At 37.2% G+C, this 72089-nt stretch overlaps 1 pseudogene; it reads left to right on the forward strand.

Annotated features, from left to right (window-relative positions):
• Positions 1-477: 477 nt before the first annotated feature.
• LOC114698342 lies at positions 478-59423 on the forward strand (annotated as a pseudogene).
• The last annotated feature ends 12666 nt before the right edge of the window (positions 59424-72089 follow it).

A 72089-nucleotide genomic window follows, 5' to 3' on the forward strand; every position in this document is an offset into this window, starting at 1 on the left:
GGACTATTCTTGGTTTCTAACTTAAGCAAAATATCCAACATTCCACCATGTATACATTGTTCAACACATTATGTCAGAAGCAACAAATGTATACATATTGTTAGTTAATTAAAATAAATAAATACATAAGGTGTAAAACCCATAAAATATAATGGCCAGCACTCCTGGTAGAGCCTAGCTGGATATGTTTTTAGCTTGGAAGAAAAGGGTAACTGTTAGGAATGGCATCACCATTGACCCCATGAATATATGGCCTTTAGTGTTCTTTGTATTTTATCCTCCCAAATTCATCCATAAGAATAATTTTTTAAAACAAACTGCACCAATGTTCTTCTTTATCGGCCTCTTTGGAATGGCTAGATTTAGTATTGCATGACTTTTCACAGTTCAGGAAGACATGGACACTTCAGAGGCCTGGCTTTGATGTTCCCCGTGGAGAGGACAGACCCAGGCCCTCTGGCATCCTCTTGGTGTACCATGGAGCCTCCAGTCCTGAAGCCTGCTCTGCTCACACCCCTGCAGCGTGGGCTTCTGGAACCAGGGAATTCCGTGAGAGGACGTTCTGAGTCCTCCGTAAAGAGCCAATTTTTGTATATTTCGAAGAATGAGCATAGCTTTTAAAAGGTACAGAGTCTTTTTTTTTTTTTTTTTTTTTTTTTTTACATTAAAAGCCTTCGGATTCCATTTGAACTGTTCCTTCCTTGCAAGGTACAATGTCCTGGCTGGGAAAGGCTTTAATACCAGCACGGTAGTCCTTTGCTTCTCTTTGCTTTGCCAGTGAAACATTAAGCATAATCTGATGTGTCAATACAGTCACCTCAGGTGCTCAGAATCATTTTAATTCCTCTTCCTGTCAAAACACAGTGTCAATACTGACACGAATTGCATTAAAAATATATGTGGAATCACCTGGAGAGCAGCGCTTTTTAGTGATGGGTCTCTTTAAAAGCAATGTCTGTCAAAGGTTCAATTTGAACTCTTCTTTTGCCTTTGAATTTCACAGACCAGATTTTTCTTTAACTTGACCCGTTTGCATCATTCAAATCTATCAGTGGAGGAAGAAGCTTTTCCCTTTACCTGACCCTATGGGAAATATTGTACATTTCCAGTGTGTTCTCTGAAGTGGATGTGTAGGATGACAGGTGAGGGATGATGTCACTCACAGCTGGTGATTAAATACTGCCTTGGGACTAACAGAGTGTGCTTCAAAGGAAGAGGCAAAAAACAGGGATGATGCATATGAGTTTCTCATATATTCTACTTGGGTACACAAATCACACTCATCTGATGAGTGTACAAAACAAAAGAATATAAATAAAAACCTGAGATTTCATTCTTAAGCAATATAAACTTCAAAGTGTGAGTGTATTTCCCATATAATATACCACAGTACCTACATTTTAGAAAAAGCAATGTGGGCTATATAATATTTAAATGTATGCTGTCTATAATACATAAAATGTATGTAATATATAATAAATACACTCACCAAATTTGATGTAGATTCAATGTTCTATATCACATAAAATAAAAAAAACTAAGATGAAAATGTTTTATCTGTTCATAAATGTCATATTCATTGCCATGTGGCACACTGAAATCACCCAAGTGGCTTTTATAAATATGTTATCCTGTTATTTGAAGAAGTAAAATGACATTCTGGCATTATTTAGTAAATAACTTATTTAAGAGTGTGAGAGGTCCACGAATGTGTGTGTAGGAGACATACACTTGGCACACACTATTTTCTTGTTTGCAAAGACTTTAGGGATAAATGACCAGTTGAACTAAAAAGTGAAGTCCATTCTTTTTAATCTTGACAGTACTAGATTCTACCAACAAGAATGACCAGATTTGTTTTTAAGATCTACAAATGTATTTTAAAAGAATTCTGCTACTGTTACTCCCCCAACCCTGTGTGTGCACTTGCATTTTTGGTGTGATGGACAGTTTGTATAGATAGATATATAGGCAAAGTTAATCCCTTTCACCCCTGACCTTTGTTCCACTAAACTTGTGCTTCCATGAGAAAGTGTGATAAATGCCAAGTACTCTGGACAAAGGATATTTGCAGTAATGTTTGTTGTATTGTAGCTTCAGCCATGAGTTTTCTGTCAGTTATTTTTTGCATTGCTCATATGGAATAGGTTGGACCATATATGGAATATAGCATCTGATGACAGTGAATCTTTTTAAAAAAAATCAGTTAAAATATAATTATATCATTTCCTCCTTCCCTTTCCTCCCAAGTCTTCAATGGCCCCTTCTCTCTCAAAGTCATAACCTCTTTTTCTATGATTCTTCTTCTCTGTCTCTGTCTCTGTCTGTGTCTGTCTCTCTGTCTCTCTCTCTGTGTGTCTCTGTGTCTCTGTGTCTGTCTCTGTTTCCCTCTCTCTCTCACACACATACACACAATTTTGAGTCTCTTTAGTGTTGTTTGTATGTATATGATTTCAGGGCTGACCATCTGGTATTGGATAACCAATTAGGGGGCTCATCTCTGGGAAAAACTAATTCTCCCTCTCCCAGCAGTTATTAGTTGCCTGTAGTTCTTTGTCTAGGGGTGAGGCCCCATGAAATTCTCCTGTTCCACATTAGCATATCTATGCACGTTGTCCTTGTTCAGGTCTTGTTTCAGCAGTGATACTGTTGAAGAATCATGTTTGTATCTTTCCTGTCATTTCTAAGGGACAACCGCTCACAGCAGACTTCCTGTTCCTTTGGTTATTACAATCTTCCTGTCCTCTCTTCTGTGATGCCCCAATCCATAAGTATAAGAGTTGTGTGGCAGATGTATAAGTTGAAATTGGGAACTTCATGTCAGTTAATCTCTGCATTTTTACCAGGTGTGCTTTTTCTGTAATGGTCTTTGCTGTGAAGATAAGCTGTTTTGATGAGAGGAGAGAGCTACACTTATCTGTAGGTATAAGTTTGACTATTTAGAATACACTTAGGAATTATATTGGTTTAATAAAGTGGCAGTGGTAGGCTCTCCTCTAACATCCATGATCTTATTAGCTATGGGTAGTCGGCTAGATTTCCAGTACCCAGCATGATTTCCTTCCTGTTGAGTAGGTCTTAAAATAAAGCTGGGTAGTGCTGGCACATACCTTTAGTCCCAGCACTCGGGAGGCAGAGGCAGGCGGCTCTCTGTGAGCCTGGTATACAGAGTGATTTCCAGTACAGCCAAAGCTATACAGAGAAACACTGTCTCGAAAAAATGAAATTAAAGAAATAAAAATAAAAATAAATTAAAGAAAACAAGGCTGGGGAGAAGGCATAGCTGTTAAGTGTACTTGTTCTTACAGAGGACCCAGGTTTGATTCCTAGCACCCACATGGTGGCTCACAATTGTCTAAACTCCATTCCAGAAGGATCAGACCCCTCTTCTTCTGTTCTTTGGACACTAGGCAGGCACATGGTGCACAGACATACATGCAGGCAAAACACTCACAAAATACTTTAACAAGCCTTGGACATTGGGCCATTCCACAGTGATTGTATTAGTTAGCTTTCTGTTGCTATAACAAAGACCATAACCAAAAGCAACTTGGGGAGGAAAGGGTTTATGTCATCTTACATTTGCAGTCCATCATCAAGGGAAGTCAGGGCAGGAACCTGGAGGCAGCCGCTGAATCAGAGTCATGGAAGAACGCTGCTTTCTGGCTCGCTCAGATTGCTTTCTTACACTCCACAGTGCAGATATCTTACCATGTTGGTCATTTCTGTGGTTCATAGGAAAGTTCCTACTGTCTTCCAGGCTAGAAATCTATAGTATTTCAATATAGAATGTGCAGTGGAAAAAGTTTACAGTTGATTGTCAAAGGGTCAGTTGTCATGTTAGCTATGAAGAACTGAGTGCTTATAATACAAAGTGGGGGAGTGAGGGCGTAGATTGTATCATCCTTGTGGGCATACTTAGATGTTGCTTTTCCCAGAAGTCTAAAGCAGGGATTCTATCACAACATAATCCGGAATATAGCTCTGCATTTGCTCAGTTCTGTTAAGAGGGACTCACCACTAAGATGGGCTTAGATTATAGGGAGTATACATGGTACACAGGGTCAGGTAGTTTTGAAGGAAAGACAGGCTGTGCTCTGGAAATTAAGACATTGTCCAGCTTGGCATGCATATGGATTTAGCAAGTTAGAAGTCACTCTTGTCCTCGGCTCCCATCTCACCCCTCCAAAGCAACACTGCCTCCTCAACATCAAGCAGATCTCTTAGTTGTAGTTGCAATTTTTTTTTTTTTTTTTTTTTGGCCGCCAACTAGCTCCCAAATAAAGACATGGAGACTTATTATTAATTATGAATGCTCAGCCTTAGGCTTGATCTACTAGTTGTTATAACTTAACTTAACCTGTTTCTATTCATCTAAGTTTTGCCCTGGGGCTTTTTACCTTTCATTCTGAATGTCCTACTTGACCACTTCCTTTGTGTCTGTCTGGCTGACCCCTGGTGTCACTTTTTCTTTCTTCTTTAGAGCCTGAATTCTTCTTCCTACTTACTCTCCCCTCCTGGAAATTCCACCTATACCTCTTCCCTTGCTTTTTATTAGACTAATCAGGTGCCTTAGGCAGGCAAAGTAAACAAATGCAACACATCTTTACATAGTTAAACATATTCTGTAAATGAATGTAACACATCTTTTTATATAGTTAAACTAATATTGCACAATACTTAGTTCTCTCCAAATGCAACTCTGTTATTATAGGTCCCCTTACTTTGTGTATTTTCTAGATGACTAGATGACTGGAAGTTATCTTTTTAGTTTATTCTTCAGTGTGATTGATCCTAGGGCCTTATGCATACTAGTACCACCACTGGGATATATCATTTGCCCTTTTTGTGTTCATTTTTTTTCCTGTGGGGAGCAGAGGAAGCCTTGAGTGAATGTGTAAAAAGAAGATGAAGTTCTGAGTCCCTGTGTATTGTTGGCATGGCCTCGATCATGTCAAGGACCAAGTAATTCAGACATATGGAAAGGGTAAAACCTTTCCCCTCAGTCAGGCTCAGAGGTTATTAGAGCCTTCCTCTGGTCTGTGTGAATGTTGATAGTGTGTATAAGTATGAGAGCTTTCAAATGATTAATCAGTGTGTGCAAAAACTAGCAACCATAGCTTCTTCCTCCAAAATGTTTACATACTGAGACTACTTCCCTACAGAGAACTCCTACCAATACTAGCAAACTCTTCCTCCTGTGATATACATGATCAATGTGCTGAAGTTCCAGATTGTTGCATGGTTGGTGCCACTACATTAGAGTGCACACGGCCCACCTGATCCCAACTTTTCAGCATATGTGTATATGATCTGTGTTTCTGTCATTTTTTCATTCCTTTGATGCAGGGGTCTAGCATCCAAGCCATTCCAGATGCAGCATTCTTTTACAAGACATGCCTCACTAATTCGTCCAGGTTAGCTTTGAATTTATGACCTTCTTGCCTCAGTCTCTGAGTAGCTAGGATTGCAGGCCTGTGTCACCATGCTTTGCTGATGTCATTTTTTTTTTTTTTAAATCTATCATATTCCTCCAAACTGTACTGTTTTCTAAGGCTCCATGCTTGGCAGGATCTTTCTGACAACACGCTCATCATTCTTCTTACATTTTCTACCTTTTCCTTTTAAACCCCTGAGTCATTCTTTCAGAATCAGGATTTATATCACTCCTCCTTTCACTGGTCTGATTTAAGATTCCCCCTCTGAGTGTTCATGACACAACAGCTTGTTTTAGCTTTAGCCTTCCCTTCTGATTTATTATAGGCACCTCTTGACAATTGTCTCTATAACTCCTGCCTTTCAGAAGGTAAGTCCCTTGAAGTAAAGGGCTGTTACACTGTGTTTTTATACCAGAATCTGTAATAGAATAGGTTCCAAAGAAGAGTTTTAAAAATTACATAATAGATGTACATTTATTTCAGAGAGTATAACACTAGGTGGCATGTGGCCAGTGAAAAGTGTACATTTAGGAGATTAGCATTAGGCTAGTGACAGGTATGCATCTGAAGAATTCCCTTTTCTGCCTGCCTCCCTCACCTCTACCAACACCGATTTTGATATGATAATCCTAACTCAATTTGAGATGAAGCATGTGAATCTTTATAAGCCATTTTCTTTTTAAAAGTAGATTTATTTTATATTTTTCATTATATATATATTGAGTATATGTATATTAAATATGTGAGTGCAGTGCTGATAGAAGCCCCCTGGAAACAGAGTTACCGTATTTGTAAGTAGCTTGGCAAAGGTGCTGGGAAACAAACCCCTGTCCTCTGCAAGATCAGCGATTTCTCTTTAGTGCCGAGCCATCTCTCCAGGATCAAAAGATGTTTATGAATAATACAATTATAATTCTTGCTGTTGGAAGAGAGATCTTCTTTCATTTGATTGTCTTTATTTCTGGAGATTTTATATTTCATAATAATGATAACATAAATTAACAGTCATAAAAGTCTCCCCATAATTCAGATATATATGTGACTTCATATATCAACCCCCCTTAAAATTCTTTATATAAATTTTTATTGTTTGAACTTATAATTACATTATTTTCTCTTTTCCCTTTCTCCTTTCCAACCCCTCCCATGCACTCTTTTCCTTTCTCTTTCAAATTCATGGCCTCTTTTTTCTTCAATACACACACACACACACAATTTATGCACACATAACACACACACACACACACACACACACACACACACACATATGCATAAATGCAGCCCAGGCAATCTTTACAAAGTTTGTAAATATAAGCATGTCATCTCAGGGCTGACCAATTAGTAACCATTTGGGGAGCTCTTCCCTGAGGAACAGCATTGGTGCTGCTCTTAGCACCCCCAGTGGCCTGGAGTTCTTTGTCTGGTATTGGGACCCCACAAAATTTTCTCCTTCCATGTTAGCATGTCCATTGGTGTCACTGTTGTTCAGGTCTTGTTTAGGCAACCATGTGGATAAGACTTCATGAGTAGAGCCTCTCTGACATTTCTATGAGACAATCTCAGAGCAAACTCTCTGCTCTTGTTCCCCTGGCTCGTTCTGCCCATCTCTTCTGCAGGGAACTGTGGGAACTGTGGTGTAGATATATACTTGGGACTTGGCACCACACAATCACTTGCTCTTTGAATTTTGATTTGTTGTTGTTTTCTGTAATGGCCTCCATCTGTTGGGAGGTGAAGCTTCTTTGATGAGGGGTGGAAATTACACTTATTTGTAGGTTTAAGGAAACGTAACAGTTGATAACACACACTGTCGAGGATATGGGGCAAAGGGAACCCTCATTTGCTGTTGGTAGGGTTGCAAACTCGTCCAGCTACCGTGGAAATCAGTGTGGAGAACCCTCAAAGAGCTAAAAATAAATCTACCATAGGACCCAGCTATATTACTACTTGTCAGTTTTCACAAAGGTGGGGACGTCCTACTCCACAGTTACTTGCTCAGGCACATTTATTGCCACTCTACTGATAGCAGTTAGGGAATGAAACAACCTGAATTTCCTTGAGCTGATGAATGGATAACGAAAATGTGGTGTATATACACTGAAGCCAAGAAAAATGAAATAATTATTAGGTACTCCGATATAACTAGAAAAGATTAAATTGAGTGAAGTAACCCAGGTCCAAGAAGACAAACTTCACATGTTCTTTCTTATCTGAGTTTCCTTGCTCTAAGTCCTCAGAGGCGAGGGTATAACCTAGAGTAACTGAGGAAGCCAGGAAGGTAAAAGATAATCAGTGTGAGGAGCAAGGGGATCAACAGAGAGAGGAATAACAGGGTCCAAATGATTTGAAGCAGGGGGATGGGAAACTTGGAGGGGAGGGTGATAAATACAGAAGGAGGCTGAAAAAACAGAAAGGATATCTGAAAGATCATAAGACATATTTATTTATCTACCAAATTTACATATAATACATGTAAACCTGTGTATATGTATACACAGAAACCTACACACACACACACACACACACACACACACACACACACACACACATAAATTGTCAATGAAATTTTCTCAGCTGAACTTACAGTACTCCCCCAAGATCTATACATTAACAACCCCCGATACTAGCCATTAAAAGTCCCCTTTTGCATTGTTGGTTAGGGTTGTCCAAGAGAATCCTCAAATATTATAAACTACTGTTATTGACTAATCTTGGCCCCAGAGGTAGAAGGTAAATTCCTATTGCTGAAGATACAATGCACTTCAGACACAGGACTCAGGACCCGAAATGCATCGGATGTGAAAACATCTTCCCTGAAGTTAGGTCCAATGGTACAGGAAGGCGTCGTTCAACCTTCCAAGGGAGGGAAACAACTAATAGTCATGCCCAGCTATGTTGCCTATGGACCACAACACCAACCAGCAGGGCAGTAGTGGCATGCGATATCTTGTGGTATTAAACAGATCTCTAATTGGATTTAATGGCCTCTCACATGGGGAAAACTATGCCTGCTATTGGAAACATGGACAACTACCAAGGGCTAGTGAAGTCATGGATCTTGGAAAAGAACATACAATTGGCACTTTACTAAACTGGCACAATTTTCATCCATGTTCTAAATACCCTTATACCCACAAATACCTGTAGTTCTCACTCCTTTTCTCATTTTCAAGATTTTTCTCTTTTTCTCAAGATTTTTTTTACTCTTTTCTAACAATTCCCTGTAGAGTAAGAAAAAAAAGAAGGAATTTAGAATTTGGAATTGTGATTAAGTATGTCTCGTTCATCTCGTTGCCTTGCAATCCAGCCACACTCCATGTTTACTCCATGTCTTAAATTTTACAACATAGCCCATTGCACAGGAAAGTCTCTGGTGTTCACTGCCTCTGACTAGATGAGTACCACAGTTGTTTCCTTCTTCTTCTCTTACCTCCCTTCTCTGTGTGCAAGTGTTAAGGAAAGACCTGAGATGGATGTTGGAAATCATCCCAAGTCACTCTTCTGCCTTACTCAGTGAGCAGGTTCTCACAAACTCAGAACTCTGTAGTATGGCTGGTTTTGCTAACAGCCTGCTCTGATGGTCCCATTTCCACTTCTGAGGTGGAATTACAGGTGGGGACCCAGTGTTTATATGGGTGCTGCAGATCTGGACTCTGGTCCTCACACAAAAACTTAATCATTGTGCAATCCCCCAACCACATTGTCTACTTTTGACATTCAAAAACTCAGGAAAACAAATACAGTATATTTTCTCTTTTAATAAGAAACACATTTAAAGTATGTGTGTTTGTAAATCACTAAAAAAAAAAAAAAAAGGACTGCAAATGTGCAAGGTATATAAAACATGTTTTCCAAAATTAGATTTAGGAGTACCTCTAGAATGTACTAATATGCTCTAGTGTAAGAGTCAGTACATTACTATGATAACAACCTTACATTTGTTACATTTCACTTCACTTTGCTTATTTACTTACCAGGGAATGGACCTAGAGTCTCATGTACACTAGGCAAGCAGACTATTGTTGAACTACATCTGCAGTCAATGTTTAAAAATATTTTTACTTCACTATTTTAAGTCAGCATACAAGACAATGGATTTTGTTTTTCATTTTAATTGATTTTTAAAGTTACCATACAAAGTAATATGTGTTTTTTTGCATTTTATGTGTATATATCATTTTCCTTAGTTGTAATTCACTCATGTCTGTCAAAACCTTCCTTGTGTTCTTTGTCTCATTCTATGTGCCTCCTAAAGTGGTCCTCCTTCTGCTCTCATCATACATATTAAATCACCTCGCTCCCCTTTCTCCCTTAAGAGTGCTTCTCCCCTCTCATTATTCATTATTCCTTTCCTAGTTTCCTGATCTCTCTCTCTCTCTCTCTCTCTCTCTCTCTCTCTCTCTCTCTCTCTCTCTCTCTCTCTCTCTCTCTCTCCCTCTCTCTCTCTCACATACACACACACAATTTTAAATATAAGTCCTGTTTAAAAGAGAAAATGTACTGTATTTGTTCTTCTGAGTTTATTTTCCTCAACAGAATGGTATCTAATTCCATTTATTATTCTGCAAATAACTGATTTCATGCTTCTTTACAGCTAAATAGAATTTCTTTGTATGTATGAACCACATTTTAAAAAATTGCTCATCTAGTGATGGACATCTAGGCTGTTCTCATTACCTGTTGTGAATAATGAAGGTATACACGTGGTGTGCTAGTATTTCTGTGGTGTGCTGACTTAAGAGTCCTTTGTGAATATATGCAAGGATAATATAGACAGATCATAGTATAGTTCTATTTTTAGTGTCTTGAAGAAGTTACATACAAGTTTTCATAGTTTGTACATCAATTTACATACTACAATGGTGTTTAAGAGTTCTTTTTTTTTCTTCAGACCCTCCCTAGCATTTGTTGTCATTGACTATGGTGAGATAGAATCTATAAGGCATGTTTTTTTCTTTAATTTTTTTCTTGACATTATCATATAACTACATCATTTGTCAATCCCTTTCCTCTTGATCTCTAATTTTTGTTTATTAAATACCAGCATAGTGACATCAGCTTGTTTTCAGTTACTCTTTGCTTCATAGATTGATTTTTGTTCTTCCAACATTATCTTTATGTCTTTGTTATCAAGTGTGTTTCTTAGAGGCACAGATAACTGGATCTAGTTTTCAGGTAAAGTCAGTCCATATATTTGTCACTAGAGGCCATTTACCTTTAAGTTTATTTTTGAGAGATGTTTATTAATTCCTTTAATTTTTTGTTGCCTGCTTTTTCTGCTTGGTTAGATTGTTGTTATTTATTTCCTCCCTTCTTAATGTCACAGATTTTCTGATTTTCTGTCAGCACAGTGGACTCTTTCTTCAATCTATTTTTGTCTAGCAATTTTTACTATGAAATTTGTTATTCCCCACTCTATTTATGGAGAATATCTTCCCTTATCTTCTGTGTATAATAATCCTTTAAATATCTTCTGGAGTACTGGCTTCCTGCTCGTGAACTGCATTAGTATGTGATTCTCGTGAAAAGTCCTAAGTTTGCTATGACTTTTGAAAAGTAGCTTCATATGGTATTCTTGGTTGGCAGTTATTTCATGAATTAGTGCTTATTATTCTGTGCTTTCCTGGCTAATAGGATGTTGATTGGGTGTTATGCTGCTGTACTTAACTGTAACACAAATCTTCAAAGGTCTCATAATAAAAAAAACCCCAGAGCTAGATATGAGGGTGAAAGCTGAAAGATCAGAGAAACAGAACAGCTAGCCACTAGTTCTTTTTTTTTTTTTGGTTTTTCGAGACAGGGTTTCTCTGTGTAGCTTTGCGCCTTTTCCTAGAACTCACTTGGTAGCCCAGGCTGGCCTCGAACTCACAGAGATCCGCCTGGCTCTGCCTCCCAAGTGCTGGGATTAAAGGCATGCGCCACCACCGCCTGGCTAGCCACTAGTTCTTATCTCTATGAAATCCTCAGTCTAAAGAGAGTGAGTTCCTGTTTCCTCAAGCCTTATATACCTTTGTGTGTCCAGAAATCACTTCCTGGGATTAAAGCCATGTGTGCTTCCCAGTACTGGGTTTAAAGGTGTGTGCCACCACTGTCTGGCTCTGTTTCCAGTGTGACCTTGAACTCAGAGATCCATACAGATCTCTGCCTCCTGAGTGACACAGGATTAAGGGTGTGTGCCACTATTGCCTGACTGTGTCTAATCTAGTGGCTGGCTCTGTCCTCTGATCCTCAGGCAAATTTATTAGGATACACAATATATCACCACAATTGTAGATGAGTTGGCATTTTCCCATTACTGCTTTTAATATTGTTTCTGTGCTTTGTATTTTTGACATCTTGACTCTGTAATGTCATAAATAGGTTCTTCTCTGGTTTTGACTATCTGGGGTTCTAGATGCCTCTTTTGTTTGGCATATATTTCTTTATCTAGGTTTGTAGAAATTTCTGGTGTAATAGACTTTCCATGCCTTTCATGATTATCTCAGATCTCTTGTGTCCCACGGCGTCTTAGGTTTTTTAGATTTGTTCAGATACCACAGTTTAGGGCACTGTGGTCATGCTTCCTCCCTCCCTCCCTCCCTCCTCCCTCCCTCCCTCCCTCCCTCCCCCTCCCTTGCTCCCTCCCTCCCTTCCCTCCTTCCCTCCTTCCCTCCTTTCTTTCTTTCTTTCTTTCTTTCTTTCTTTCTTTCTTTCTTTCTTTCTTTCTTTCTTTCTTTCTTTCTTTCATTCTTTCACTATTGATGTTTAAAGGTAATATTTAACTAACTTTGTCCTTTATCCCTGACATTATTTCTTCTTGGTTGAATCTATTAGTAATGTTTTTAAGGATTTTTTATTTGATTCATTAAAATTTTCATGTCTAATATTAATTTTTTTCAAAATTTCAGTTTCCTTAATGGATTTTTCTTCTATGAATTGTCAGCTTTTCATCTATAGTAGCAATTTTATTATGCACATTGTTGAAAATCTATTTTTCATTTTATTCTGATTCTTTTATAGGGTCTCATGAATGAAGTTTATTGCTCATAATCTTAACTGAAGTCTATATTTTGCATTTATTTCCAGGGGAAACAGAGAGTGTGAAGTGTGCTTATGGAGTAAACAACTCAATATATAGAATTGGATGACTAGAAGGAATCTTTGCCGTATTGCAAATGCATTAATCAGAAATTTTATTGCTTCTTAGTAAGGAATACTTAATGACAGGGTATTTACAGTACTCTGTCATTAGAAAGATAAATTAGACATATATGAATGATGATGACTTTAGGATTTAGGTTGCAGCTGATGTTAGGCAGTTGTTTCTTTCTTTTAATCTTACATAGAGATAGTGAGTAGCTGAATGTAGAAGTAAGCAAGAAAGATGTTCATATGTGTGCAAAGCCTTAGCATAAAGATTGATATGAAGAAAAAAGATAGAGAATTTTATAATATAGAATAAGTACTCCAAGGTAAGAATCCAAGGAAGAAAACTTAGCAACAGCAGCTCAAATGTCTTGGGAAGGCTTCACATAAAAAGATTAGCACTGAGGAACACGAAGCACTGATGCTGGACAATATCTTGCAAAATAAAGCCTAAGCACATACTCGATATGAGAATCATGTCCTAGGTTTTATCATTTTACAGTTGCAGATTCCTATAGTATCTACATCTTCTTAGACAGATACCAGCTATGACCAAAGGTAGAATGGACAAAGTATATGTAACTCATTCTGTCCATTCTAACTCTGGATGTCTCTAGCTTTCTGCTGTATTTTGAGTTAAATAATTTTTCAGTAATTTATATCTAGTATTGTATTATTAACTTTGATATAAACAGTTTATAGAATTTTATGATTAAAGGGGGCATAAAATGACTTTTTATTTTGCCATAATTCCTGGAAAGAATTGTTCTAGAAATATTTTCCTAAGTACAGGTGACAAAGAAATTGGTCCAGCATCTGTTTCTTGTTGGACAATGTGGCAGATATTCCCTAATTTGCTTTTTCAGTATTAATAAGCCAAGCTTTGCAGTTATCTGGAAATATGTTTACAGTTAAATCATCCTTTCAGGTGCTGTGGTTATACACTCTGTTTGAAGCACATGTGGTTCTTTTAAAGCACCCATGGTGTATTCATACAGTCATAAATGACTGACATTAGGTGTAGGTAATTCTTGACATCTCTTTTTCAATTAAAAAAGACAAGGAAAATTCTGCTAGTTCATGATGTGGAGTGCTCACTCTTAAGAAGAGACAACATTTGCCCAAAGATAAGGAACACTCATGCAAAAACATCTTGTATATGTTCTGTTTCTATCTCTGTTTTAATGGAGATGGAGGTGGATTTTTTTTTTTAATTTTAGAGGTAATACTGATTTAATGGTTTAACATCTTTAATAAGAAAGATAGAAAGCATTCTACATTTTATTATTCAAACACATAGACATTGTTTAGTTCACTCAAATTTTTCAAATGTATTTGCCTCATTCACCCAAACACATGTCATTGGCATGCACATTCTAGTCATCCTGAAGCCCCTCTAACAGAGGCTTATTCTTATTTTTTTTAAAATCCTCACTTCTGCTTATCTTCATCCTTTCAGTATTGCTGGTTCTTCTTTGGATTGTTTTAGGCCTTGTCCTATTTTTTGTTGTTGTTGTTGATTCTGGGGATTGAAGCCAGTGCCTGCAACATGCTAAGCACAGAGCTATACCCCTAGCCTCTCCTTTTGGCTATTACTTACCTGCCTTAACGTTCTGTCTCTAAGGTCACTTTGCCATTAAATGTTTGAGTCCCTGGACAGAAGTCACTTGTAAAGCATCTAGCTACTTGATGCATCTTTCTGAAAGAAGATTCTCACAGACAAGACTCCATTTTGTTACAGAATGTCGTCAAGATTGGCTAGTCAGTCTTCATTTTTTAATTTTGTGAGTGGAGTGGTATATAGGTATGACATTTAAGGATTTTGCCTTAGCTACTGTACTATGTATGAGCTGCTTTGGTATTCCCGAGTGTCATACATACCTATCCACTTTAAGTATGCATTTGCCTGTGTACTTTTCTTCTGACAGGGATAATTGGAGCGAGTTTTGCTGTAAGATTGGGCTCTCAGCTTCAACTGAGGGTTCTCAATAAGGAGCAACCTATATTGGGTCTGTTTTGAAAGAACATTATTGAGTATATTATCCATTATACCTCTCATTATCTTATGTACACGGCTTTGAAAACATACACCTTTTAGAGTTTAACTGAGGAAAAAATTCTATCTCTTTTCATAAATGTTGTCTTCATTCCATAATGAGAAATTCACATTTTCAATAATGTAACTCATTATATTTCCATTTGTTTTGCTCTGGTTGCCAGGAAGCTCAGGGCAAAACATAGTAGTTAAATATAGCAGCAAATATTTTAGTTAGCATAAATCTATTTCCCCCTCTGCTTGGGTTTTCCATTTGTATTTTATTTGGTTGTTTTATATTCATATTTTTTTATATACCACCAATCTTAAATCTATTTCTGAAAGAATAGAGGTCTGATGTGGATGTATAATACCTATACTGAGCAGCCTTCTTTCTGCTTGGGTAATATGTTTTAGGACCTGGTGGATTATTCAGACCATCTTTGAGATAGTCCCTAAAGTCAGTCCTGTTCTCACTTTTTGGGAATTCACAGTGCAGATCACATGCAACCAAATGCTATGCTATGTCCCAACTCATTTAATCTATGGTAATAAATAACAATAATAAAATAAAAGCTTAGCCACGATCTATGGATTTATGGTTCTCATCTGCATGTTGAGGATTCTTCTACAGAATTAGTGGGTCATTAAGGACAAACATGAAGTCTGCACAGATTAACAGACATTAGGAGATTACAAATTTGCTTGCCAATTTTATGAAGCTGAAACTTAGCTTGAGATTAAAAGATAGAAGGCAGATCAGAGTATGTGATCCAGAGAGGAGGGCATGTTAATATATGATGGTACCCTGCTCCCACTCCAGCTTGTTTTCTTTTTTTTTAACCTACTCTCACCCCTTCTATTGTCTATTCCTGATTTTTAGCTTTTTTCATTTTCCCTGGTGTAAATACTTCTATCCTGGCAATGTCAAGATACCAGTGATTGATCCTGTAGCTTGCAAAATTCCTGAATATTTAAAAAATTGCTGAGATGATCTGTTGGAATCAAGTATAGCATACTATGAAATTTAAAAAATCTTTATAAGGATGGATGCACTATTATAAATAAAACTTTAGATTTGTGAGGTCATATTAAGGAACAACCTGCTTGGCTGTAGCAGGATAAATGGTCAGAGATGTTGACAAGATGACAGGTAATTTGGGATACAATCTTGAGGTCTTTGTTGTTAAGGTATCCTTTATTTTTTAGTCTATATAAATATCTTGAGAACTTTTAAATTGAAGAATGATAGAATAAATTTAATGGCTTAGGACAGTATTTCTCAACCTGTGGGTCTTGACCCCCTTTGGAGATCACATATCAGATATCCTACACATCAGATATTTATATCATGATTCATAACAAAATTACAGTTATGAAGTAACAATGAAATAGTTTTGTGATTGGGGGTCACCATAACATGAGGAACTGTATTAAAGGGTTACAGCATTAGGAAGGTTGAGAACCACTGGCTTAGAAAGTTTGACCTGTTATTAGTTATAGGTTGAATGATTAAAGGAAAAAAGTGAGGCTGGGGCCAAACTGTTGAGTAATGAACCCAAATTTGAAGCTAGGTTTGTACTTTACTTCCTCTCTGTGATATCTGTTATGTCATTCATCTGTGATATAGAAAAAGAACTGAACTAGAAACAGAGCTTTAATTTTGACTACATAGAAATAAGTGTCTAGGGGTGGGATTGCTGGTTTGACATGAAGTGATGTCTAGAATGTGGAGGTGTGTAGAAATTCAGGACTCAATGGAATCCTAGAAGCACTGTAGATCTGTGGATGAAAATGTAGGTTTCAAGTTAAAAAATGATGTGAGGTGAGACCAGAGAGCCATGAAAACATATTTTTAGAAGAGTATAACTCTTTTAGCACTACCTGTATTAGGTCTTAAAAATGTGCTCATCTGTCTGTTTCCCCCAGGAGGCTCTTAGCTCTTACAGAAAGTGTAGAACATAATAGGTAAGTCAATACATGTCTGTAAAACTAAATACGAGGATATTACACCTTATATTTCTATGATTTTGTGTTTATTTCCATTTAGTTTTCCAAATATAAAGTTTCCTCAAAGTTTTAGTGAGTCTAAGTTGAACAGAGGTATGGACTCTCTTTTTTATTCTTATTTTAGTGAGTAAAGGCAGGCATGATGCTTGATATTGCTTGTTATCTCAATGACGTCTAGGATCACCAAGTAGACAAGCCTTTGCTGTGGGATGGTCTGTATGTCAAATCTGTTGCTCTGATTGGTCAATAAATAAAACACTGATTGGCCAGTGGCCAGGCAGAAAGTAGGTGGGACAAGGAGAGAGGAGAATTCTGGGAAGCAGAAGGCAGAGGCAGGGAGACACTGCCAGCTGCAGCCATGACCAGCAGCATGTGAAGACGCCGGTAAGCCACCAGCCACGTGGCAAGGTATAGATGTATGGAAATGGATTAATTTAAGATATAAGTACAGTTAGCAAGAAGCCTGCCACGGCCATACAGTTTGTAAACAATATAAGTCTCTGTGTTTACTTGGTTGGGTCTGAGCAGCTGTGGGACTGGTGGGTGACAAAGATTTGCCCTGACGGTGGGCAAGGCAGGAAAACTCTAGCTACAAGCCTTTGACATATCTGTATGGGATTTTCTTGACCACGTTCCTTGGGGTGGTGTAGACAGCTCCTTTCCATGGGCTAGGGTCCTAGACTGTATAAAAAAGAAAAAGGGAGCTGACTACCAGCACTCATCTCTTTCTTCTTCTGACTGTGGGTGCTGTCTTATTCTCTTGCTGCCATGTCTTCCTTGTTGTAATTGTCTATATCCTAAAACCGTGAGCCAAAAAAAGCACTTCCTTCCTGAAGTTGATTTTGTCAGTCATGTTGTTACAGCCACAAGACAAGTAAGAAGACAAAGGTGAAGTGTATCCTTGAATATCCATTTCCTGGTTGTAAGAATCTCGATGGAAGAGCCTGAAGAAGACAAGGGGCAGGCAATGGTGGTAGTGTCTTCGTATGGCCATCAGAGAGTCCTAATGTCTGTCTATATATAGGCTACATAGGTCTCTTCCCACTATGTGAACCTAGAAAGACTTTGGTAATTCATATGGGCAGTCATAACATTATTGAGACTTTATGACTTCATGTTCTTTAAGGTACCCAGTTTATTGCATTGTTGTGATATTTTACATGTTCTCACATGATGGCTTTTGTATGGTTAGCATTTCTGCTGATGGTTGAGATTAAGCAAAGACTAAAATGTCTGGGCAAAATGAAGATGCCCTGCAACGTTCCTGGATCTATTTTCCCAAACACTTCCCCAAGTTCTAATTTGTGATGAGAATTAAAATATCAATCCCACCCCTATTTGTCACTTCTGACAGAGGACATCTCTTCCCCAGGCTGCTCCAGAGTTCCTTTAGAGAAAGCAGCAGGTAAAAGTGTCTATGTTTCTCAGTTAGTGGCCTTCCAAGAGAAGAATTATATTCAGGAAAATATTTGAGATTAAGCACATCAGAAAGAGGAGGTACCACACCAAATAAAAATATTATTCAAATGAAATCCCTGTTCAATTTACAAATGTTAAATCCTGATGTTTCATGTTTCACGGTTGGGGGGTTAATACTTCATGCTCCTTGTACACTAATGACTCAAGCCTTATGAACATAGATTCCATTTAAGCAGAGTTCTTTCTTTGCAGAAAGCAGAAGCCCTGGAATTTTAATGAACATTGATCAAACCAAGGGCTTGATGGACTGTTTGTGTTGGTCTTTTAAATATTACACATCTTTGATATAAACATTATCAAATCTATTTTACAGAGTAGAAAACTCTATCTAAGATTCAATACTTTGTCTAGGATAATATAAAATATAAAGAGAAAGTTATCTTAACCTAAATTTACAAATATTTTCTTTATTATAAAATCCAAGAAAGTCCAGTTACTCCAGGTCTATATCTCTTTCCTTGATTATTTATGATAAATTGTTCCTTATTTCTACCACCCCATAATATCCTTATTTGATTTCTCTCACCTCTTCTTTTAAATTTCAATATTATAATATTGTTTACTCATAGTCCATCACATTTATGACACCACTGGTCAGACGGTAGGCCACTGAACTATGTTATAGTGGGAAAAATAAGGCTATTAAATTATGATATAATGCCTTAATGATAGATCTGTATTACACATGGATCAGCCACATAAATATTCATATAGTCTCTCAGCATTTCTGGGAGTTCAGAGTTTCTTGTTTTCAGTTCCTGGTTGAATGTGATAGGTAAGTCTTCTTGTGTACTTTTTTGTTGTTGTTCTCAAAAGAGATTTTTTTCAAATATAAATTTATTATAAAAATCAAATTAATAAATACACAAAGGTAGCTATTTTATTAACCAAAATTAATCAAAAGTTTACACAACTCAATGAACTTCTATACAGTTAGAAGAGTTGTTTGGAACAGAAGTGTGGAGCTTCACATTAAATTTTACACTTTCAGTATCAAATAAAGAATTCTAACATGGCTTCTATTTCTGGATATGTTCCTTAGATTCTGTAAAACAAATTGATGTTTTGTAAAAAAAAAAATGTGGTGCTGTCGTCATACTTGAAATGATGAACATTTGCTTCACTGAAATCAAATTTGTTCCTTGGTAGTCCATTTCTGAATATTTCCGTATGTATAATGACTTCTGCCTCAATGCTGAATCACAAAGCAATCATTTAAAAGATATTATAAATGGCAATTAAACTCAATAGTTGTATAAAAATTATTTAAAATTCAGCAGAAGTTATGACAATCTGACTATTTATTGAGGCAGTAATAATCACTTTAAAATAACCACTTTGCCAGCAGCAATTGCAACAAACAAACAACGAATCTAAGATTCATTCCAACTTCAGAGGTATTAAAATGTGATGGCCATACATCTTACAGTCAAGGAAATAAAAGAACATTGAGTACACATCTACACATTTTAATAGCTTCTGTCTTCTGCTTCTCAGATTATAATCAAGCCCAGGCTATTTTGTTCTAGCCCCCTCCCTGAGCACCTCCCACATCTCCACAGAGGAATACTGTTGTGCATTGCCTCCATCCCCTAAGGTAACTTCCTTCCTCTATTCTAGACTCCTGTTTAGCATCTACCTGAAGGCTCTTACAAATGGACAGAAATTAAATATTTATTTTCCTGTTAGGGAGATAAAACTGAACAATATTTATCACCTGTGACACTGTGTGCTCTTCATTCCCACTGTACTGAGTCTAGATGCACAGCCCTTTGCTGATAGGCAGGGCAAGAACAGGATTTGCTTCATGTTGGTTAAATTTAACCCATAAAAAAATCCTGCCGGGCGGTGGTGGCACACACCTTTAATCCCAGCACTCAGGAGGCAGAGACAGGCGGATCTCTGTGAGTTCAAGGCCAGCCTGGTCTACAAAGTGAGTTCCAGGAAAGGCACAAAACTACACAGAGAAACCCTGTCTCAAAAAACCAAAACCAAAACCAAAACCAAAACAAAAAAAAAATCTGAAAAAAACTTGAAAATTTGTTTATAGAAGAATTATGTTCATTGTTAAAAATATTTTGGAGCATTTTCATATATAGTTGATGAATACTATTTTTACATCCTGAGAAAATTATAAGTAGTTGTTTTTTGAGTTATGTACCAATTTAATTTGTCACTTTTCCCATTATCCTCTACGTGTGTAAAGTTGAAGTGTAATGGTACCAGCATACTGGACCATTCAACCAAGACATAATAACGAGTGAAATGGATAGTTCTCACTTTGGTTGCATTTCCTAGTATAATGGCTACTATCTACTGTATATTTTGCTAAAACAAGAAAATGCAAGAGAACTATAATTTTAAAAGGTTAATAAATATAACAAGGTCACACAGACAGCAAGTGCCAGAGATGACATTTAAACTGAGGCCCTTGGGATAAAATTCAAATAGATGGGGAAACCAGGGTGAATGAATGCTAAACACTAAGCTACCCCAGTTCTTTGTTCATGGTAGTTTGGGGCAAACCTTGTTTTTCAGGATATATTGGAAGATAAGTATTTGTGTTAGAAGTCTGACTGGAATGACAGTGCTTTATAACAACAACAACAGCAGCAAACACTGTTTCAAAGTCTATCCTTGAAGGTGAAGGTTACTGAAAGTGAATTGCAGAGGATATAGAAAACTAATGAGGTAGAAAGTGAACAAGGAAATCTGAGAGTAGATGGACATTCTCTTAATCACAGAAGGTGTTGAGACTCAAAAGGTGTTTTAATAAAAAGATCAGACTTGTGTCAAAGCCAACCTTTTGAAATTTTGAAAGTGTATGTAATTTTCATTAAGTTAGCTATTATTAATAACTTAATAATATTAATATATTTCCCAACTAAATAAGATTGACATCTTATCCTGACTCTGTTTTTTAAATTATGTTATAAAGTTAGTACTATACTAAATAGTACAATTTGTTGTTCTAAAATCTTTCTTTAGTTTCCTTTTAAGGACCCCAGATTTTCAGTTGAAAAAATAATTTTAGTCAGTTCAAGATAAACTCAGGTATTTGTTTTCCATCAATCACTTAGGACTTTCCTCTACACATTATCCCCTTCTTTTTCTATTTAAATTTTAGGGGCTTTTCATCATGAGAAGTAATCTAGCTGAGTCATTTTTCTTTCTAATAGATGCTCACTAGACAACATAGTCTTACCTGGTTCCTGGGCTTAGTGAAATAGCCTTGTAGCAGGAATCTTAAAAAGTTCTTATTAATAAAATCAAACCTGAGGCCAGTTATTGGGGTAAAATGCTGGAAGATCAGAGAGACAGAACAAGCCACAGCTTCCTCACCTGTCCAACTTCTCAGCTGATCTTGTTTCCTCAGACTGGAAGCTTCTGTGTCCTCATATCTGAATGGCTCTCAGCTGAACTGTGCTGCTCAAAACCTAAAAGTTTAACCAGCCAAATGCTTAACCAGCCAAATGCTGCTAGTTTCTGGTTCTCTTGCCTTATATACCTTTCTGCTTTCTACCATCACTCCCTGGGATTAAAGGCTCGCTTTCTGGGATTAAAGGTGTGTGTCACCATGCCTGGCCATTTCCAATGTGGCCTTGAACTCACAGAGATCCAGAGGGATTTCTACCTCTGGAGTGCTAGGATTAAAGGTGTGAGTGCCACCATTTTCTAGCCTTTGTATCTAGTGGCTGTTCTGTCTCTGACCCCAGATAAGTTTATTAAGGTACACAATATTTTGGGGAACACAATACCACCACTGTGCATTAATAAAAATCATAATAATTAATAAAATAATAGCCTCATGGAGCCTTTATGGGGCATCTGTTATGGATTAAGCTATATTTCTTTAGATAATGTTTGAAGTCGGTAATTTTACACTGAAGACATACATTGAAAGTGCCCATAATACTCCAGGATGTAACCTTATTTGGAAATAGGGTCATATAACTAGTCAAGGAGGCTATGTCTCCTAATCCAATATTAGCAGTGTCATATTAGGAGAAGACAGTGTGAAGTATGACAGGAGTCTGTGTGCCTTTAGAGGTTGGGGGTAGAGTGATGCAGTTGCAAATCAAGTACTGCTAAGGATCACTGATGATGCTAGAAGCAGAGAGAAAGGCTTGGAACAGAGTTTCCTCTAATGTCATTGAAAGAGTATAGCTCTATTGAAATGTGGACTGTGGGCTTCGAGCATCCTTAAGTATGAAAGAATAAACACTCTTGTACTGAGCCAAGGTATTGTGGTGCCTATCACAGCTGCATTAGGAAATGAGTCTAACATCCAGCGTTATCCTGCTTCTGGGGTATCCTCTAAGCCTACAGATTCACTTATGGTTAGAGTCAGGGCAATGATAGACTTCAAAATCTAACAGTAAAATGTTCGGCTTCTTCCAGTGCCTCATCAAATTGTTCACCTAATAGAGCTTTCCAAAAAATGGTTCTACTCAGGGGCTAGGATGGTCAGGACAGTCGCAGTACTTTCCAACTCTCCAGCAAAAGGATTGTAAGGCAGGCTGGGATATTGTTTCTTCTGGGGTTCTATAATTCTTGTGGGTCCTAGAATTGTCTCATATCTTATATATTTCACATAAGGGTGAAGATTCAGGGCCAAGTCTCATGAGGTAGCCCCTGCTTTATGCTATTTTAAAGCACAGTTTTCTCAGCCTTCTCATCCCCATTTCTTCAACTGTCACATCCCTGCATCCCCAGCTCATGGACTTTTCATCTGGTCTGGGCAAAAGAAACCAGTTATCTTTTTGTCCAGCGCTTAATAATTATTTTCTGAATTTTCTGTCTGGCATCTTGTGGGTATAGTCATCTTTATCTTGCCATCTTTGATCTAGATATCTTATGATGATGCCCTTTTGGGGCTGTGGAAGCACTAATTTGTCCTTGTTTTGAATTTTATAGAGTCACTATTAAAGGGAAAAGTAGCCGGGCAGTGATGGCGCACGCCTTTAATCCCAGCACTCGGGAAGCAGAGTCAGGTGGATTGACTATGAGTTAGAGGCCAACCTGGACTACAGAGTGAGTTCCAGGAAAGGCACAAAGTTACACAGGGAAACCCTATCTCAAAAAACCAAAAATAAATAAATAAAATAAAAAAATTAAAGGGAAAAGTACATTAGAAATAATAATGTAATTCTAACTCAAGCCACAGTTGATCTCAAATTCTAACAGTCACAGTGGGCTAGGCACCCAAATCACATCCCGGAGAGACTGCTACCTTTTAGGAATTATACATGTCCACTTAAGGTGTCATTTGGGGAAGACGAAGATAAGGGACAACCAGATGCTGTAACTAGAACTTGGTTCCTAAATATGTCATCACATGATCTTAGCTAATGTTTGTGTAAATTTCTTTCATTTGTCAGAAAATATACAACCTCCTTCCTTGGGCTTTTGTACACTTACTAATTCTGAGATTCTCCCATTGTGTTTTCTCTAGTCTTTTTTTTCTCTCCTAGAAAGAGCTATTCCTAATTATTTTTCTCAGTATGACTTGGAAATTAGCTAGGGTCTGATATTTACAATCAACATGACTTTAAGGGAGTGATTCCTACTGAATATGGTTGTCATAAAGCCCCCAAATATAATGGAGTATTTCAGCAATAGTTAAAAGGATTTGCACTGCCAAATCCTTAGAACAGGGGTGTGTGGTATGGATAGGGGGTGGGCAGGCTAGATATGCCTTGCCTGGCATTTACCATCTAGCTGAGGAAGGACACATATCCAGAGATAATAGCCCCAAACACCAAGCACAAGCTACAGGATTCAGAGGACTATCTAATAAAATGGCATATAAAATAGGGTTAACCGGCAGCACTCAAAGGTGAGGGGGTAATTCAAGCAGGTTGAACTATGTCTGCCTTATAGTCATTTCTAACTAAAAGTGACCTGAGTTGAATCTTAAATGGTCTAGACTTTACCTAGAGAAGAAATAATTCCAGACAAGCTATAAACTACTCTGCCATATGAGAATTTTAGCAATTAGAAAAAAAAATCTATTTCAGGTACACAGTGTGGGACTCTTTCATACAAACACACTCCTCAATGCATTTCCAAGATTTATGCTTACTTGGGTCTGAATCTCATTCATGTTAATGCACTAATACAAGTGTCCTAGCCAAGGATGGGTCTGTAGAGCTTAATGAATGTACAGGAAGCAGCCAAATAGTGTTTCTCTTCATGAAATTTCTGCCTCCCCCTGTTCTTTTTTTGTGTACAGTCTAGTCAGCTAATGAATAAAAAGTCTTCCAAGATACTAGGAAGCCTTTCATTTTATATCTATCTTATAGATGGTAAAACCATAGGCAATCTTCTCAGAAAGACTGGGGAAGCCAATGTGCAAGCTCCACCAAGTACAAAGCACCAACACATAGCATAGTCCCAGCACCACCCTCCACTGTGCAACTCCTCCAAGTACAAACCAGCAGCACACAGCACAGTCCTAGCACCACCTTCCACTGAGGAAGCTCCTTCAAGTACAGATCAGCATACAGCACAGTACCACCTTCCATTGTTTAAGGTTCTCCCAGTACAAACCAGCACATAGCACAGTACTATCCTCCCACATTCCCACTTCGTCATGCTGAAGACTGAGTTTCTGACCTACAAAGCCTTCTAGAAGATGCTTATACTAAACCACAGGTTGTGTAGAACAAAATTTGGTTACCTAAAAGCCTCATATTATTATTTTTTTCTAGCTCTTATTGGGTTTTCCAAAAGTCAATTTACATTAAATCAAAAGGACTCAGATTCATTAAAATGCATAAATGTGTAATTTCACCTTGCTTTTTGAAGTGTCCAATTTAGAATAATTCAATCTAGGAAAAATCTAATTAGAAATATAAATGTTTACATTAAGGAAATGTTTTGAAACTATATTGTCTCATGAAGGTAAACACAGCACTTTAAATATGCAGCCTCATATTTAGCTCATTTATCCATTTTCTTCAAAATACAAATGCTTTAACACAAGTTGCAAATGTAGAGAAACAAATTAACTTTACATCAAAGGCAAACATCTCCAAAACAGCAGCTGGAGACTAGTAGTGTTTAAGGAGTGTGATATTGCTTTATGTTTATGTTAATAATGGAATATTTTTCTGCAGCGTTTTTCCTTGTGGAGAACTCTGCTCTCTATCTTCATATACAAATAGAGCTGGAGAGGGATCTGGATGCCTCTGTGCCTCCCAGAAGCCTCTTCTGCATCTGATTTGATGAGAACATTTATACTTTCTAGAAAGCCTTTTTAAAAAATATATATAGATGTGAGCATCACTAGTTTTATCCCTAGAGTCCTGGGTATTTGGGTGGTTTTGATAGAATAGATGAGACACACATGTTGGTTGCAGAGCATTTAAACATACATTATCGATTCCATCGTTTGAAGGTAAAAATGCCTTCGGAAGAAACTTGGAAAACAAGTCTAAATCAATTGAATGTGAAGACCAATAGAAGTCCCTAGATATGGTTTCCACAGCAACGATTTGAATGTTGAATATTTTTTTTCACTCTGCAGGTAATTAATTGCTTCATTGACTCAATGAAATTTTTTGGGGAGCTCCTATGGGTTAAGTAACAGAACGGCAAAAAGTGTAAACCAAACTGGACACTGTTCCTTGTCACCTTTTGTTATCCTATCTTTGAGCCTCCTGAGAACTCACAGTATACTCAGGGCACTGGGAAAGTAAGTTAAAAAATAATGTGATATGTGACACAATAAAGGTGGGAAAATGTACTTTGAGCATAAAAAGAAGCAGCTAAAATTGTCACTGGGGACTAGAAACAGACAGGAGAGATTTACTGTTAAAACAGCAGCAAAAAGGCATTTGTGTTGTTCCTTTAAAGATGAGAATGGTTTTCAGGAGGGAATGGGAAGATGCAGGATGAGGCTGAGTGGTTGGAAGAAAGGAAGCTTACCCAGCAGGAGGAAACAGCATGGGAAAGCAAAGATTCATGGGAGGGCACTGTGGGTTGGGAGTGCTCCTTGGCCTTCTTCTCCATATTGTAGAAGTGCTGGATGTGCTGAGGGAACAGCACGTTACCATACTGACAGGGGACATAGAGATCCCACCAGATGTTTTCATAACATCATAAGGAACCTGTGCTTTACACTACAGTCAATGGGTAATGCTGAATGACTGCTGGCTTACATCTGACACACAGCAGGAGCTCAACAACCCATGACAGCACTTGTCCATGTTTCTATCTCTGCACCTTCCAGGAAAGCAGTGGTCAAATAAGACATTTTAGATGACTTTCATGGTGTCTTGGGCATATTCCCGTGCCATCAGTGATGGTATTTAATAGTCTTTACCATTGTGACTTTTATACACCTGCTAAACATCACAATTTGCTGTTCATTCCTGCCCTTTCAATTTTATCCTCTTAGATATGAAGACTTTTTCAGCTTCTGGTTCACTCAGAGACAGTTTCAAAGTTATCTTATTTGACTTTCACCTTTATACTAAATAATTCTATTTTATTTATTCTTTTCCTCCATGTAGCTAGAGTTTTCCTGCCTGGCCCACAGTCAGAACAAATCTCTGTTACCTGCCAGTCCCACAGCTGCTCAGACCCAACCAAGTAAACACAGAGACTTATATTGCTTACAAACTGTATGGCCGTGGTAGGCTTCTTGCTAACTGTTCTTATATCTTAAATTAATTCATTTCCATAAATCTATACCTTGCCATGTGGCTCATGGCTTACCAGCATCTTCACATGCTGCTTGTCATGGCGGTGGCTGGCAGTGTCTCCCCTGTCTTCCTGTTCCCTCCTTTCTCCTCTCTGTTAGTCCCGCCTATACTTCCTGCCTGGCCACTGGCCAATCAGTGTTTTATTTATTGACAATCAGAGCAATTTGACATACAGACCATCCCAGAGCACCTCCATTACTTCTACATTAAAATTATTTAAGATCATTTCAGTTGCTGTTTTCTGGATATTTTGTAGTTTTTTTTTTCTTGGTATCTTCCTTATATGTGGTAAAATTTTAAAAAAGAAACATATTACTTTAAAAAAGATTCTTAGTAATGTTAGACCTGGTATAAAGGATCATCCCCAGGCAGTTCATATCATACTATAAGTAGGATATGTCTGGCATCATGTTGGGAATTTTTAAAAGCAGCTCTTTGGTGAATGATATAATTTCTTTATCATTTGATCACCTTTTTTTCTTTTCTATGAATGAAGTTTAAAACATTTTAAAAGCAGTTCTATTACATTCTTTCTTAATGTTCACAGACTATTTCTCTACCAGTCTGCAAGTTCTATTCTTATCACAATCAGCAGGATATAATAGGAGGAGGATTGGTTGGGGGAATCTGGGTTCAAACCATTTCTCTGTCTACTAGTAAGGAAGCAAGTAAGTTAAGCTGTGAAAATTGTCCTAGGATAATTGTAGAATATTCTCAAAGTGTCCTAATTTGGTTGGTAACCTGAACAGGCATTTTGGGCTTGTCAGTTGCTAATCTGTGCCTCTCTGACTAGGCTCTTCAATAAAAGGGAACAGTGACACCCAGACAATACCATTGTTGAGAGATTTAAATATTCAGCTTTTTAGAATAAATTTGATACATAGAAAGAGTTTCATTAACTAGTTGCTTTCATTTTTTTGTTCCTTTTTAAAATAAAAATGACAGCCTTTCAAATCAGGTAGAATTTGTATATATAAATTATCTAAATATTTGATATAGAAATATATTCAGTAGAATAATTGCCTATGAAATTCAGACTGAAATATTAGTAGAATATGATAAGAATCATTGCTGTCTCCACAGCCCAAGTCATCACTAAGGACATTGCAAATGCAGATCTACATGTACAAAGGTTCGCTGCCCTTTGTACAAGCAGTACTAATGATCTCATACACACACATTCCTCCAGTTTTCAGAGTAAGTTCTGTTAAAATAGGATTTCACCAACTGCATTATGAGGATGCTGTTTCCTTTTTATGGATGTTATGGATGAGGAATAAGTGTTGTAGAGGGTAAATTATGGAAATGGAAAATTCTGGAATAAACAATGTTAAAGAGATTTTTAACTTGTAGGATTTTCTTTATATCTCTATCTCTGCTGCACTTGGAAAATGACGATTTACTTAGAGCCCATTTAGCCCAAAAGTTTTCCATTTATTATCTCATTAGTCATTCAACAAGTATGTATTTGCTTAAAGTCAGATTATATAAAACTGTAGTTTTAATATTTAAGAAAATATTCGGCATTTATAATGAAGAATATAAGGCAAAGATTAAACCAAAAATTCTGTTATTGTGAGTTGGTAGAAAAAAATTAAGTATTCTAAGTATTTAATATCATGGTCTCACTATTTTGATTGTACCCTTAGTTTCTCATGACAAATCTATTTATTTATGTTCATACTTTTGTATAGATGGGCCAGAACAGTATGAAGAAAATTGAGATGTTTAAAAAGGAAGGGGAGGAAAAACAATGAGAAATAGAAGCTCCATGTTATTCTTGCTGGATTTCCAGAGAGCACATTGTCAAGCTCAGCAGTGGCCTTTCTCTCCTTGGTGTAAGGGCAAAGAAGAAAATAGAGACAGCTATGCTGCCGACTTGGAGGATGGAGTCTTCCCATCTATCATCCTGTCATCCTTTAAGAGAGTTCAATTGATATTTGCTAAGGTGTTTACAATAAAACAATACTTATTTCCACAGTATCATTTAAAAAGAAGCATTGAGAATGGTAGGTTAGGAGTATCTAGTTCATTTCCCTTCATCAATACATCAATCGAAACAATATCAATGCATAAAACCTCCTTTATAGGAGTTGAGGAAACCAGGTGAGAATTATACCTGGGTAAAGTACAGAATAAGAAAATATGCATCCTAGTACATCCTGCTGCTCTGCCTGTCCCACAGATCATGGCGTTTGATTTACCACTGTGCCAGGTTGACCCATACAGTTCCAGGCTATAGACCTTGTTGTAGACTCCAATGCACTAGAGTAGTACCCATGGGCTTAGACAGCCGGATGGACATTGTGGTCCAGTGTACCAGGACTGCTGACTCACTGATCCAGTCACCAGCCCAGCCTGCCAGAAAACTCCAGTAGGAGATCTGTCTGGAGACTCTGGCAGCTTGTCTGACCACAATCTGTGTATGGGCCAAATGAGGAATGAGCAACTCCACTAAAATCAATATATAAAGACTGGAAGAGTCAACATATGACCATAAGGATAATGAATAAAATAGAGAGTAGCTTTTGTCTATAGTTTTAAAACATGGAGATTTAGAAGGCAGTCTAATTTAGTGACTAATAGCTGTCCAAAATGTTGAAAAGTGTCTCTTGAGGGATAATCCCTCAACAAGACATTTGTACTATCCTATCTAAGGATTAGGTAACATTGCAGAAGAGGAGACTGTATAAGAAACAGAAAGTGAGCCGGGCGGTGGTGGCGCACGCCTTTAATCCCAGCACTCGGGAGGCAGAGCCAGGTGGATCTCTGTGAGTTTGAGGCTAGCCTGGGCCACTAAGTGAGTTTCAGGAAAGGTGCAAAGCTACACAGAGAAACTCTGTCTCAAAAAACCAAAAAAAAAAAAAGAAAAAGAAAAAAAAGAAACAGAAAGTGATAGGGCGAAGGGTTGTGAAATCATGTCTTGTAGACTCCAAACAAGAATCATTTGTGGTTGCAATCATTAACCCACAACACATTTTCAGATACCTGCAGTGGGTCAGCACAAGACTGGACCTATCTGCAACAAGTCATGGAAGAAAGAGAAACTTTAGGGGCCCTAAAATTTACTGATGAACTTTTGTCTATTGGTAGACTCAGGGAGAGAAAGAGACATTGACTTCAGGATGTAGATGGTGATCTCAGCATGTACTAACTAATAACTCCAAAACTGTGTTCATATAGATGACTCTGGTTCAACTCAGTGGATCAGAATTGATATAAAAATGACAAACATAATTGTAGTACAGGGTGGGGTGGGACCAAAGTCCAAGGTAGTAGGGAGAGAGGAGGGTGTGGGGTGAGCACTGTTAGCATGTAGAATATGTGTGTGTGTGTGTGTGTGTGTATATATATATATATATATATATATATATATATATAATTATCAATGAACAAATTTAATTAATAAAAAGTGATCATAAGTAACTAGAGACAAATGATAAGGGAACAAAATAAAGTATCAGTACCTAGCCATGAAGAAACACAGAGCATTGAACTTTAAAAATTAAAAAATTCAAAACCATCCTTTTAAAGAAGCCCAGTGAGAAAATGCATATAAACAATTAAACTAAATAAGGTTAAAAACACATGATAAAGCAGGGAGTTTACTACAGAAATAGATGCCATGTAAAAGAGCCAAACAGAAACACTGGAGTGGAAGAACAGATGACTAAATTAAAACTTTCTACAGAATGCTTCAATAGGAAATCAAATTAAAAGAAGACAGACAAGGTGAGCTCAAGGATAGACTATTTAAATTACCCTCTCATCAGAGGAACATCAAGAAACAGAAGGACCCCAGGACTTATCATACACCATTAAGTGAACCTCTATTGTTATGGAATTTTCAGAAAGAAGGAAGAAAAGGAAAAGTTACAGTAAACAGTGTAATGATCATGGAGGTGCAGACATCTTGTTGACATACTTATTCTAAATTGATTGGACATACACTCTGCAGTGAAACTTCTAGATCACATATTTTTACTTTTTGGAGGAGCCTCCATCCACAGGGATCCAAGAGAGTTCACTTTTTGGCACCTTCCTTGGTCTTGTTTGTGTGAATTCAAGTTGTTACTGGGAATTGTTTTCCCCTTTGGACTCATTTGCTCTATCAGTTCTCTGCTGCGACACTTCTCGCATGTAACTGCTGTGTTTTCTCCCCATCACTTGCCCTTTGCACTCGGTGGTTCAGCCTTCAAACTTATTTTCCTGCCATCTGCTGTCAGTGCTGCTGCCTCTCCAGTAGTCTTCCATTCCATTCTTTGTTTCAGCATCTCGTGACATTGAGTACATTTTATCTCACCCCAGCTCTAAGTTCCAGCAGATGTCCACTTACTTTTCAATCACATAAAATCATCTTCGTTAGAATTTTATGAATGCACGTGACTAGAATTTTTCGAAGGGTATTTGATACCTCAGTTTTGTTGTGTGCACATTGTGTACACATAAGAGCCTGCCTATTGAAGGGAAGGGAATGACCCAGGGCAGGATTTCTCAGGTTCACATTTTTCCCTTCTGAAACATTTCACTTCAAATAGAGTTTTAATTGTATTGGCTCTAAGTGAATGTAAACCAAGTTAATATTGAACCAGCAGATGGAAAAATCCTTATCATTGAACAATGAAACAACTTGAATTCTTTCCCCCTCTTTTGCCATCTGGTATCTGAGCTCATATTCGAAACATTAGCCATTCAGAAAGGAGTTGTTTTTTTCTTTTCTTTCTTCCTTCCTTTTTTTTTTGTCTCCAGTAAGCAGGAGGTTTTTCTGAAGACCTGGTGCTTATCTATTTTCAGAAAAAAAAAAGTTCTATAAATGTAAACGGAGCCCTGAACTAATATTTAACAGTCACATAAAAGCTTAAGAAAATGCATAGTACAAAGTCAGTCTAAGGAGATGCCATTTCTAATTTATTTTCCTAATCTAATTCTGCCTTGCCTGTAAAGGTTAATCTAAATCCAGCAGAAGCAAGCCTGCCCACTGTCTGCTTGTTACAGGCCCCGCTACATTATTTGAAACACAGCAGAATGAGCACAGCCCTTGTTCACAATCTAGTTGTTATTTTTTCCAGTTGTAGCAGATAATATTTTTTCATGTAACCCTCAAATTATCAGCAGTCTTAGTGTCTGCAGTGGTAAAAAGATTCTCAGAAAACATCTAGAAAAGAATTTGTTGTGTTTGTTTTGAAAATAACAACACAGAACCTTTGAGCTCCACTCATTCAAATAACTAAATGCATCACCCTTTTCTAGACATCAATGTACTTGGGGAAAGAGAAATTAATAACAAAATAGTATATATATATATTTAAACATTAGTCTAAGGGAAAAATATTCAACAATTCAACATTCAAAACTTGAGCTCTTCAAGTCAAACACTACAATATGCAATGTTAATAGCCTTTAGATTTTTTTTTCATTATTCCTATTATGCCTATTCTGTAGTACTTGAGGCCAAGTCCTTAGTCCAAGTAAGGTTCTTACAGAATGATTGCTGTTGCTTAGCAATTGGCTTGCCTTTGAGTAGACTTTATAGACTGCTGTAGTTTCCATTTGAGCTATTAATAGCCTTTCTTGGTTTGTGACTGAGTGAGTTTGAGCCAGCCTTCTCCTCCATGTGGGTATATGGGAACATCTTATCTACCATTCTTTAGATTTAGAAATAATGTGTTCACTAAACAGTCTTCAAGTGACAAACTTAAGAAGATTACAGATCACACTCATTAGGTAAAAGTTAAGTGTCTTTTTACACAATCTTGGACCTTTACCCATCAGCTTAATCTGACTCTGATCTGCTCACTTGCTTCACAATAGGAGAGAGCCTTTGTCTTTCTGTCCTAATTGGCATTTCAGATGTTAAGGCATTCTGAGGTTCAGAGGGTTAGTGATGTGCTCAGCTTAATCAGGCATGGGACTGAGACCTGAGAGCTTTCTTAGAAGCTACATGGGACCTCCCAACCTCATGGTGGTCCTGGTTTCCTGCCTGTCCCTCTGCACCTTGCCTTTTCTGATAAGGGTTTGGGCTTGAGTGACTATTAACCTCTGCCATGGTGTCTGTTGCACTCTGCTTTGTTGTCTAATACCGGAGTCATGTTTGTTTCTTTGCTCAGTGCAGCCAACAATGTTTTCTGTTTTCTTCTCTTCTTCATGAATTTTGTCTGTTTGGCTCCTACTGCTTTAGAGATTCCTCATCTCTCAGGTAGACCCTAAACCTCTGTCTTCACTGACTTCCATCTCTTTTTACTTTGCCTTCACCTGTGCATACACTGTGGTGAGATTGAGTCATCTCATGTTCACTAAACAAAGCAAAATAGAAACTACAAACTATATCAAGAGTATTACTTGTCATTCAGTTCAATGTCAAGAGCTAGATTACTGTTCATATCAGCTTTGGGAGGCAGATAAAGTTCAATTTCTGTGTTACATATGTAAAATGAAGATCCACAGCAGTTAAATGCTGATAAAGACTCAGTTCTGTCTAAGTTACCAATGTGTTCACTATGCTAGCATGGCAGAGGCCAGGGTTTAGTGATCTCGGTCTTAAGACCTCTGGAAATGAGTGCTCCTGGGAGGGTCAACTCACAAACCCCCTGTTTGCACATGGCTGAAGACATAGCTCTTATAGCATACTGGGTATTTCAGACCCATGAAGTAGGAATTGGGGCTCTCTGCATTGGGCGCTTTGTATGTTTCATCTTCTCTTCTGGAGAGGGATGAAGGAGATCCTTTATGAGAGGCATGTTCTTGTAGGGAGGTAGTGATCACTGCATCATCATCATTATTTTTAACTTCAAAACACTTATATAACAGCAGAAATAGTAGTAGGCTTCCTAGAGTAGGACCTGAGCCCTACAAGTCAGCCCCACAACTGACCTTTCCATTCAGGGTAGATCGTTTAGTCTCTCACTTCACTTATCTGTATGTGTTTGGTCTTAATTCTGAAAGGACATACTTATAGATTTAACAACAACAAAAAAATCACTATGTTACTCATTTTAGTTTATTTTGATAAAAGACAGGATTTAATCAGACTTGATATATTAATGGTATATTTTTAATGTTACTATTTTGCTTTATTTTTCATTTATTGGAAGATATAGCATGATTTTGCTCCATGGAAAAATAAATGATATATAATCAAAGTATATTACATACATATAAATGCAATTACTTAAATCTCAAAATGAAGTTATTGTGAAACCACTTCTACCCAAGCAGTAAGACCTCAGCCCACCACTGTGCCTCCTCACCTCTGGACCCCGCCATCTCCTCATTGCAGGGCATGTGCTGGTTTCTAGTATTGTAGGTATTTTGCCTACTAATTGAAGTTGTAGTAAAGGAAGTTACATGGAATGCATTCACTGTGCCTGTCTTCTACATGCTGTGTTTGTGATATTTGCTGGCATTATGATAGATTGGTACGATCTGTTCATTTTGATGTTTATTGTTGGTTCCTCTCCAAAAACAAACCAAATTGATTTATTTAATGCTTTTATGGGTATGTGTGTGTGTTTCACTTCTAGCAAATACAAATAATCTCTCTGTGAATGCTGTTGAGGATCTCTTTTGGTTAATGTATGTGTATATTTTAGTATTTATCTAGTTGTGACTTGTATTTATAACCCTTCTTTTTATTATATGTTTCAAGTATTTTCTCTTAGCCTGTGACTTTTTCTACTAGTATTTTTTTTATGAAAATAAGTTTTGAAATTTAGTGTAGTCCAATTCATAATTTTTCTTTGGCTTATGTTTTTTGACCTTGGGAGATTTAAAAAAATTAATTTGTTTGTAGTTAGCATACAAATATTGGGTTCTTTATGTCATGCATACATACATACACTTGTTTTTATTTGCATCCTTCATAGCCCTTTCTCCGACCAGTGATGGTTCTTTTTCTCTCCTGCAAATAGAGTTTTAAACTTTGAAATCAACTCAAAGGAGAACACATTTTTCTATAAGAAATTTTATTGTTTTTATTTGTAAATTTAAAATTATAGTCTTAAATCTCATGCAGACACTAAGAGACCACGGATCCCAGCCCAGACTATTATACCCAGCAAAACTCTCAATCACCATAGGCAGAGTAAACAAAATATTCCAGGATAAAACCAGATTTAATCAATACCTGTCCACAAACCCAGCCCTATAGAAAGCACTAGAAGGGAAAATCCAACCCAAAGAAGCTAAACACATCTATGAAAAATCAAGCAATAGATAATCCCACACCAACATACACCACAGAAGGACAACACAACACAACCACAAAAAATAACAGGAATTAACAATCACTGGTCATTAATATCCATCAATATCAATGGTCTCAACTCACCTATAAAAAGACACAGGCTAACAGAATGGATAAGAAAACAGGACCCATCCATCTGCTGCATACAAGAAATACACCTTAACATCAAAGACAGACACTACCTCTGAGTAAAGGGCTGGGAAAAGGCTTTCCAAGCAAATGGGCCTAAGAAACAAGCTGGTGTAGCGATCCCAATATCTAATAAAATAGACTTCAAACTAAAATCAATCAAAAGAGATCAGGATGGACATTACATACTTATCACGGGAAAAATCCACCAAGATGAAGTCTCGATTCTAAACATTTATGCTCCAAATACAAAAGCACCCACATTCATAAAAGAAACACTACTAAAGCTTAAAACGCATATCAACCCCCACACATTACTAGTGGGAGATTTTAAAACACCACTCTCACCAAAAGACAGATCAACCAGACTGAAACTTAACAAAGAAATAAAGGACCTAACAGATGTTATGACTCAAATGGACCTAATAGATATCTACAGAACATTCCATCCTAACACAAAAGAATATACCTTCTTCTCAGCACCCCATGGAACCTTCTCAAAAATTGACCACATGCTTGGCCACAAAACAAATCTCAACAGATACAAAAAAATTAGAATAACCTCCTGTATCTTATCAGACCACCATGCCTTAAAGTTAGACCTCAACAACAACAAAAATTATAGAAAACCCACAAACTCATGGAAACTGAATAATGCCCACCTGAAACATCAATGGGTCAAGGAAGAAATAAAGAAATTAAAGATTTCCTAGAATTCAATGAAAATGAAAGTACAACATACCCAAACTTATGAGACACTATGAAAGCAGTGCTAAGAGGAAAATTCATAGCTCTAAATGCACACCTAAAGAAGATGGAGCAATCCCATACCAATGAATTAACAGCACAACTGAAAGCTCTAGAACAAAAAGAAACAAACTCATCCAGGAGAAATAGACACCAAGAAATAATCAAATTGAGGGCTGAAATCAACAAAATAGAAAACAAGAGAACAATACAAAAAATCAATGAAACAAGAGTTGGTTCTTGAAAAAATCAACAAGATAGACAAATCCCTAGCCAAATTAACCAAAAGGCAAAGAGAGAGCACCCAAATTAACAAAATCAGAAATGAAAATGGAGACATAACAACAGACAATGAGGAAATCCAGAGAATCATCAGATCACACTTCAAAAACCTGTACTCCACAAAAATGGAAAACCAGGAAGAAATGGACAATTTTCTGGATAAATACCACATACCAAAATTAAATCAAGACCAGATAAACCATTTAAATAGACCAATAACCCCTAAAGAAATAGAAACAGTCATCAAAAGTCTTCCAACCAAAAAAAGCTCAGGACCAGATGGTTTCAGTGCAGAATTCTACCAGACTTTCAAAGAAGAACTAATACCAATCCTCTTTAAAGTGTTCCACACAATAGAAACAGAAGGAACACTACCAAACTCTTTTTATGAGGCTACAATTACCCTGATACCCAAACCACACAAAGATGCAACAAAGAAAGAGAACTACAGACCAATCTCCCTCATGAACATTGATGCAAAAATACTAAACAAAATATTGGCAAACCGAATCCAAGAATACATCAAAACAATCATCCCAGGGATGCAAGGATGGTTCAACATACGAAAATCAGTCAATGTAATACACCATATAAACAAACTGAAAGAAAAAAACCACATGATCATCTCCTTAGATGCTGAAAAAGCCTTTGACAAAATCCAACACCCCTTCATGATAAAGGTCTTAGAAAGATCACGAATACAAGGAACATTTCTAAACATAATAAAAGCAATTTATAGCAAGCCAACAGCAAACATCAAATTAAATGGAGAGAAACTCAAAGCGATACCACTAAATTCAGGAACAAGACAAGGCTGTCCACTCTCCCCATATTTATTCAATATAGTACTAGAAGTTCTAGCTAGAGCAATAAGACAACAAAAGGAGATCAAAGGGATACAAATTGGCAAGGAAGAAGTCAAACTTTCACTATTTGCAGATGATATGATAGTATACATAAGTGACCCCAAAAACTCCACCAGGGAACTCCTACAGCTGATAAACTCCTTCATTAAAGTGGCAGGATACAAGATCAACTCAAAAAAATCAGTAGGGGCTGGAGAGATGGCTCATGGTGTTGTAAAATAATAATAATAAAAAAAAGGAATTGAAAAAAAAATCAGTAGCCCTCCTATACACAAATGATAAAAGGGCTGAGAAAGAAGTCAGAGAAACATCACCCTTTACAATAGCCACAAATAATATAAAATACCTTGGGATAACACTAACTAAACAAGTGAAGGACCTTTTTGATAAGTACTTTAAATCTCTAAAGAAAGAAATTGAAGAAGATATCAGAAAATGGAAGGATCTCCCATGTTCATGGATAGGTAGGATTAACATAGTAAAAATGGCAATCTTACCAAAAGCAATCTACAGATTCAATGCAATCCCCATTAAAATCCCAACACAATTCTTCACAGACTTGGAAAGAAAAATACTCAACTTCATATGGAAAAACAAAAGACCCAGGATAGCTAAAAGAATCCTATACGATAAAGCAACCTTTGGAGGCATCACCATCCCTGACCTCAAAATCTACTATAGAGCTATAGTAATAAAAACAGCTTGGTACTGGTATAAAAACCGACATATGGACCAATGGAATCGAATTGAAGACCCTGACATTAATCCATGCACATATGAACACCTGGTTTTTGACAAAGGAGCCAAAACTATACAATGGAACAAAGAAAGTATCTTCAACAAATGGTGCTGGCATAACTGGATGACAATATGTAAAAGATTACAAATAGATCCATATCTGTCACCATGCACAAAACTCAAGTCCAAGTGGATCAAAGACCTGAACATAAATCCAGTTACACTCAACTTAATAGAAAAGAAAGTAGGAAACACTCTTGAACACATTGGCACCGGAGACTATTTCCTAAATAAAACACCAACAGCACAGACCCTGAGCACAACCATTAATAAATGGGACCTCTCGAAATTGAGAAGCTTTTGCAGGGCAAAAGACACAGTCAATAAGACAAAAAGACAGTCAACAGAATGGGAAAAGATCTTCACCAACCCCACATCTGACAGAGGATTGATCTCCACAGTATATAAAGAACTCAAGAAACTAGACATCAAAATACTGAACAGTCCAATTAAAAAATGGGCTAAAGAGCTAAACAGAGAATTCACAAAACAAGAACTACAAATGGCTGAAAGACATTTAAAGAAATGCTCAACATCCTTAATCATCAGAGAAATGCAAATCAAAACGACTCTGAGATACCACCTTACACCTGTCAGAATGGCTACGATCAAAAACACCAATGACAGCCAATGTTGGAGAGGATGTGGAGCAAAGGGAACACTCCTCCACTGTTGGTGGGAATGTAAACTTGTACAACCACTGTGGAAATCAGTACGGCGGTTTCTCAGAAAATTAAGAATCAAGCTACCTCAAGACCCAGTCATCCCACTCTTGGGCATATACCCAAGGAATGCTGATTCATACCATAAAGATACATGCTCAGCTATGTTCATAGCAGCACTATTTGTAATAGCCAGAACCTGGAAACAACCTAGATGCCCATCAACGGAAGAATGGATGGAAAAAATGTGGTACATATACACAATGGAGTACTACTCAGCAGAGAAAAACAACGAAAGCATGAAATTTGCAGGCAAATGGATGGAACTAGAAAAAATCATCCTGAGTGAGGTAACCCAAATCCAGAAAGACAGTCATGGTATGTACTCACTCATAAGTGGATTCTAGATATAAAATAAAGAACAATCAGACCACAACCCATAGAACCATAGAGGCTATATATATAGCATGGAGGTCCCTAGGATGACTGTGGCCTATAATAAATTTAGGTTTTACTCAATTATTGAAAAAAAATAGCCAAATGAATGGAAACACATGAACTATGAACCAAAGGCTGAGGGGCCCCCAGCTGGATCAGACCCTCTGAATAGGTGAGACAGTTGATTGGCTTGATCAGTTTGGGAGGCAACTAGGCAGTGGGACCAAATCCTGTGCTCTTTGCATGAGTTAGCTGTTTGAAACCTGAAGCTTATGCAGGGACACTTGGCTCAGTCTGGGATGAAGGGACTGGACCTGCCTGGACTGAGTCTACCAGGTTGATCGTAGTCCTTGGGGGAGGATTTGCCCTGGAGGAGGTGGGAATGGGGGATAGGATGGGGATAAGGGGAGGGGGTGGGAGGGGGAGAATAGGGGAACCCGTGGCTGATATGTAGAACTGAATGGTATTGTAAAATAAAATAAAATAAAATAAAATAAAATAAAATAAAATTATAGTCTTTATGGAATGGATTTTTGTGTGTGGTGTGAGCTGATATTCTATCTATGACACAGTCCATACTTTCTTGATCTATGAAAAGCAAACGGTGGTGGCATAAAAAAGACACTATTCTTCATATGCTTGGGTTTTCTGCCACTGTTTTTCCACACAATGCTATACTTCAAAAATACATCTATTTTTTTTTTTTTTTTGGCAAGAGATAAGATTCATTTCTTAAGTTTCCCTTTAGCAGTTTTCTTAAGGAGATTGAAAGAACAGCATCACACAGCATACTTGAAGAGCACTGGCAGTTGAAGGTAATGATTGATTGGAAAGCAAATAGACAATTCTGCCTTTTCAGCCCTCCCTACCAGTCTATGCTATGCCATGGCTAGAGAGTTCTGGCACAGCATCAACCTCAGTGCCCACATTTGCACTTCCTCATCAGTGACAGCTCTTCCATTTGGTAGTGAATGCTTTGATAGAAAGGGGCTTCCCTGACAGGAAGCCTGCCAGATTTTATTCAAGTTTGACAAGCATGCATAAACATAGGCTTATTTTTGATTAGATGGATAAGAATGTCTATTGTGCTTATTGGCATCATTTGCTTTGTGAAGACCTCAAACAGGCTTGTTAAAACACAATCACATATCTTATTGGCAGATGACCTATTACAGAACAGTAATCTTTTAGATTTTTATCATATTGCCACTTTTTCAAACAAACCACTATTATAAATGTAAAGTCTAGTTCACCATTGAAAAGTTTGTGTTAGAAAATGCCCAAAGGATGATTTGCAGCAAGACTTGTACATACATCTTAAAGCTGATTGTCATTTCTGCCTTGATATGACCTCCTGTTGTGGTGATTTCAATGCTATATTATGTTTTGCAGGGATGGGAATTGGAAATTGAACCCAGGACATGAAGCATGTTAGTTAAGCATTCTGCCAATGAGCTATATTTCCAGCTCTCAATATTAATCTTTTTATTTATCTCTGAAGTGTGGCATATATTCATTTTTAAAACATTTCATATTATCTTAAGTGAAAATTCCAAATATGTTTTTCTACTGTATAGAATTGACTACTGAAAGGGAAGAGCTATCCATGGTTTGTACCCCTTTTTCTCTTTAGGAGAGTATTGTTTTCACGTCTCTGCATTTTTCAACTTTCAAAGGGTGCACTAATAAAGACACACTTCTCAGAATGACATGGAAAGGTCAACTAGTGGTTCTTAACTAGTTTTGAAAAACTTCTGGCTTCTATGGTGATGTGGGTATATGTGAAGATGTAATTGTTAAGGGCTCACCCTACAACTTAGTCAAAAATTTTGTGCCTTTTCTCTTGCATATGGCCTTTTAAAATGTCAGTAACTTTGTTAATTCCAAGCCAATTATTTTCATATTTTTCAAAGTATGAACTCTGGTCACATGTATTTCTATATTGGGATTAATAACACACATACATGCACAAATCAGTACTTTCATTTTAAAAAAAGATGCTATTTTTCTTGCTGTTTAAAATCAGTGTAGGCAAGATTGGCCAGTGTTAAAGGACAGTGGTGAAGAGAAATAGGACACAGATCATTGTGACTTATAGTTAACAGAATGGGGGAACCTTAAAGTTTGAGCTGTGGTCTGAAGACTTTTCACCTTTAATATTCTCACAACACATCACATCAAAATGATCTCACAACAGATCATTTTGAAAATTTCCCAGATTCTGATTTTGAAGGTCATTCTGGTTGGAAATTCATATTAAGGTGAAGAGAAGTTCTTAGAGTTCAAGGTATAGAAAGCAGCCTGTTGTACTTTCCAGCCTTTCATTGTATCACAATGCATATAGGTGGAACAAATATTTATTATCCTCTTCTCTGCTTGTTTTCACTGTGTTGATTTATTCCTTTCCTTCATAATTTCATAGCTTTCAGATGGCATTTATCTATGACTTTAAGTAGCTTTCTACTCTGCCAGTGAGGAAATAGATGACCTTTATTGCAACTAAGAGTAAAGGGCTTCTCATTCTTTTAGAAGAAGAATAAAAGGGCTGATGAAATGAATCACTGTCTACAGGCACTTGCCTCTAAGGATGATGACTTGAGTTCAGTTCCCAGGATCCTTATGGTAGAAGGAAAGAACTGACTCCTGTAACAGGTGTCCTCTAACCTACATATGCATACCATGACAAGCTTGTACATTTACACTCCCCCTACTTCCTATTAAATAAATAAATAAAGGAAATAAAAATCTTTAAAAGATTAAATGACAGGTTTTTTTTTCCTTCTGGATTCTGTACAAATATAGTTTCCTGTAGTCAATAACTGTATTAAAATCTTTGACACCATTACGTATCACACATAGATTTTTAAATGTAGATATACAAAATTGAATGTATCTGTTATTTTAATGTGCAATGCTTTAGTTGTTTTTTTTTTTTTTTTTGCTTAGGAAATAATCAAACAGCCCACTTTCCCAGGTACACAATTTATGATATCTGCAGATTTAAGTAAATAAATGGCAATTGAATAGCAAAATGTCATTGATTACCAAGAGTCATCACCAAGAGTCACATGAGTTACCATAGATGTCACTCATTCATAAATTTCTGTTCAAAATCAACATATGATTATCCAGAATTTGCCAAATGTTGTGGAATGAAAGATATATCTACTGAGCTGTTAAAATTAGAATACTTCTAGCATCCACTTATGAGTGAGTACATATCATGTTTGTCCTTTTGAATCTGGGTTACCTCACTCAGGATGATATTTTCTAGTTACATCCATTTGCCTGCAAACCTCATGATGTCATTGTTTTTCTCTGAGTAGTTTTTTATCCATTCTTCAGTTGAAGGACATCTAGGGTGTTTCCAGGTTCTGGCTATTACAATAATGCTGCTATGAACATAGTTGAGCATGTGTCCTTGTGGTATGATTGAGCATTCCTTGGGTATATGCCCAAGAGTGGTATAGCTGGGTCTTGAGGAAGATTGATTCCCAATTTTCTGTGAAACTGCCATACTGATTTCCAAAGTGACTGTATAAGTTTACATTCCCACCAACAGTGTAGTGGATACTAGATATAAAGCAAGGGATAACTAGACTGCAACCCACAGCTCCAGGGAGGCTAGCTAGTAAGGAGGACCCTAGGAAGTATGCATGGATCACCCAGTGGTTGAGAAATGGATAAAATCTACATGAGCAAATTGGGGAGTGGGTGGGGGTAATGGAGGGCAAGGGATGGGGGAATGAGAGCTTAGGGGAGCAGGAGGTTCGAGCTGGAACAGAAACAGAGTGGGAGAGCAAGGAAAGAGATACCATGATAAATGAAGACACCATGAGAATAGGGAGAAGCAGAGTGCTAGGGAGGTTCCCAGCAATCCACAAGGATGACTCCACTATGGACTACTGGCAATAGTCCAGAGGGTGCCTGAGCTGGCCTATTCTGGTGATCAGATGGCTGAATACCCTAACTGTCATCATAGAACCCTCATCCAATGACTGATGGAAGCAGATGCAGAGCTTCACGGCCCGGCACCAGGAGTCCAATCGATGAGAGAGAGGAGGGATTCTATGAGCAAGGGATATTGAGACTACGATGGGAAAATGTACAGAGATGGCCAGCCAAACTAGTGGAAATGCATGAACTGTGGACCAACAGCTAAGGAGCTCCCATGGTACTGGACTAGGCCCTCTGGATAAGTGAGACAGTTGTTTAGCTTGAACTGTTTAGGGGGCCCCCAGGTAGTGGGATTGCGACCTGTCCCTAGTGTATGAGCTGGCTTTTTGGAATCTAGTGACTATGGTGAGACACTTTGCATAGCCTTGGTGCAGGAAGGGGGGCTTGGACCTGCTTCAACTGAATGTATTAGGCTCTGCTGACTCCCCATGGGAGACCTTGCCTTGAAGAAGGTGGGAATGGGGGTGAGTTGCGGGGGGGAAGGCTAGGAGGCGGGAGAAGGGAAGACAGGGGATTCTGTGGTTGGTATGTAAAATGAATAGGAAATCTCTTAATAAAAAAATAGAATACTTCAATGATTAAAGCTGTGTGATGTTATTCAAACTAATTTATGTACTAGTATATAAATTTTATAAAAACATACCTCAATATAATATTGAATTTTATATGTTCCTATTTAAATACTATTCAACATATTTATTACCCATTTGTTCATCTCTCTCATCTATCTATCTATCTATCTATCTATCTATCTATCTATCTATCATATCTATCTATCTATCTACCTACGATCTATCATCTATCTATCTGTCACTGATGTACATGTGGAACATTAAACAAGAAAAATGAAGGAACAATATAAAAAGATATATTTTCATATATATAAAATTATGTTAAGTGACATTAAACATCATTAAAATGTGTCCTCAGGTAGTAAAGGGCTTATAGAACAACAAATAATACAATATTCTATAATATACAGACAGTCTAGTGCATAAAGAAACACTTAATGATGAAATAAATGTATAGAAAAAAGTAGGTGATATTTTGTAATCAATTGTTAATGTAATTGTGAAGATCATGTTGTTCTAGTTACCTGGAAAGAATATGTAGAAATGAAATAGAATCACTGAGTTTTGCAGAGAAACAGAACCAGTAAAGTATACATATAATCTATTTAAGAAATTAGGTCATCTGGTTATTGGAGCTCAGAAGCTTCACGATTTGCTCTCTTCAAGCCTGAGATTCAGGAAAGCTGGCAGAACAGCACTAAGGACCAGAGTACCTGTAGACAGAAAAATGCCAGGGAGAGGACAGAAAGACTCAGCTAGCACCACTAAAGATCGATCATTACTCTACATTTTAATTCTATTGAGGCCCATAGAAGATCATATGATGCCCACCCACACTAGGAATGGCCATCAGCTTTACTGAGTCATGGATTCAAATCTTGTCTAGAATCATCTTTATGTAGATAGTCAGAAATAATAGTTCATCTAGGAACCTGGGACAAGTAGGCTAAAAATTGATCATGATAGTAGAATAACACTGGTGGGATGAACTTTGAAGTTTGCCAAATCCCATGTTGGTGAAATAGGGAATGGCCAAAAAGGCATTTATTAGAAAGTAGTAACTTGCAGAAAGAGAAAATACCATTTATGTTAAGGTCTTACATTAGATACTATTTTTGTGTCCTTGTTTATTAGACAGACATTGTTAGTTGTGAAATATTTGTCTTAATAAATGCTGTAAGGTGAAGATATTGAGAAGATTTATGTTTTGAGAGAGAGAGAGAGAGAGAGAGAGAGAGAGAGAGAGAGAGAGAGAGAGAGAGAGAGAGTATTTTCCCCGATGAGTTGTTCATGAAAATACTTTCCAGCATAACTTATGAGAATGAGGAGTTGGTTTAACTCCAGGACTCAATCAGTAGCATTTCTTATTAGATGGATCTCTCATGGCTTCTGATTACTGTTCTTGGATGTGAACTTTGTTACTCCAATAAATATTTATGAAGTGTTTACTAAATGACACAATGGTGAGAGGTGCCATTGCTTTAACAGAAATCATGACTGTCCTTGTCTCTTGAAAAGAGAGAATGTGGAAAATTAGGGGAACATATTTTGGTAAATTTAAAGAATCCAATGGAAGCAATAGGTAAGTAATATTTATGTAAACTCTAAGATATGTTCAGTTCAACGTAAATACACAAAAAATTGAGACAAATCCTGAGAGAAACATAACATTTCTAGAAATTTTAAACAACAGAAAGGCATGGATTCATTTGCATTTCAGAAATGACACTTCACCTACAATGTAGAGACTGGAATAGAATGAAGTTTGAAGCTGGGAGATTATTGGAGTCTATTTAACTAAATTAGCACTCTACACAAAAGACTACAATACTGTGATGCAAAACGATACACAAGGCTTCAGAAGAGACCTCGAGGCTCATGAATTTTATTTAAATTCACCTGCAGATCCAGAGAAAAAGTTTTGGTGCTCCTAAAAATATTGGTGCAATGGAGATTAACAAAAATGAAGGAATGAAATCTGAGACTCTTGGAGAAGGAATTATAAAACAAAAGAAGAGAACTATCAAGGGTGGCCTTAGATTTCTGCCTTGAGAAATCATTTGAGTGGACGGAGCGTTGGTGCATGCAGATGAGAACCATGGGAGAAGTAAACAGTGATGACACTTGGTAAGTGAGGTTTTGCATGAACACCAGGGTTAAGTGGTTATGAAATACTCATGTCTGAAGCTCAGGAAAGTTGTGAAATCATTCCACTTCTGTTTCAGCTCAATAGCACTGGCTGCTTTGCTCAGGATCCTGAGGATAAGCCCTATGATGTAGGGTCCAAAGTAGGTGTGAATGTAAACCTTCTTAATAAGCAGATAAGTGAACTTTTCATTGTAACCCTGATTTTGGGGGGGGATCCAAAATCTAATACTGGGGTATGTATGACTGCTGCTTTTTCTTACCCCTAAATTCAGTCTCTTCAGGTTGCTTTTTTCCTGGTCCTGAGTGTATTAATGCTGGAACATGTGTTACAGGTTACTTAGCAGCTCTCTGTCCTCTGAAGAGGGTGAACTTTTGGTTGTGTATGTAGAATGTCTCTAATGTAGGTCAGTGTCTGTGTTCTCTTTGATTGTTAATCCACAGTCTTGAAGCGATTATGCAATTCACCAAGGACCTGCTAAATATAGTGTTTTAAAATTCAACAGCAAATTTCCTCCCTCACTGTCCTTTAATTTGAAAACAGCTGAACAAATTTTTTTATATTGTTCATACAAATAAAGATAAGACTTCCAAAGAATGTAAAAATTTTCCTACCAGAAAAGTTTTAGACAGTTATGAAATGACTTAAAACAGGAGGTAATAAAAGAGACTGTTTTTTAACATAAAATACAGCATTTTCTACTCTGAACACTGTAATTACTGTTTACAGCGAGATTATAGGGAAATCTGTGGGTGTCGTAGAATTCAGTTTCAGAATTATGGAAACTCTGTTTGCATAATTAAAGGGGTAGTTAGTAAATTTCCTCCCATTTTTTAACCTATTTAAGCAGGCCATATATATACCAATATTTCTTTTCTAACTATGGTAAAAGAGACAACCAACTTTAAATCTTCTATTGCTGAGTAATAGTCATAATAACTGTGGATAATGTTGGGTTCATAATTAGTGAATTTGCTGAGGTATTTCTAGCAATACATTAAATATGGCATAGATACAAATTTCTGCTTCATTAAATGACTTTATAGACTATATTTCGCTGCTTTTGCGTGTGTGATTTTCCTCCTGTTTGATAGCAGGGTTACTTTCCAGCTTCCTAATGAGAATACCTTCTTTATTGGAACCTTTTCTGAAGTTTTATTGAAGCGCTCAGTGACCTATTTCTAATGATTTTAGAGCTCTGAAATGTTCTCTCCCTTATTTAAGGAGCTTTAACTTATGTTTGATTACTGGCTTTGGAAGTAGACTCACTATCTAATTTTAGGAAGGAAACCTTTTCTTGCAGGAGAAACAAATTCAAAAATAACCTTGCACATCACAGGATGCCCATGAATTATGGAAATAGCTTGCTTCCCCGTGATGTTTATTAGGTAAAAAGAAGGCAAACCAAGAGATGTTTCCCCCTTCACTGTTCTCCGTTGCACTTCTTCAGGAAATCTTCCTTTATGTATTCTCTTTAATGAAATGATAAATATATGTCCACTATTCCAATGAAATCTGAGGTGCTATGATTTCATAGTCCTGAGGAAACAGGATAAGGTTATGACATTGGATGTCTGTAGAATGTGTGGGAGATTGCTAGACATCCATATGTCAAGCATCTCCTAGTCAAGCGGGGTGAGTATTAAGTATTAGATTTTGGAGCAACTGTAAATCAACCACCAAGAAATACTATGATGTGGGATAATGATCCTCTCAGAAGCCATAGGTGGCCAACAAAAGAAACAATCAAACAAACAAACAACACTCCCGTTCCAGGTGTGGGATACCTCCATCAAGGAGAAATTACGTTTCCATTGACCAGGGAGTTTCTTCCCTGGTGATTAGCTTACCCAGCCATAAATCCTGTGAGCTACAGTAATGACAAATAATGACCAGAATGGCAAGGTGTGACCATGGGTATAACAGTGGGACAGATATTACTGAAGTAATCAACAACTTTATGATTGCATTAAGGCTGGTGCCTGGTGCTGTAAATCTGGACCAAATTTCAAAGTTGGGGAGCTCATAGGTCCTGGGGATAAACCTACTATTATTCTGCTAAATGATTATATTATCAACCTACTTTCTAAATCTATACTTCTATACCCATAGATTAATGCAAATATCAGAGCTTGTCAAAGACATTTCTTTATGTAGTGGGTTGTGGTTAATTTAGAAACTCAAAATTGGTCCAACCACAGAGAACAGTGTCTGTGGAGAGCTCAGTTTAAGTGAGACAGCCATATCATATCCCTTAGAGCTCAGGGACTATTATGGAAGAGGAAGTGGAAAGACTGTAAAATACAGAGTCTGGGAAGAACTGGACTAAAATGGTGACTTGTGGATAAGATAGGATGGCCACATCCATGAGTTCACAGCAGCTGTGGTTGTCTGCACAAGATCAATCAGTCAACATTTCAACATGGAACAGGGAGACTACCTCTGGATGATTTTTGCTGGCTTCTGGGAGAGGGAGGATCAGTTCTCCTTAAGGATTTGGCCCCTGATAGGTTTACTATGCTTAGTTGATAGCCCCACATCAACAAGTGTGAATAGTACAAAGTGAACTCAGGGTGTCCTTAAAAAAAAATGAAAGAGGACATGAAGTTGGGGGTAGGTCTAAGAGAAGTTGGGAATAAATGAGAGTAAAATATATTGTGCACCTGTAGGGGATTCTCAAAGAATTAATAAAATAGTAAATTAAAAAGAAATACTGTGATGAAGGTGGGTCTGTTAACTCTAGACTATAGTGTACAAGAGACCAAGGCAGGAGAATTGTCCCAAGTTTCAATCCATGCTGTTCTATATGCTTTGTCTCAAAAATACATGAAAAAGGACAAAAAGAAATACTGTGATGATTGAATTTGATCCTGAAAATCGCCAAGAAGTTTACCTACTTTAAAGAGTGAGCAAGGGTTATTTAGTCTCTATAGATATGGCGGTGCATGTGTATAAGCCTAGAACTTGGGAGAAAGAGTCAGGAACTTCTCTGAAAGTTTGAATCCAGTCTGTTATTCAAAGTTTAACAGTCCATTGTAGCCCAGATCAGTCTTGGCTACATAGTTAGAGCTGGCATTTAAAAAAAAAAAAAAAAAAAAAAAAAAAAAAAAAACCCAAAGAGTCAAGCAAGCAAACAAACAAAAATCCTAGACATTGATCCACATTATTATTATTTCTCCAGAAGAAACACACACACACACACACACACACACACACACACACACACACACACATACCCTAAAGCATGAAATAATATATAAATGTGTTATCTAAAAAGAAACAAATACTACATATTGTTTGCCATATCTTTACCTTTTATTCATGCTTAGCTCTGCATGTATTATCATTTCCATGGTCTGTGTTTCTTTCTATCCAAAATTTGAATGTTGAAGTCTTGACCTTTGAAGTGAGGACATTGGGAAGTGAGTCCTTTGGGAGGTGATCATGTCATGAAGTTGTACTCCTCCTAACTGGCTCCCTATGAAAGAGGCTCAAGGGAGTTCCTTTGATTCTGTTATAGAAAGGAGAGAGAGAGAGAGAGAGAGAGAGAGAGAGAGAGAGAGAGAGAGAGAGAGAGAGAGAGAGAGAGAGAAACCAGGAACCCTTACCAGATACTCAATCTGTTGGTGTCTTAATCTTGTACTCACTGAGCCTCTAGAATAGTGAGAAGCATATTTGAGTTGAAGAGATGTTCTTATATGTGGTATTTTGTCACAATATTTTCCTATATTACAAATATTGCCTCAACTAACTTTTATGTCCATATTCTTCTCTTGTATTTCTCAGATAATTCCCTTTCTTTTTATTAGAATTTATCTAAATTATACTCGTCCATGTTTTATTTCTGAAGTGCATATTATATTCCTAGAAGTGCATCTGTTATATATTGACAGATAATCCTGCCTGTATTTCTCTTCTTTAACTGAAGTAACTTATATGCTCACCAAGAATTTATTGGTATTTTTTCATCATTAATCACTGGTATGATATTTACATTTTGATGAAAAAATAATAGCAAACTATCTTTAATTTATTTTCTCTTACATTTACTTACCTGACCTAGTGATCTCAAACATCTTCCTATACTTTTAGTCCCATGACTTTTTTTTGGTTGTGATAATGGTTCCTTTCTTCCCCCAAATGATTTCAAGCATCCTATTATTCAGTTTGTTATGTTTTTGTTTGTTACACATTAAAAAAATAATTAATGGAGAAAGGGCTTATTCTATATCACAATTCATTTAACTTTTGAAGTAATCAAATCTGTTATTCTTCTTTTTGATCATATCTGTATAATATATCTTGCCTAAGAAGCCTTTTTAATATTAAGATTATATTTTTTAAGTATCAAGACTATAATTTTTTAAAAAATATTCATAATTGAATTTAAAACACAGGAAATTTAATGTGATATGTACTGTTGACTTTGGGTCCACCAGGAATCCGTGAGGAGTAGAATCTTCCAATAGAGGCCCTCCAAAATAACTCTACAGGCCATGTGCTGAGAATGGTGGCATAGAATCTGGAAGTTTCAGTTCTGAAATCATCTCTGAGTGGAGAACTACATAAAGATCAACATCCACATTGTGCAGAGATGAGGTTCTTTAGGCACTGGGATATTAAAGGTTGCCTTTTGTAGCTACTATGTGATCAATGCACAGAGTAAGACTTAACTATTTCCCAGCTGTGAGCTTGGGGGTCCTGTAAAGATCAGACCAGAAAATTGAGCCAGTACCCTATTAGAGAATTTTCACAAGTGTAGTTTAGGAATCCCAAACAGTAAACATCAGGTAGCACAGAGCTGCAGCCTATGTTGTGACCCTAGACTTTGACCATGACTGAACTTTGCTCAACCTCCTGTGCTGGTGGTTTTTTTTTTTTTTTTTTTTTTTTTTTTTTTTTTTTTTTTTTTTTTTTTTTTTTGTTTGTTTGTTTGTTTGTTTTTTTTAAGTCACTGATTGACATGATTCTTACTTGCATGACAGAGATTGTACAACAGGAATGTATGGGCACAACAGCTTATGCTAGCCACCTAGAACTGTTTACAAACTGTCCATTGTCTAGTATAATCTGGATTGTCAAGAATCTATACACAGAGAAAGCCACCCTTACATCTCCTAGATGGAGATCCCTGTAATTCAGTGTCAAAGGATTAGGGTGATAGTTCCGGCTACTGTTCAGACTCCTGCCCTCTTGAATATATTCATCTATTCTTACTATTCTTGTCTGAAGAGTGAATTCTATAAATATCAGCTAATCTGTTGTGCGTACTCTATGACACTGTTTAAAGTTTTAAATGATTCTGAGTAGAATTTAGAATGGCCTTATAAATAGAGAAGAGTTTACTTATTCCAGTGACTAGACTACTTAATTTAAAATAGAAAATCATGTCTTTTCATTGTCATTAAAATTTCATTTTGATTATTTATGATGTATAGTATGGATACATGAGGACTTTTATGCACTGTAGGTTGAACATATTACCTGTTCTTTCTTACCATACTTGTTCTACATTCTTGTTCTGTTTCCCATGAATTCCTGCAACAACAGCATATTTTAATCATTGCAGCTTTCAATTGTTCAGTGTCTAGTAGCAGAATGATCTCTTAAAATGCAGGTCAGCTGCATTTTTTCAAAGTCATCCTCTGATGTTCAGGGGAAAATGGAAATCCTCTGATGGTCTATAATGCTCGGCCTGACTTGGCCACTATCTTTCTAGCTATCTAAATTAACATTGCATTATGTGATTTGGTGTTAATAAATTGATCATCCAAGAAATTCTGACAAGATGATATGAGTAAAAATCTGAGGATACAAGTGAATTGCAGCCCTGGTACAAGGCTCCTCACTGTGTCTGGTACTCTCCCTAAGAAGATGCAGATATTACATGGCCAGTGCTTTTAAAGGGCTCTGGACTGCTCAGTGAGAAACTCTTCATATACTTTGCATCATGTTGAATTATGTTCTTATTAGTCTTGGAAAATTTAGCTCAGAGGTCTACCATTTGTAGGAAATTTTTCCTTTTATAGCATTTTCTAGTCTCCTACCTGTTTACTCATGGGTCCCTTAAGATTTCTGGAGAATGATGACATCATAACATCATCATTACCATCACCGTCAGTGTCATCTGATGCTAATATTTATTTAAATTGCTTTGTGGTATTTATAAATATTTCTAGTTTTTAATACACATTATATACTTAAACATTTTTTAGCTTTCTATCTGATAACTATTCATTATTTATTGAGGGCATAGACATCATTTAACTTGAGTCTCTGTAGCTAGCACAGAGAATGGTGATTATAGCAGCCTGTACACATATTTAAGTGAATCTTAGTTTTGGTTATGGTGATCTAGGTTTTAGAGGTAGCCTGATATGATCAAATTCAGCATGGCTTTGGTTCTTAACATGCAATGCAAGGATCTAACTGGAACAAAAATTTGTTTTATGAAAGCCACTAAAATATTTGTCAAATGAGAAGCCTTTGGGGATTTGATTCCTCTTTCCTGTCTGTGTGTTTAATTCAAATTGGATGAAAGACTGATAGTCATGGATTTCTGCTATGGAAGGAAATGTGATAAAAGACTTCTTGGCAAAATAGTCACAGTTTTTCAACTTGCAAATTAAATTATAGTGTAGATTTGCTATCTTGCCCCCATTAGCTTTTTGCCCTCGTTGGCTTCCTGAGCCACTGGGGATCAGATTTCTTGTGGTCCAGTTTAACAGACTATTGATCATCCCTCCTGCTTTGCCACCCTCACCTCTCACTACAGACTGGCTTGTGTGAAGAGGGAAGATAACTCCTCTGTGCTTGCATTTACAATAGATACATTGTAAAGGGAGGCAGTTATCTGGGCTTGGATGTAACAAGGCTTGCCAATTTTGGGGTTGTAAGCTTCTGAGAATACTTATTCTAAAGTGTTAAAAGACTAGGTGAATCGATTTGTTTTGGGTCCATCTATGTTCCCTAGGGTGAAATGGAGTAAAAGATGGCTGAAATTAAATCTGGTAATGACCTTTCTAACATTTTTTACCCAACTTTAATCATATTGACTCTCAAATTTAAAATTACATAGTTGACTTTTAAAATTTACATCTCTCTGTGTGTAATTATGTACTCAAAATATTATAGACCTTAAAACCACAGAAACAGCATGCATATATGAGCCAATTAACCATTAAGAGTACATTTTTTTTCCTTTTATGGCTACGTATTGTGTTTTTCTTGTCAATGTATTGTGTTTTTCTTGCCAATGCCTAAATGTTTATCTCCATAAGTCACTTCTAGTTGTAAGCTGTGGAAGCCACGAAACTGTTACAGTCACAAAGAAGCCTTGACTTCTAATACTTATAGCATCAGAGCAGTGACCTTTGTAAGCAGAATGTCAGGAACCTCCAAGCATGTGCAGGGCCATTTCACTGTTTTGTCTGCAGTCCATCTACTTGCCATTTAGCAGAAACAGATAAATTAACATCAAATAAAGCTCTGAGCAGTTATAGAGAACAATGCAGTTAGTAATTGTAAACCCAGCTTAGTCTTAACTCATTCCATTAAAGCAGTAGGGGTGCTTCCTGGGGATAGCAGACATTGTTCCTGAGAATGTGATAATCATCCTCTCAAAAAACTGTGCTCTAGTGAATATGGAAGGTGTAAATGTTCTGTGAGGATGATGTATGGGCAGTGGGGAGGGTCTGGATGCACTTTTGAAAAACACTGACTGTTGTATCAGGAGTTTCTATTGTTTTGATCTTAGTTATGGTTTTTTTTTCAGTGAATTTTTTGCCTATGTAATATTTGCATTCTTTATACAATATGTGTAGTAGTAAATGAGTCAGTTATTTTAAGAAAATGAAATGAATAGAAACATTTATTTTAGGTGGAAGGCTTATAAGAGCAAAAAAAAAAAAAAAAAAAAAAGAAAAAAGAAAAGATACGTCACCAAAGAAGTCTGGAACTTTTCCATTGTTGATGCCCCTAGATTGTTTAAAAGGTATTCAAAACAGATTTTCAACATGAAGCAACTTGTATTAGGATCTAAATGGGTTCAGATAACCTTTAAGAATCAATCACTTTAAGTTGAGTTTCTCTTTTGCTGTCATTGAAAGTTATGCATGATGAGAAAATTTAGTCACTGACACAGTTATTTTTAGCTATCTAAATCAATTCTGCATGTAGTCTTGAGCATGGCTGTGTCAGGGACATTGTAAGTAATCGACATAAAACTTAGTACCTGACTTTGGCATTGCTATTTAAATACTGGCTAAATTCTACTCAAACAACAGAATTTTAGGAATGTCTTCTTGCCTTTTAAATTGAGGATTCAAGAACAAAAGGAAGCTAATGGGTAATTGGACTGCTGTTGGCCTCATGGCTGCCAGGAAGGAGATGGGGTAATGGCTGTGCAATGCTCTCTTGATGTTAACTAGGTATGGTGGAATAGTGGATGTGAGTTAGTTAGCCTGCCCATGGTGTACTGAGTGTAGAAACTGATCAATCCTGCTCTTAGCAGGATCACAAGGTCTTTTGGCGTCAAGTGATGTCTTAACTTTCTAAAACCTGCTAACTTTTCTCTAGGGCTCAGGGCCAGAAGAAAGCACCCTCAGTTCTGACTCTGTCTCCATGTGAGGGTGAAGAAAACTTCCCCAAAGCAGAGACAGAAAGGTGATTGTTTTTAGTTTCTGATGGAAGCAGTCAGTTTACCAGCAGAAAACAGAAAATCTTTTGAGATATTCTCTTAAAATTATTTATCTTGTGTTTAGAGATATTTTGCCTGAATGGATGTGTATTTTATGCATGCTCAGTGCCCTCAGAGATCAGAAGAGGGCATTGGATCCCCTGAAATTGGAGTTACAGTTTTGAGCCACCATGTGGGTGATACAAATTGAACCCAGGTCCTTTAGAAGAGCAGCCACTGCTCTTACCTGCTGAGCCATTTTTCCATCCCTGAGATAATCTTTTGATTTGTGGCTTCTGTCATGCTTTAGACAATCACATGAAATAATATGACACCTTTCCAGTGACCTGGATACTAAAAAGAAAAGGAAAGTAACTTTGTCATAACTCTGTACATACTTGCACTTGACAGAGTGTGTGGCTTATAGATGTATTCAGCCCTGAATGGTTAGATGAAGGAATGAATGTGTGAATAGTGAAGAATACTTGACCTCTAAATTCCATATATGACTAAGATTAGCTTTTTGTCCTATAAGAGGCAAAACCAATGAACATGTTTACTAACTGAAGTTCTCTTTGTTGCCAACTTTTTAATTAGTTGAAATCAGCATGACTCCCTGTCCCCTAATACCTTGCACAATTGCTGGCACATTATAATGCTAATTACTTGTATGACTGGCTGGACACCAGTATATTTCTATCCTCTGTACTCCAAATCTTGCCTTCTCATGTCTACTGAAGTTCCATGTTTTCTATGAATCTTACTTACCATGTCTCATTCTTTAACTCAAGAGGCTCCCTTCTCTTGAAACGTGGTGTGTATCACCTTCACCACTTATTTGATTCCACATTTTTTTATTGGCTTCTATAAATGACAGTGATTTCCCTTTATCTGCTTCTGAGGTTTATTAGGAAGGAAGAATTAAAAGAGACTGGATTCTTTTGGATTATACTCATTCCATCATAAATTTTTAAGAGTGATGGGGCTATACATTGTTTAAATAGTATGAGTACAATTAGGCCAAACTTTCCTTACACTGTCATGTCCAGTGAATTTGAGCTGCCATCCTGAGTCTTGCCATTCCAAAGTTTCTCTCCCATGTTCAATTTAAGATCTCCAGATATATTTATTGACTTCAAATGATTTGCTAATATAGCTTCATTGAAATAGATCTGTAAAGTCTATTACTCCATCACATCAAAGGACCAGATTTCTCTGAATATTACTGCTATCACTGATATTAGAGTTACTTTAAAAAAATGTGGAGTTCAATATCAGGGTCTTTGATCATCTTTAAAATCACCATGGCAAACAGGAAACATGGCTATTGCTGATTTCACAATTTTTTTTGTATGTAGAGAGAGAAGAGACATTTTCCTTCCACGTGACAGTATAGAACATTTGCTTTACACCAAAGTAAACGTGAAGAATTTACTTTCAAAAATTGTAATAGAGATTGGCTCAGAGTATACAACTAGCTCTTTTCCTCATGGTGTACCAAGGTGCCTGTATCAAGAGTTACCACCATCAAATGTTTCCTAACCATTTCTCTGTATAATATTCCAGAATTTGAATTTGAACCTTATTATCATGTATATTGAAATGATTTTTCCCTCTTGGGGACTACATGGTTTTCCCCTTGATTTTGTTTCAGCTGGATTTCAGTTAGCATCAAAGATCTCATGGAGACATTTTCTTTTTTTAGAAAGTTCCATGAACCTCCATAAGTTTATAGAGTAGCTGGATTTGAGGGGAAAGAATGTGTCCCAGTTGCACTAACTACCTGTGCTTTAAGGCTTAGACATAACTCTCAAAAAAGAATTCTGCAGTACTTTGTGTGGCTTCTTGTTGCTTGCTTTGTATACTGTGGAGTCATTTATTTTGCTGTTTTGCTATCATGATTCTCTATGTAGAAACTAACATTTTTCACCAGGAACATATTGAAAGCTTAAAATGATAACCTGCTTTACTGAGCACATAGCTACCATGGCACTCAAAATGAAAACAATTCCAAAGTTCTAATATGTTTGTTATACATAATTACCTGAATATTATGTTGATATTAAAATTAAGATTATGGAAACTGTTGAGTTGGCTCAGCATTTATAGGCACTGGTGACTTGAAATGATCCCTGGAAGCCATTGATGGTGGTAGGTTATGAAAGCTGTACAATTACATTAAAGTACTTATAAATTACTAAGTAATAGAAATGGGGCATGTCATAAATTTATGTGTTCTACTCCATATTCTGAAATACATTGTATAACCACTTAAGTTTTGGAAGGGCACATAGTCCATTACTGGAAAGTCTTAGATAATCAAATGCTGTGTCCAGAGAATGGTGCAATACAGTTCTTTGCTTTTCACCTCAGGTCACTATTAGGTCCATTATGAGTCCATTTGGATGCAATTCAAAAAGTATCTTCTGTCTGGGGCTTTCTCTTGTCTTCCTCCTCTAATGTCCCCTTGTCTTTATTTTCAGATATTCTTCCAGAGCTATATCTCTCTTTCCTCTTGGCTTTGGCCCTTAGGTTCCATTTAGCCCCCCTCCCCCCAAAAAAACCCTAATATACATCAGTGTGTGTGTGTGTGTGTGTGTGTGTGTGTGTGTGTGTGTGTGTGTGATTTCATTTTCAGACATGCTTTGTGTCTATAAGGTGTACAAGCTTTTCAAATACTAAAATGATCCTGATAGGATGTAATAATTTTTTTCTATCTCACTTCAATTTTGCTAACGTGCCACAGATCTCTAGTGGTGAATCGTTTGCTTTTCTCCAGAACTAAGTGAAACAAAAAATAAATTCTATTGTCCCACAATTACTAGAGTTGGTCCAGAAAGGAAGCTTACTGATGGATTTATGGTATATTTACTAGAATAGTAAATTGAACTTAATTTTAATTTCTCAAGCATGTTTGTGAAGTACATCACATTTATATGATAGAAAAATATGCAATTAGAAAAAAAAAACCCTTAAAATCCAAAGGTTGGAAGAATTCTTACTGAGAAGTAAGTTGAATTCCACATTGCTGGAATGAGGGCTTCAAGACGAAACCACTTGTGATTAGCAGAACCAAGTCATTATCAACATCTTGCAGGGGGAGGGCCTGGAGAGATGGCTTTTTCATTAAAGGCACCTGCTGCTCCCACAGAAGAACCTAGTTTGGGTCCTAGCACCTGCATGGCAGCTTAGAACCATCTATAGTTTCACTTCCAGGGTATCTGATGGCAGGTTCCAGTATCTATGGACACAGCACATGCATTGCTATAAGACATTCACCCAGGCAAATGTACATACACATAAAAAAAAACATTTCACAGGGAAACACTTGAGCAAGACAGGTAAGCGCAGACACAAATCTGCTCCTTAATCAGCCCTGCCATTTCTAGTTCACTCCATGAAACTAGTCTTTCACTCCTGTCACCTCACTGTCCTTTCTAAAACGGCAAGGGGAGGTTCGTGTCTGATGGTAATGGTGCTCAGATACCACATGGAAAGTATGTGGAACAGATGCTGTCAAATAATGTTTCCAGTGAATGACATTTCCCTTTCTTCTCAATTATTCTAATTCTTGCTACAGAGAGAGCCTTCTCATATTATCTCTTGGGTTATAGTATTATGCTTTATTATGGTTACATATTTGCCTAGTGTTAGGGTCTGAATTATTTTCCCAAAATTAATGTGTTAAAATCATCCTAGACCCCTGAATCTTGGACTGTGACATTGGAAATAGAACTCTTAAATAGACGATAAAATTAAATCCGGGCCATTGACATGTTCCCAGGCCAGTCTGGCTGCTGTCTGTATAAGAGGAGGAAGAGAATCCAGGGTGAGTTTGCGTTATGTGAGCCCACGAGAGTCTGTTGAAGGATCTCAAGAATTTATTAAGGTATAAAATGAGGATAATACACTCACTGATACAGAATAAGGAAGACACGGCTGCTGATCCTGCTGGTCCAGCTGCCACTCTGCTCAAGGCAGATGGAGGCCAACTGCAAGCCACTCTCAGCCTCTGGAATGGGTCCCGACCACCCAAGAGGTCAAGTACTAGACAAAGCCATGCCATAGGGCATGTGACCCACAGTCATTGGCTGAATGGAACAATTTCTCTCAAGTTTGTACAGAGAAGAGGCTCTGTGAGGACACAGTGAGCAGGCCCCAATACTGAAGTTAGAAAATTTGGTGGAGGTTTCTGAGCCCTAAGGCTTCAAGATGTAGACTTCTTAGCAAATGCTCTAGCTGTTACAATGGGGCCAAAGGGAAGAATGGTAATTACGGAAGAGAGGAAGTTCCAAAGTAACAAAAGATGGGGTCACTGTTGCAAAGTCAATTGATTTAAAGGATAAACATAAAAACATCAGAGCTAAATTTGTTCAAGATGTTGCCAATAACACAAAGACTGTCACTGCTACTCTTCTAGCGTGTTTTATCTTCAAGGAGGGCTTTGAGAAAATAAGTAATGTTGGCTGTTGACACTGTAATTAGTGAACTTAAAACAAAATAAAACAGAAACAGTCTACACCTGTCACAGTCCCTGTAAAAAATTGCTCAGGTGACTATGATTTCTGCAAACAGAGATAGACAATGAAAACATCTTGTGATACAATGAAAAAGGTTAAGAGAAAGGCATCATCACAGTGAAGGGTGGAAAAATGCTGAATTAGAAATTATTGATGAATTAGAAATTATTCAAAGCATGAAGTTTGGTAGAGGATATATTTCCTCATATTGTATTAACACTACAAAAGGTCAAAAATGTGAATTTAAAGATACCTATGTTCTGTTGAATGAAAAAAAAAATAAGATCTAGTGACCAGTTCTTGAACCTGCTCTTGAAATTGCTAATGCTCATCAGAAGCCCTTATTCATAATTGTCCAAGACGTTGATGGAGGAACTCTAAGCACACTGGTTTTGAACAAACTAAATGCTGGTCTTCAGTCAAAGCTCCAGGGTTTGGGGACAATAGGAAGAATCAGCCTAAAGATAGGGCTATCACTACAGGTACAGTATTTGGAAAAGAGGAGTTGAATCTTCATTTTGAAGATGTCCAAGCTCATGACTCAGGAAGAGTTGCAGAGACCACTTTTACTAAAATGACATGCTTTTGATAGGAAAATGTGACAAAGCTCAAATTGAAAAATATATTCAATTGTAGGAGCCAAAGGGGTTGAGAACACCAGGAGAGCACAGCTCACAGAATCAACTAAGCAGGGCTCATAGGGACTCACAGAGATGAAAGTGGCCATAACAGAGCCTGAGTGCGTCTGTGCTAGGTCCTCTGCATATATGTTATGATTGTGCAGCTTGGTGTTTTTGTGGGACTCATAACAGAGGGAGTGAGGATGTCTCTGACTTTTCACTTGCTCTTGGAACCTCTTTCCTCCTAATGGTTTGCCTCACCCAGCCTTGCTATGGGAGTTGTTCTGTGTGTTATGAATGTGTGTTGCTCTGATTGGTTGATAAATAAAATGCTGGTTGGCCAGGAGCCGGGTAGGAAGTGTAGGTGGGATAAGCAGACAAGAAGAATTCTGGGAAGAGGAAGGCTGAGTCAGGAGTCATCAGCCAAACACAGAGAAAGCAAGATGACAAGGCAGAACTGAGAAAAGATAACAAGCCGTATGGCTAAATATAAATAAAAATTATGGGTTAAATTAAGTGTATGAACTAGTTAGTAATAAGCCTGAGCTAATGGCCAAGCAGTTAAAATTAATATAAGCCTCTGTGTGCTTACTTGGGTAATGCAAGTGGGAGAGATTTGTCCCGGCCATGGGCCAACCAAGACACAGAAAAACTTCCAACTCCACAATCTTGATGTGAGAGTTTGTGCCTAGACTTACTGTCTTGTTATGCCATGGTCTGCTAATACCTCTGGGAGGCCTGTTTTTTTTTTTTTTTAAGGGAAACTGAAGAGAAATGAATCCAGGGAGATAGGAGGGGGAATTATGAGGAGTGGAGGGAGGGAAGCTGTGGTCTGGATATATTGAACACACACACACACACACACACACACACACACACACACACACACACACACAAAACCCTAAGAAAATAAAATAAAATAAATAAAAAAGAAAAATGTATTCAGTTAGACACCACAACTAGTGAATATGAAAAGGGAGGGCTGAATGAGTGACTGGCTAAACTTTCAGATGTAGCTGTGCTGAAGGATAGAGGGGCAAGTGATGTTAAAGTGAATGAGAAGAAAGCTGGAGTTATGGATGCTGTCAATGCTGCAAGAGCAACTGTTGAAAAAGGTGTCGTTCTTGGAGGGGGCTATTCTCTGTGTCAGTCCATTCCAGCCTTGGCTTCATTAAAACCAGCTGATGAAGATCAGAAAGTAGGTGTAGAAAATATTAAAAGAGCATTCAAAATTCCTGCAGTGACTATTGCTAAGAATGCAGGTGTTGAAGGATCCTCTATAGCTGTGTAAATTCCTCAGTTCCTTGCAAACTGGTTATGATTCTATGTTCAGAGACTTTGTGAACATGGTGGAAAAAAGAATCATTGATCCAATGAAGGTTTTAAAAACTGCTTTACTGGATGTTGCTGGGGTAGCCTTCTTATTAACTACAACAGATTTAGTGACAGAAATTCCTACAGAAGAGAAGATCCCCCAAAAGGGAAGTAATGGGAGGAAATATAGAAGATAGCATGTTCTAACTCCTAGAATAGTAATTTCAATGAACTCTGATGGGTTGCTCAAGGCAAGTCCTTTGCTGATAACTTCAGAGAAGTCACCTAAAGAAAATGACTGAAGAAAAAGTTGGCTGGCTGATCAGTTATAACCATCATTGCTGGTTTCCATTGACAATATATAATGGTTTATTGTTACCATTGTCCATGACTACAAATAATTTATTTTTTAGTTTTGAATAAAGACATTTGTACATTCCTGATACTGGGTGAAAGAGCTGTATACCAGTGTCCTGCTTTAGCTTAAGTCATGGAGGTATTTCTACTGTTCTGTTATAGTCAGGATCATAGTACTTGCATGCCCAGATGAGATGTTCAGAAGCAAACTTTCTGTGGAAAGAAAGAATAATTGTTTACAAAGCAGAGAGTTATCTAGTTATGTGACAACCTATGTGTAATAAAGTTTTGTTTACAGTTAAAAAAATAAAAATAAGATAGCTTGATTAAATGAGTATAATTCTAAATAAAATCTTCATTTTTCAGCAGAGGCTAATCCACTTGAGGGAGAGCACTGTAGTGTTCTCCTTTGCTGTGGTAGCATGTGAACATGGACTTTTGGGTGAATTTTGGAGTTCACCAGGCTAAGAATTGTATTTAACATTTGCTTTTCTTCTCTCACAGAAACCCAGCTGTTCAGGCTACAGACAAGAATACAGTGATAATGAGCATTATTAATGATACTTTTTTCTTTCTGCAAATAGTGTCTAGAGTTGTCTCTTTTATGAAGTCATAGAAGTAAACACAATTAAGAGCTCAAAGATTATTTCTTATTGCTTGTCCAGACATAGGAAGAGAAAATTAAATCTTCAAATGTAATTTTTGAAATTAAGATTAATGATGATGAATATCTGATCCTCTCATACACGGATGACCTCATGTTGTTTGCGACAATGTGTGGGGGCTTCTAGCTATCTTTGCCATTAACGAATATGATTGAGTTATTTTAAATGTAGTCAGGATATAAGACCCACTTGTCTGTGTTGAAAGTTTGCCTTGTATTTTTCAGAGGATCAAAAGCAGGCATTTGTGAAAGAAAAAGTCAAGTGATTTTTTTTTCCTCCTCACTTTTAAAAATTGCATTAGATTGTCATTTCTGGATTATGGAAATATGGGAGAAAAATGAGTTATCCTAATTAATTTATGGCAGGGCATCAAGATATACAAACATTTCACAAGGTTTTCAATATTTTCCAAGTCTAAAAGCTTAAAGGCAAACTTAGTGATGAAGGAGAAATGTGCTGAGCAGTTAAGGATACGTTTATTACTGGGAAAATATAAAAAAGGTACTTAGTAATTAGCACAGCTACTTCTTTGTGAGCAGGCATGGTCTTCTCATGTCCCCTCAGCAATGTGGGCATGCACATCTGCAAACAGGCAAGGGATGCTTTCTACCATCTCATTATCAGAACTTCTTGAATAGTTTTTGAGTGTTAATTAAAACCCATGAGATTTATTTACATAGCTGTAAGTAAAAGGTATTAAATAATCTCCAACATACCATCCAATGCCAACAGTCTATAATTCTTTTGTGTCTGTCAATCCAAAAAAAAAACTGGAGGCAAATATGAGGTTGTTCATGCTGGGCCTGCAGAACTCTTAAAGCTAGTCTCTGCATAAAGGGCAGTGATTGTCTCATGAGTCCAAATTCCAGGTCTGAGCTCCAAGATGGAAGCAGTCTACAGGACGAAGAGACATGCAATAAAACTGCTGCATTAAGGAACTGATGGACATTTCTAGGGCTGCATTTGATTTATAGACTCCATTGTGGTGTAACCTGCCCCATATTTGTTGAGATCACTGATTAGAGAGTTGGAGAAATACCACCATATCTCCCTGCTGGGCCAGAAACAATGAACTGGAACAACTGCATCAACTTAAGTAAGTGTGTTGCTTTCCTCCCAAACACAAAAGCAACATGCTTTGTTTCATCCCCTCCGGCTTCCTTCCTTCTGGGTTGTTTCTTCTCTCTTCTCATCAGAATCCACTCCCCATAGGGAAAGTGTGTACTCAAACTGTAAATATAACAAGAGTGAGCTGCCATGCTTTTTTTATGTACCTCAGACCTCACTTAGCAGTAATGTCACTGAACAGTATTTGTTTAATGAGCGAATAAGTGAATGATTGAATTTGTAGATGCTGAGATTTATAACCACAGCTATAATGGTTTCTGGACCAGTCTCATTAGTCAAGGTAAAAGAGCTCAAGAAAAAGGAAGTGTTGTGTATATTTATGCATATTTATAACTCATCAAGAGAGACAGAGTTATTTTTACTTTATCCCAAAATAAAAGCTTTGCATATCTCATCTTTTTTCTTGATCATGTTCAAGGTAGAATGGCTCAGAGAAAGCCAAAATGAAAAATGTTTAAATTTCTAGGTGTTCCTTTAAAATTGTTTGGTTAGTTTGAACAGAAAAGACTATTTTAAACATTAGTAGTATAAAGGCTAGGAATTGGAGAGAGCAGAATTATCATGGAGTGTGGTTTGCTTTGGACATGGCTGTTTCAGCTAGTTGCTTACCTTTGCTCATTCCCTCTTCTGCCAGGCAATAATCCCAGCATTTACTTGAATTTGGTATACCCTTTCTACAACTTTGGAATCTGATGCAACTGAAAAGCTATGCAATAAGCATCATTAGAATGGGAAACAGCCTCACATTCTGCCTTCACAGAAATAGAGAGAAAAATCATCTGCCCAATGAGGCTCTTTCTCTACCCCCTGCCCTTGTTAAAAATAGCAGTTGCAGAATTTCATTATGAATCTGTATGCTTCACTTCTCACCTTCCTGTGGTCTAAGAAATCAAAGTCCATTCTGTCAGATGTCACTCTTGGGGTTCCCATCCTTATTTGTGCCTTCATCTACCACCTCTATGCAGCAATCTCCCAAGTCTGTATTCAGTTCAACTTTGTCTGCCTTTGCCAGCATCTTGAATACTAACTAAACAATGTTTAGTTTAAAAACATGTTTACTTTGATCCTTGGCATTGTATATTTTCATAAGAAATAGTCATATAGCATATATAATCTTGCTTGTCTCAAAAAGGATGTTTAACTATTTAGTGGATTTTTACATCTTTATTTCTTAGCAAATGTTGCAGTGGACTTTTCCCCCTGATAGTAATATAGAGTGTTAGAACAATTTTCTGGCTTCCTTTTTTATTTTCTAAATAAAATGCAAAGTAGGAATGACATGTACATCTCTTTCATATTGAGCTCACAGAGTGAGTTTTAAGAGATTTCTTTCTCTTTGAATTAGACTCCGAAGAGAACTGGTACTAACATGAGGAAATGTTCATCTTCAAGGTTCTAATCACAGGGTTCCCACTGTCAAAGACACAGAAGGTACATTGAAAAAGATATTATCAAATACAAGGGCTAGCTTTTTAGTAAAACTCTTCAGAATACATTTAAAGATTTTATCTCAAGAGCATGTTTTTGATCAAGGATGTAAAGACACTATTTATACATCTCAGAAATTCTTACATTTTCATGTATATCTCAGAAATTCGAAACTTTTATGACTTACAACTTAGTTCTAGATCTATATCAGAGTTTACTGATTTCTTCTTGATTTAACCAAATCTCAGGTTTGAAATAAAATTGAAGTATATATGACATATTTCATACCCACTCATCAATCTGTTATAAAATATTTGAAAGATATATGATCCATGGTGTAAGAGATTTATTTGCACAGGAGATAGTTCTCTGGACAGCCTTTCTCATTCACAAGGTGCTTGTCTGCTATACGACTATCAATCCCCATTGCCCTGGTAGTAACCATGGCAAAGAGGGAACATGGATTCATGGATTTATCTTTCAGCCTGACTGATCATAGAAGTGCACTTTTTCTCCCATAGCTACAGGGAGGAAATCATCACCCACCTTTTCATACCCTAGGAATTTCAAACCTTGGCCTTACTGTTGCCTAACTGCCTGGACTCTACTTCAGTATAGTTGATCTCTCTCTCTCTCTCTCTCTCTCTCTCTCTCTCTCTCTCTCTCTCTCTCTCTCTCCCCCTCTCTCTCTCTCTCTTTGTGTGTGTGTGTGTGTGTGTGTGTGTGTGTGTGTTGGTGGTTGTCCAGCACTGATGCCTCTTTTACAAGATGTTTGCTTTTTATCTATACAAAAGCAATTTCCCTTTGCCATGTAGCTTGACCACAGTAACTATCAGAAGCTTAACTTGCTTGTGGTTTAATTGAAAAGCACATGTTTTAATCAAAAGCATGTATTTTAAAAGTATTTTTAAAAAATAGAATAAAATATACTAAAAGATTTTAGAACAATTGCTTTGAACATATCTGATAAGACTGTTTGACCTTATATCCTCTAAGAGACAACATGCTTGCCTTTGGAGCTTAGATTTCCTTTCCTGTGCTCTATTTAGATGTATGACATACCTCATTTTTGCTTCTATGCTTCATTGTGTTTCTAGTGCCTTAACTCAGCCACAGTTTAAGGCCAACATGGAGGAGAATGCCCTGTTCTGAGTAAGCCAACTTGCAGCTCTTTCAAGACCTTCTATGCTGGTTTCCTCCTCTCCTACTGGCCATTCATTCTGAACATTGTAAACAGAAACCAACATCAAGTTCTTCTTCTTTTCTCTTTTCCTTTTTGGAAAGTCATTCTACAAATTTAAAGTGCTGAATTAACTTAGTAAGCCTTGAAGTGACTGGAATATTGGTGATGGAACTGCATTGATCAGATGGTAACAACTGCCAATTAAAATGAAATAAATTAAGTTGGGTTCAAATTAGGCCAATTCAATTCATTTCATTTCAGCCCATAATACTGAGCACCTGTATTAGTCAGGGTTCTCAAGAGGAACAGAACTAATGGGATACACACACACACACACACACACACACACACACACACACACACACACACTAAGCTAACTTTGAACTAGTAACAACAGCAGGATCGCTCCTGTGAACCAGGAACCAGATGGTTCCTCATTCCTTGAGGCAGGGGGCCTCAGCAGTTGCACTGTTCCCACAATGACTGTCTCTCACTGGGTAGGTAAGGGAGACAAGCTTTAGTTTCTCAGTACACAAGGCTGAGTGTGTCAATAGTCCCAATGTGAAGCCTGGAAGCTTCCTGGTGGTGAGTTGTTGGTCCTTAGCCCATGATGAAAGCTTTGGAACTTTGGTGATATCAACAAAAGAATCATCATCATCAGCAGCAGCAACAACAGAACATATTAATTCAGAGACAGGGAAGGCTAAGAAAGATAAAGCTAAATGATCTTCCTTCTGATACACCTCCTTCTAAACAATCCGAAGACTACGAAAAGGAGCCACACACAATCAGGGTGGGGTTTTCACATCAATCAAGAAAATCAGGACATGTCTGCAGGTGAGGCCCCTTACTGAGATGATTCTGATCTGGGGCAAACTGACATTTAAATCAACCATAATAGCACCTATATGTCAAACATTGTGCTAGGGTCTGAATTTACAGATAAGAACTTGATTTATATAATATAATAATCAAGATAAACACAAAATAAACTCAAAGGTAATTCAATAATCTGGACAAGAGAATTATGTGCACAATGTTAAACTAACTAGCATATGAGTTATTAATTATTGTTATGTATGCATGAGGGTGTAGTCTATGGTTAAGTGATTATAACAATAGGCTACCTGGATAAAAGTTATACAGCTAAGATTTTTAGTGATGAGCAAAAGTGGGCTGAGTTAGGGGCTGGAGTTGAGTTTGGACAGAGAAAGAATGCTGGCCACTTTAATGTAACTGCCATAGGCTTTTATACACCCATATTACTAGTCTTGGTTGTTTTACTACTAATATTCTTTCAAATAACTATTTTTTTTTACTGAGAATAAGTATTTCAAAGAGTTATATTTTAAGATTGTGCATAAACTAGGAATATACATCTGAAATGTGGCATTTTGGGTCCTACCATATACAGGGCATCTTTTGGATTCCTGGAATGAAGCAACATGTTTAAAGTATCAGTTCCAAATCTATCAAGGAAAATAATGAGAAATGGCAGAAAGAAAGAGAGCATAAACCAAGATACCCGGGTTTAACTCCTCATTCAGACACACAGACACTTGATTTGGGTTGTTCTAAGTACTGTATGGACAGAGTCTTCTCATGTGTGAGTTTCAGAGTTAAGAGAGAGATCTAGAGCTTCTGCTAGTTTGTAGAATATTCTTTGCTCATACAGAATGACCAGGACTTGGAACTAACACCAGGATCATGGAGTGTGTACTGGAATGAGCACAGGCTTTGGAGCCAGCAAATCTGTGTGGACCCTGGTTGAGTTTCATACAAATTCACATGAGCAGGGGATCATTTCAGTTGTAATTCTCATTTGCAAAATACCTGATTTGCGGAGCTTGAGTGTTAACACAATCCTGTGGTCAAAATATTTACATAATTCCTGGAATATAGTAGGTCTTTAATGCCAGTTTCTGATCTCTTTTTGTTTTATTCTGACTAGCAGGAGCGAATCAGTCTCTTTCACACAGAGTCTCAGATGATGGTTTGCTAGATTCTGATTACTCTTAGGTCCATACATTGTCTTGTTCCAACATGCAAAGACATGCTAGACCAAGAGAAACAGAGAAGCAAATTAAGGCGTCACACCATGAAGATATTCAATGACTACTTCTTTCAGAGATAAAGACCTTTAACAAATGCTTGTTATAGGAGCCTCAGCTGCATTTCTATCGGTCCTGATCTCTCAAGTTCAGCTTAACTATTACACAGAAGCCACATGACCTGAGCAGTCAGCACACTTGCTGCTAAGGGGACACTTCTTATGCACAGTAATTTTTTTTTGCATTTTTCTTCGGAACTGATTTATGAACTGGGGTTTGTAGAGAAGAGTCTTCATATGAAGTCTTCAGTGCTTTCATACATGTACAAAGTAGTGCCATAAATAATATTACCAGAGGCAGTGTAGCTCAGCGGGCTCCAAATGAGGTGAGAGTGGAAGTCTCTAAGATTTAATGAATGTGTATGCCATTCTATCACAACCCAATGTGTATTGGGATTTTCTGATCTTTTTATTTTTTCTTTTCTCTTTATTCACCAATGCTTTTTTCCTTGTCATTTTATTAATCAATTCAGGCCTAATTTCATACAATCTAAAATTCTTTGCTTTTTGGGAGATGATCTGAGAAAAGACCCCGATGGCTAAAACTGGAAAGAGTCTTCTATATGCTTTGCTAACATGAGATTACTTCTTCACTATGAAGTTCTGGGTCTGGAGATGTAGCTCAGTTGGCAGGCTGCTCACTTAACATGCAGGGAGCCCTGAGCTTGGTCACCAGTACAGTATAAAACAAGGTGTGGTAATTGAATAAACATTCAAGTTTATTCTGGGTTACATTGTGAATTCAAGGTCAGCCTGGGCTATATGAGATTCTATCTTTAAAAAAGTTGCAACAAGACACAATTGTTGTCTATGGCTTCTTAGACATATGGTTACCATCCAGAGAAGGCTGGGGAGTTGAAAACCAGAGCAGGGCAGGTGTGAGCTCAGTTTATACCTCAATAATGGTGATTTTGGATGAAAAACTTGCTTTGTGTTTCTTCACTTGTAAGACTACAAAGAGCCATGGTATAGGATGTGAAGATAGATTTAGCTAATGTAGCTAAACTCTTGAACGGTGTCTTGTGTACAAGGTAGGTGCTCATTAAAGAGAAGTCACCATAAGAATCAAAAGTGAGTACAATGTAATGAGTGTCCGTTACCCCAGCGATGGCTCTGTTTTTCAGCACATTATGTAGTGTGCATTCTATGTGGCCAAATTCTCGTTTCTGATTTGGAGGCGTTTTCATCTCTCAATCTTGTTTGAGAAACAGTGAAAAACAAAGCACTTCTTTTAGAAAGAAAATCTTCAAAAGACTTTTTTCCCTAATAAAATAAAACTTGGGAAGAATTTGGTCATTATATGAAAGACTATTCCTGAGAGAAGGCAGAGCGGTTCATGGGATTTAAGACATACTATTTCAGCATGATAATAGTCTGTTGCAAACACAAATAAGAGAAGCCATTATAATGATGGAAGTGGAAGTTACTTTTCATGTCTGTGGTCTGTTTTCATGTTTGTATGAATGGTCAGCACTGGTGTCTGTGATTGCATGAACATGCTGTGATTGCCTGATCTCTGTCAGCCTGGTAATATGATGGACAGGTTAGAGAGTGCTTGTGTAGAAAGGTGGGCATGAAATTGCAGCCACTGAGACAAAATGTTTTTATCCCATTTTATATTTCCGATAAAGTCAAACAGCAGATCATGTTGGTCTTTGGAAAAACAGCCAGTGACTCCCTATGTTCAGAGTCTATATCCCGATTTTTACATACTCATTGCAACAATAGTCAAAGTCTTTTCACAGGGAAAGAAAGAGGTGTTACATTGTCAAATGATTTTGAAAATGCTACCCATTACATCCTCACTAATAATCTTCATAATACATGTTAACATATTCAAATCTTGGGAGAGCCTCACATTACAAAATAACTCAAAGAATAGTTTTATGATTCCCCAATTTTAACCATATATCCTCTCTTTTTGATTCAGTATTATTGTTTTATGTGTCTTGCCTGCATGTAGATGTCTGTCAACCACGTGTGTGCCTGGCACCTGAGGAGGCCAGAGGAAGGTTTCAGATTCTCTGGGGCTGGAGTTACAGATGACTGTGAGCTGCCATGAGAGTGATGGAAACCAAACCTCCTCTGCAAAAGTAACAAATACTCTTAGCAGTTGAGTCATCTCTCCAGACCCTTGCTATATTTTAATAAATATCCTTTATAGCTACTGACCTGGGAAACAAACTTTGGAAAACACTGTAATTAATAATCTGGGAGAAAAAGTTTATGTGTTTGGCAGGCAGCAGCTGTATGTGAGCTGTTTCAGGTAGAGGAATATTTCTAACTTTGTCTCCTGAAATTCAGGCAGTGTGTGTTGCCATTGTTGATCCTTTTAGATTCACATATGAAGAATCTCCTGGAATCATTTGTTCTTGTTCATGATTAATTCAAGTAACTTGCTTGTATTATACTATTAGGCAGAAACCAGTTGTTTCATCATTTTATTTTGTGTATCAGGTGCCAAAGACAGATCCTGGGCTGACAAAATCATTTTGAACATTTGTTCCATAGTTTTATAGCCCCGGTGCACTTTTCTTTTTTAACTAAAACTGTTTTCTTAATTTGAGCAATTCTCCAGGTTGAAGAAAAGTTGTAAGCACTGTTAGTTCTTGTCAGGAGTAAATGGGACTCCAGAGAGTTCTTTGAAATGGGAAACATTTGAACAGAATATCATCTTGCTTTCAGCTGTTTGTATAGATGCAATTTCTGCAATTCTATACCTCACAACTCTAATTTCTCTTCATCTCTGTCTCAGGCTTCCATCAATAATCCTTCTGCTGAAACACACTTGACAAGAGAGGTAGCGTAGACGCCCTTGCAATATCTCCTGAATGTCATTCAGCAATGATTTGTAATCAGGCTTATACATTTCAGGAAGAAAAATGTGAAACTAAATAGAAGATTCAATCCATAGCAGTCCAGATTGGACAAGGGTGATGTTAGGAGCATTTTACAGAATCACCTTTTGATTAGACGATGGAGATTTTATAAAACATAAAAGTTCTAGTGATTTTTAGATTCACATTGTTTGTATGTGTCTAAAAGATAAAACCGTCCTGTCATGTTCCTGGGTATAGAAAAGAATTGGCTCTTTTCTGGATCCAATTACATCTATCTGAAGCACTGTGATTTCTAACCACATCTTTTTAATCTAGAAACTACAGGAGATATTTATTCTTCTATCCTATCTTACCAGTATTAGAATAATGGTCCTGTTCTGTGTATATATTAAGCAAGGAACTGGGCTCCTTCTGAGTTTCAGCCGATTATGAAGTAGAATCTGTAATTATTGAATATAAAAACTTAAGAAAATGAAAAAGTATTTTTTTCTGGACATTGAAAAATGTGTTAACTATTATTTATTTTTTCTTTCTGTTTCATTAATGAGAGGTTTTAAAAACTACTAATTATTTTGAACACAATTCTTAATGACTAAATACATTTCAAAAGCCTTATGATACATTTTTCTCTCAATTTAAAATTTTACACACTCTCATACATTGTGTGTAGTGTTCATTCACGGAGAGTATCAGGGCACTATGGGAAAGTACTTACCTGGGACACTTCCCAATAATGAGTGCATCCATGTACCTCACATGTGCTTATAGCACACTACAATGAGAGTATATGCTAAGCTTTGTTTGGAAGAAGGAGCAATGGATAAAGCTTTGCAATGAATGTAAGAATTAGATGAGTTGAGGTGGGTGACCATAAAGGTGATTTTCCTCTCTTGAGAGTGAATGCATTGCCTCAGGAATTCCTGTATGTATCTGACTGTAGCAGATGAGCCTTATGCCATTTCTGTTGAGGTTTTAGAAGACTCTTTGAAAGAGGTTTCTTTGAAAGTGGAGAAACTAAGGCTTTTTTCCCCCAGTTAATATAAGTTCAAATTTCCCTCTACTGAATTAGTAGTCACATTTCTTCTGTTTAAATTCTTTATTAGCACAACTGTGCATATCTGAGGGCTGGAAAATGATGTATGCATCGTTAGTACAATGTACAATGACCAGTCCAAGCTATCCCACCCATTGCTTCAAACATATGACATCACAGGCAAGAAGAATGTTCAAGATTTACCTCTCAGTGACAGCAAATGTACAAAGCTCAACTATTTGCTTTTCTCAAATAAGAGGAAAACATTTTGAAAGTAGGCTTCACTGTCTGGTGAATTCAAGCCAGTAGTTGAGTGTTGTAAAAGTCTTTCGTACACCTCCTCAGGAATGAGACTACTCCATCCTGTTCTGGAAGAAGCCACCATAGGATTGAAAGGCTTCTCTGCTCTGGATGTCCATTTGTCATTAGGCCTGCTCTGAAAAGCCTCCTAGGTGTCAGTCAGGGCTGACTTGAAACCTGTGCCTTGAAAACAAGATGGAGGAACTCTTCTCTCAGAGCTCATCACACCTTCCCCACCTAAGGAGATCCTTACAAGGAAACTGCTTGTGATGCAAAC

Source organism: Peromyscus leucopus, chromosome 2 (genome assembly GCF_004664715.2).
Source record: "Peromyscus leucopus breed LL Stock chromosome 2, UCI_PerLeu_2.1, whole genome shotgun sequence".
Taxonomy (NCBI): Eukaryota; Metazoa; Chordata; class Mammalia; order Rodentia; family Cricetidae; genus Peromyscus; species Peromyscus leucopus.